General features: G+C 42.6%; 1 protein-coding gene and 1 long non-coding RNA gene across 8 annotated transcripts in view; both read right to left on the minus strand.

The window, feature by feature from the left end:
- The window catches only part of GLDN (gliomedin), a 63652-nt gene extending 61302 nt beyond the window's left edge, over positions 1 to 2350 (minus strand). Inside the window, exon 1 of the mRNA XM_077764406.1 lies at positions 1982 to 2350. Coding sequence (XP_077620532.1) covers positions 1982 to 2344 — 363 coding nt within the window. The 5' untranslated portion in view covers positions 2345 to 2350. The remainder of the gene's footprint in view (positions 1 to 1981) is intronic.
- Positions 2351 to 32354: 30004 nt separating this feature from the next.
- Positions 32355 to 52852, minus strand: LOC144231744 (uncharacterized). 7 transcript variants are annotated; one of them, XR_013335169.1, is made up of 6 exons: positions 52824 to 52852; positions 41084 to 41156; positions 40180 to 40279; positions 40034 to 40072; positions 38168 to 38367; positions 32355 to 32813 (listed from the first exon to the last, which is right to left on the minus strand). It is a non-coding gene; the product is annotated as an uncharacterized LOC144231744 (long non-coding RNA). The 7 variants fall into 7 exon arrangements; XR_013335170.1 differs by having other exon boundaries at positions 38168 to 38466; XR_013335173.1 differs by lacking the exon at positions 52824 to 52852 and adding an exon at positions 46674 to 46727 and having other exon boundaries at positions 40180 to 40226.
- Between the last annotated feature and the right edge of the window lie 8258 nt (positions 52853 to 61110).

Here is a 61110-nt window from a genome sequence, read left to right on the forward strand (position 1 = left end):
CTCTCCCCAAATAAATAAGTAAACACTAAGAAAAATAAGGAAGCAGTGATTTAAAGCAGCTTTCTCAAAGTGGCCCCTAGACCCCCTGTATCAAACTCACAAGGGGATGGGAAGGTGGGGGAATGGGGATCAGGGGACTTCTTAAGAAAGACAATTCTGGAGATGATCATTTTATAAGTATGAGGGTGGGACCCTGAAATCTGCATTTTAGTGTGCTTTCACATGACCCCTAGCCTACTGTTTGAGAACTACTCCCAACAGGAAAGCCAGCAATCTGACAGCTGCTTTCTCTTGACCTGCATGGACATTCCCTACAAGGAATGCAATGACTCTACAAGGTCAAAGCATACCCATTACAAGTGGGTGACGAGTTGATGATAATCTATGAATACTTCTCAGCCTGAGAAATGTGATGCTTGTACCCTCTGATCTATAACAGAGCAGGTGGTAGTAGTTAAGTCTGGCTTTCAGGCTGACACAGAAATGGGTCTCTCCAGCCTCTTGGGTTAGTGACTGAACAGGCTGCAATACCTCATCTTCTAGATTAAAAATATAAAATGTTGATGATCAGATGCATCCTCCTTGAAGGGTTTCAAAAAACCCTCAAAATACATGGTAGAGAACCAGGAAAAAGAGTAAATCCCCCAAAGGAGATTTCTTCATTTTACAGAGGTCTTTTAAAAAGTTTGCTTGGGCCTAGATACTTAAATGAAAACATAGGTTAAAAGAGAAGAAGAAGAAGAAGAAGAAGAAGAAGGAGGAGGAGGAGGAGGAGGAGGAGGAAGAGGAAGAAGAAGAAGAGGAAGAAGGAAGAAGAGGAGGCAACAGCAGCAGCCTCCGCCGCCAGGAAAGGAAAAATTTGATCTCTCTCAAAAGATGTATCTACAGTATGTAATACTTCCATGTTGTAGTTGTAAAAGCATTTCAGCTCGTAAAAGACATTTAAAAGTTTTATGATAATAGATGCTCTAAGTGAATTTATCTTCAAATACCTAGGATTCTGAAGGCCACTCGACTTGGGGTGACAGAGCTGAAATCTTTGTAATTATAAAACGAAACAAGACTCCTGCGGCTGTAATGGATAATGAAATGGAATGGGGAACTGCAATGTGATCTGAATGTAATTGTTAGATAATTATTGAGTTGAAAATCAGCAAAAGCAAAGAAACTTCAAACTGGTAAAAAAAAAAGATTTTTGAGGCTTTAAAGACTTTTTTTTAAAGGGCAGAGTTTCTTAAACCTTTTTTGGGGAGTGCAAATTGAATGAAACTCTAATGAAATTAATCTAATCTAATGGACTCTCCCCAGATGCACAGTCCCCTGAGGGCACACTGGTAATTTCTGGAGCTCCACAGACCCGCTGGAGCCCGCATTAGAACCTCACCTTTCACAGTGAATTTTAAGAAAATTTCTCTATATCGATCTTCCCATTTGGAACCGCTTTACCTAAGAGCAACTTTTTATGCATCAAGGTCCCAGGTGATTGATAAAATTAGAGTGGATTGTTTTCGCTTCAGTCAGTCTCGTGAGGGTGGTCCGAGGCCAGGTGAAAGGCCAGACCACTAGATGAAGCCAGGGAGAGAATCCTTTTATTGAAGAAGTCTGCGCTCTCAGAAAGGTCTGCCCCTTGCTCTTAGAAGGATGCAGCGAGTTGCACAGGTAGAACCTGGAGCCGCTGTGGCTCCTTTCGCACTAGACTGTGAAAACTGTTTGAAGTTAGGAAAGAAAGTAGGCCGTTAAAAACACTGCCTACGCCCCTCATTTATCTGCCTACTCAAAAAAGGATGAGGAACAGAGGAGAAACTGACCTCAGAGGGCTAAGGTGCTTGCCCAGGTGACATCCCCAGCCGGGCTCGCGCCCAGGGCCCTCTCTCTCAGCTCCTCGCCATCCAGGGAAGCACAGGGTATCTGGGCCTCTCTCCCCGCACTGCCCGCCGCCCACCCCAGCGGAGGCGCCACCGGGAGCCAAGCCCCAGCCTACCGGCACCATGGAGTAGGTCATCATCATCAGCATGTCGTGGCTCTCTGCGCGGATGTGCGGCGCGGGCTCCCCGCCATGACTGCGCTTATTGCGCGCGGCGCTTACAGGGTCCGGGGGTGGAGCGGGTGCCCTGCGCGGCGCGCAACTCAGCTCAGCCAGGAAGGAGCGCAGGGCGCTGTTCTCGCGCTGCTCGCGACCCTGCTGATCCTTCAGCGCCCGCACCGCCGCGCTCAGCCCGCGCCACTGGCACAGCGCGAACACCGTGCCAGCGGCATTGAGCGCCGAGAGCAGCGCCACCGCCGCCAGGGCTCCCCGCAGCCCCCAACCGGCGCCCCTGGGGCCTCGCTCCGCGCCACTGGCCATGCTCTGCGCGCCTCGGGCTGGGCAGGGCTCGCCGCCGCCCGCCGGGCGGCCTTTATATGCCACAGGCAAGTCGTAGGCTGGTGGCAGCGCCGCCGTGAGTCACGCTGCCCTTTGCCCCGACTGACGGGGCGGGTTGGGGACAGTAGTGGTGGCGCCTGAGCACCCCGGAGGGACAGGCGGGTGAGAGGGGGAGAGGAGCGACTGGAGACTGTAGGCTGGCGGGAAAATGGTGGGCAGGGCTCATGCTCCTGGTGCCTGGCCAAGAAAACCAGCAAACCCAGGTCTCCCTCCTTTTCTCACTGCCCTGCCCGTGGGCACTGCTGTGGCCCAGGCGGGCAGAGCGAGGGTCAGACTGAGGAGGAGGGCAGGAATTCTTAAGGCTCGAGAAGTCACTGGATTCCACCCCCTTCTCCCCCCCCCCCCCCACTGACCTCTCTGGAGAAAAGGATCAGCATGCCCAGAGGCCAAGGCATGTGCCCATTGTCCCTAGGTTTGCTACTGGGTAGCCATCCCAGGCTGCCCATCATGTGGCCGCTGAACACCCTATGATACCGTTCTGAGGAAGGGGATGGATGGAGACAGGGAGACAGTAGGCACTGGTAGGTTAAAAATCCACCCATCAGAACCAGAAAAGCCCTTCCCTGCCTGAGATGGAGGAGTCCTCTGTGAAGGGAGACTTCTAGGATGTGACAGGCCAAGAACCCCCATGAGACCCATACCTAGGAGGCAGCAGGGTGATGAGAAAAAAACTCAAGAACGGAAATCAGGAGACCTGGTTCTAACTCCATTCTGCTACTGCTCAGCTGAGGGGCTTTCAGCATGTCCCAAGACCACTCTGAATTGATTCTGAGGGGCTTTCTGGCTGAAGGGTTAGGCTCTGGCCAGCCATTTCTGGACCTTACTTAGCCTGCCTTGTTTGAGGGGGCAGTTGCCTCATGTCTCCTAGTTACCCCTTCATAATACCCTCCCTTCCTGTCAGCTCAGTTGCCCAGTGTACTTCAAGGTACAAGTGATAGAGGATGTGTCACTCTCCTCCAAATACGGAGTCACTTCTCAGTCTCCTCAGAAGATGTCTTCACTCCCTCAGCTTTCCCCATAATGGCTCTGCTTCCCTGGTCAAATTTGACTGTATCACCTCCAGACACCTCCTGGAGGCCCTGGTGGTGTTGGAAGAGCACAATCAGAAGCCAGGATTGCTGTTTCCACAGCCCATTATTTCAGAAGAGGAGGTGGCCTCCTGCCATTGAGCCAGCTAGAGCTCTCAAGGTCCTGTGTCAAGCTCTGGATTCCTGAATTTGGGACATTGACCAACTTGCATATTCTTAGAAGAACATCCAGGATGAGGAGAAATTAGGAAAGCATGAAGTTCCAAGTGGTTCATTAAAGACCTCAACTATGAGGACATGATGTCTAGGAGGGGATGGAGGTAATACAGACAAATTTGTCCAGTTTCTCCCAACTCTAGCATACTGTTATCCATTTGAAGAATGCCATGTATCCTTATCTCATCCAGCCTTAGGATACCAACTGTCAGGCTTAAGATCAATGGAGAGAAGCCACAGAGAGACAGAGCTTGGGAGTCAAGCCCAGTAAGATCTTCTTTTAAATAAATGGTCCATTTCCAGGCATCTCATTTCTTTTTTTCTTTTTTGTCTTGTCTTGTCTTCTTCTCTTTTCTTTTCGAGAGAGAGTGTGTGTGCAGGCAGGGAGAGGAGCAAAGGGAGAGAAAGAGAAAAAAAGATCTTAAGCAGTCTCTATACTTAGCGCAGACCCAGATATGGGGCTCGATCCCACAACCCTGGGGTCATGACCTGAGCTGAAATCAAGAGTCAGACACTCAACCAACTGAGCCACCAGGCACCTGAGTAAGATCTTCATTTAATTCACTAAAATTTCTTGAGCACTTACTGTGTATCAGGCATAGTGATGGGCATTGGAGATACAGAAATGAACAAGACAACCAGCTTGCAGTGAGAGCAGTTGGAGTCCCATGGAGCCTCCTGAGCTTCTCTTTATTCTAAAATTCATTATAGTTAGTTACTATTGCCCAACCATCTGTTGTCAATGCCTGTCATCAATAACAGTGTACAGCTCCTGTGGTTAGGGGCCTTGTTTGACTTTGTCGCATCCAACACCTAGCACAGTCCTTGGCTTGAAATCGCCATTCAAAATTACCTGTTGAATGAGTAAATGAGCAAGTGAATGAATAAAAGTCTGTAGAGTGAGCATATGTTTGTGTAAAATGATGTATGCCTAGTGGTGGTTAAGCTTAAGCATGAAACTCTGCTCGTTCCACTAAACTAGAACTACATTCCTGTCCAGTGGTAGGGAGAGTGGCTGTAGTCTGATACACATGCCTTCAATCCCTCTGGTTCAGAGCCCGTAGTCAATAGAAGGAGTATAGTTCCAGTTCCATTTGGGACCAGCCAGGCTTTATCTGGCAACCTAAGGTCAAGATGCTACCCTTCTTGGGATGCAGGACTCAGAAAGTTTGTGACATGGACTGTAGGCTGGATGGGTGGAGTACCTGAGATAATGCATTCAGAGAGTGCAAAGAGTAATGGAGAGCAAAGGAAAGGGGAGATTCCTCTTCCATTCAACTCTTCTTCCAGTTTCTTCTCCAAATCTTTCTGTGTAGGAATATAATAGTTTATAAGAAAGGATGGGGCGCCCGGGTGGCTTAGTCGGTTAAGCGTCCAACTTTCGCTCAGGCCATGATCTCACGGTTCGTGGGTTCGAGCCCTGCGTCGGGCTCTGTGCTGACAGCCAGCTCAGAGCCTGGAGCCTGTTTCAGAGTCTGTGTCTTCCTCTCTCTCTGACCCTCCCCTGCTCACGCTGTCTCTCTCTCTCTCCTAGAAATAAATAAAACATTTAAAAAAAAAAAAAAAAAGAAAGGAGAAGCATGGGCCAAGTTGTTACAGCATACAAGGCAGGTGTCTTCATTTAGCCCTCCTCCCAAGATGGCTGTATTCAAGCAGCTGGCCTTGCTCTGTTCTCCTTCCCCTTTCATCTCTGTCATCTCTCTACACCCTTGCCCCATGACAGCTCCATGCATTGACCTTCCTCCTTCTCTCTCCTATCTCAGTCAGCGTTACACTTGTATAAGGCCTAGCCCAGAACCATGTTCCTCATCAAGCCCTTCCTTCCATTCCAGCCTCAATTCTTCCTCTCCCTGAACTCTGCAAGCCCTAGGGACTCAGAAGCTATGAGTGTGGGTTTTGGAATCAGATAAAACTAAGTTTGAAACTCCTAAAAATTTTCTTTTAATGTTTATTTTTGACAGAGAAAGAAAGAGAGAGAGAGGGAGAGAGAAAAAGAGAGAGAGAGAGAGAGCGAGCAGAGGAGGGGCAGAGAGAGGGGTATACACAGAATTCAAAGGAGGCTCTAAGCTCTGAGCTATCAGCAGATGTGAGATCATGATCTGAGCCAAAGTCAGATGCATCTGACTGAGCCACCCAAGTGCCCCTTGAAACTGCTTTTTAAATTTACAGCCGTGCGTATGTTACTCAGATTTTCAAAGGAGAGTGTAATCATATCTATCTCATAGCTTGTGAAGATTTAATGAGAAAATACATGTAAAGCACTGGGTATATAGTAAATGCTCAGTGGACATTAGTACTATTGGCTGTGGGCTGTGGGCTGTCTGAACTTTGCTAACACCCATGCTGTGCCTTGTGCTGTTGAACAACATCTTAGTCCTTCCAGATCTTACTTCTTTTGTTGGATTATAATACCCTTAAGGAAGGGAGCTCTTTTCACTGTGACACAACAGGGGCTTATGCCAAGTAGAAATATTTGATTAATAAATTGATTAGCTAAAAATTGAAGGATTTTTTTAAAAATGCTTTTTGAGGAATAAAACTTTTCAATGAATGGTAAACTTGGTCTCTTTTCTGAACACAGTAGCCTTGAGATTAGTTATTTGGTGCCTTTCCATCTCTAGCTTCCTAAGCCCCCTGTGACTCCTTGATGGGCAGATACATCTGTGTAGACTGTCCTACCTAGTATTTCTCAGGATGGGCTGGTAGTTTTAGTAACAAGTAATTCTTAAAAAAAAAAAAAAAAGAAGTTAGCTATTACTCTGGCCTATTTTGTTGACATAGGAGTTCAAGTTATAGCAAGGACACAGGGAGATATCTGATTTTTCTTTTCTGGAGACCAAAGAAGCCAAGAACATTGTGAGCTATCTTTACAATGAGAAGTAGCTTTTCCATTAAAAGGCAGATGCTTCATTTTCAAAGGTTAAATAGAATGGTCCTTAAAAAATGATTCCAGCTAGTAAACTTTAGGGGCCTGGAGAAAAATATCCAACTCAAGAATATAATCCAACCTTAATTCCATATTTCCTCCTGACTGTGAAGTGAATAATTTTCACTTACTCTAAGACCTAGAAGTTGAGTATTTTGATCCTCTGTGATGAGGTCGGCAGGTATGCTGTGACTCCTGATGGCACTGTGCTGCCTCTCACCCCCATCCTGCCTCCTGGCCAGGGTTTAGGGAGAAAGTTTCCATAATAGTTGCTACCAAATACATCTTCCACCCAACTATGTCTGGTTTTTAACTCTCCATTTCTACATTTTAACTGCATGAAGCTTTAAGTTCCCCAACCAAAAAAACAAAAAACAAAAAACCCAGAAATTTCTTTGTTCATTTACTCATTCATTTATTCAACAAATTGGGTGCTTCCTATCTGCCAGAAACTGTGCTAGGAGCTAGGAATAGGATGGGCAAAACCAGACATGAGTCCTACCTTCCTGAAGCGTGTGGTCTAAGTGAGGAGATGGAATTAGCCAAATAATTGCATGAGGATATAATTCTAAATGAGATAATGAGATAAATGTCCTGACAAAAAGGAGTATGATTCTGTGAGATCTATCACTGAGGAACATATCCTAGATGTAGGGTGTGGGGTCACCTAGTTAACTAGGTGTAGGTGTGGGTGGGAGAGTCATAGCCAGAGGGGATAGCACATGTGAGATCCTATGGTAGGAGGCACTATGGTTTGTTTGAGGAACCATAAGAAGGCCAATGTGGCTGTAGCATAAAGAACATAAGGAGCAAGGAGGAAAAGGGAATGAAATAAGGCTGGACATGAGATAGGGGCCAGACTCTTGGTGGGACCATGTAGGACTGGGGGTTTTATTTTAAGGGCAATGGGGAATTATTTAGGGGTTTTAAGTGTGTGTGGGGGGTGGAGGGTTGGGTTGATGGATGACAGATTTTCATTTTCAAAGATTACTTTTTATTTCCAGGATTTCCAATGGCTTCTGTCACTACAGAAACTATCTCTGGCCTCCACCAGGCTAAATCTCAACCTTCAAATCCATCTTTCCAAATAAAATAAGAAGACAATGAGTTCTAGAAAATGCCATTTTCTCTTTCATTGCACATTTAAAGGTAGTTGAAACATAGAACCATGACTAACATTTAGATGATTTAGCTAATCTTGATACTAGCTGGGGTTTTTGTATGATACCCAGCAGGTGTTTGCGTTTTTTGAGAAGTCAGCCTTTGGTACTTCAAGGTGAGATCATCTAATCAGGTCATCTCTAGCACTGGGAATAAGAATACAAGATATTGCTTTCCTTATGAGATTTTGCTCTAAGTTGGGCAAGTAACAACTGATTTCCACCTATCATAGGTACAGTATCTGAGAGTCACCCAATCATTGTTTGACATAGAGCTGTCTGAGGTTGTACAGTAGAGCTATTTCAAAACTTCCCTCTACCCTTCTTGTAGAAGGCACTACTTTGTTTCACTTCCTTATTTTCTTTGTTTGCAGTAAACATGCCCTTCCCCAACCCACCCATTCTGCCTTACTAGCACATCATAGCCAATTAGTATAGGTTGGGTTCTCTGGAACAGATGCCGAGATGGAATTTTGGGTGCAAGATGTTTATTAGGGATCAGCGTCTGTGAAGGAAAGAGAGGAAGTAGGATTGGGTAGAGGCTGAAGTCCAACTCAATGCAGTCTTGCAAAGCCTCAGCCAAGGGGCAGGTCTGAATCCAATGTTGCCCAACACAGTGTCCTTTGTCAGGCCAGAATGGGCTTAGCTTTCACACCAATCTCACCAAGTCACAGGGCAGATTTGGGCTGCCCCAGGAAAGGTATGACTTTGGGCCAGGTGGCTCTCAAAGCTGAGGGATACCCTGACTTCACTCCCTGAAGCTGGACAGCAAGTCCTTCCTTGAAAGGAGAAATGGGGGCACATCTCCATGTCTACCACATCAGCCACCTGATTAGTGCCAAAGACAGGTCTGCACGTCCAATATTAGTGAAGTCTAAATTGTAATAATATCAGACAGTGGAGAGAAGCCTTCTTTTTCAGCAGCCTTCTTTTTCAGTCAGAGTTATGACTTTTCAGTAAATAAAAAAGCAATTGTTTTCAGAAACAGAATGAAAATATGAAGAAAAGCTCTACTAGTAGCTTTGAAATGGCTAAACCCATGGAAGTAACTTAATACTGCAAGGCCCCACTTAAGAAACTTGAACCACTGTTTTTGAAAGAACAAAACAAAGCTTTACAGGGTGTAAGGCACTTCAGTTTTCAAAGTACTTTCTCATGTCATTTGAGCCCTATAATAAGTTTGTGAAGTGAGCAGGGGAGGTCTTATAACCATTTCACAGATGAGAAAGCAAGGCTCACAAAGGTTAAGTGACTTGCTCAAGACCACACTGTTGAAACCTCACCAGCATTCATCCACACTCTTCATTGAAAGTGGGAACCTTCTTGATCTAAATATGGGACCAGTCAGGAATGCTCAAGATGATGGACAGGAAGTGGAAAAATAGGGCAGGGAAAGGATTCAAACTGATGAAATGGAAAGGGCTTAGAGCGGCACTTGGCTTAAAAACAAAGGCGGGGCAAGCACTGATTGCTAGACTATGTAAACTACACAAGAGAGAGAAAGCCAGTCCTTAGCCTAGCATTTTATGGAGGGCTCAGGGAGAGCAATAATGTCAGAACGATTCCTGGAGACCAGTTAGGGGAACTGTCATCCCTGCATCTCAAAGATGAATATGGAACCTGAACGAAAGGTGAATTTGGGGACTGAGAGACCAAGACTTTTCCTCCTTGGGGTCAGAAGCCAGAATGACAAGCAAGATTAGATGTGCTGCACCTCTCCAAAGTCTAAGTGAAAGGGACTAAAAGGGATTCCTACCAATACCAAGTCTGGAGAGATGTCACTCCATCTGCAGAACCAGAGCACAGGAGGACTGTCCCCAGCCAGAGGGAACACAGGTCAGACTACAGACCATAAACGGAGATGACTTTTTTAAAAGAGATGTGCAGAACTGTGAGGTATTAGGCTATATCTCTCCTACTCTTTCCTTCTTCCCTCCCTTCCTCTTCCCTCCCCTCCCTTCCCCTCCCCTTCCTTCCTTCCCTCCCTTCCCTTCCCTTCCTTCCTTCCTTCCTTCCTTCCTTCCTTCCTTCCTTCCTTCCCTTCTTTCTTCTTTTGTTTTAAAATCTCACCAAGTTATTAGGAATGAATTATTCTTGCATGTCATTTTACCTTGTTTCTTTTTTAAAAAATACTTATTTTATGGTGGTAAGAACACTTAGACAAGATCTACTCTCCACAAATTTTTAGTCATATGATACAGTACTGTTGCCTGTAGGTACAATGTTGTATGACCAATCTTTAAAAGTTACTCATCTTGCTTAAATAAAACATTATGTCCTTTGATTAGTGACTTCCCATTTCCTCCTTACCCTAATCCCTAACAACTACTAATTTCAGTCTTTGATTCTATGAACTAGACTATTTTAGATATCTCATATTAGTAAAATCATGTGGTATTTGTCTTTCTATGACCGGCTTATTTCACTTAGCATAATGTCTTCAAGGCTCATCCCTGTTGTCTCATATTGCAGAATTTCATTTTTAAGGCTAACTAATATTCCGAGTATGTATATACCACATTTTCTTTCTCCATCTGTCAATGGATATTTAAGTTGTTTCCACATTTTGGCCATTGTGAATAGTTCTGCAATGAACACTGGAATGCAGATATTTCTTCAAGATCCTGATTTTAATTCTTTTGCATAAATACCTAGAGTGGGATTGCTGGATCATGTGATAGTTTTATTTTTAACTTTTTTGAGGAACCTCCATTCTGTTTTCCAAAGCAGCTGTACCATCTTATAGTTCCCCAACAGTGTCCAATTTCTATATCTTCAACAACACTTGTTGTCTTTTTTTTTTTATTGGCATCCTGATAGCTGTGAGGGTAATATCTCATTGTTGTTTTGATTTGCATTTCCCTGATGATTAGTGATTTTGAGCATTTTTAAAAATAAACCTATTGGCCATTTGTGTGGCTTCTTTGGGCATATATCTACTCAAGTCCTTAGCCCATTTTTCGTTGGGTTATTAGGGTTTTTGTTTGTTTGTTTTTGCTACTGAGTTGTATGAGCTCTTTATATATTTTGGAGATTAACCCTTTATCAGACATATGGTTTGAAAATATTTTTTCCCATTTAATATGTTGCCTTTTCAGTCTGTTGATTGTTTCTTTTGCTGTGAGGAAGCTTTTTAGTTTGATGTAGTCCCACTTGTCTATTTTTGCTTTTGCTGCCTGTGCTTTTGTGTCAGATCCATGAAATTATTACTAAGACCACCATCATAAAGTTTTTCACTGTTTCTTCTAGGAGTTTTAGTTTCAGGTCTTACATTTAAGTCTTTAAGGCATTTTGAGTTGATCTTTGCATATGGTGTAAGATAAGAATGCAGTTTTCTCAACACTGTTGAAGAGATTATTCTTCTCCCATTGTGTATTCTTGGCACCCTTGTTAACTACATATGCATGGATTTATTTCTGAGTTCTCTATTTTGTTCCATTTGTCTATATGTCTTTCCTTATGCCAGTATGATGCTGTTTTGATTATTGCAGCTTTGTACATAGTATGTTGAAATCAGAAAGTGTGATGACTCCAGCTTTGTTCTTCTTTCTCAAGGTTGATTTGGCTATTCACAGTCTTTGTTGTTCTGTATGAATTTTAGAATTGTTTTTTCTATTTCTGTAAAAACCATTATTGGGATTTTAATAGAGATTGCTTTGAATCTGTAGAGAACTGTGGATAGTATGGACATTTTCAACAATATTAAGTCTCCAAATCCATGATCTTGAGATGTCTCTCTGTTTGTATTTTATTTCTTTCATCACTGTTTTGTTGTCTTCAGTATAGAACTCTTTTCCCTTCTTAGATTTATTCCCAAGTGTTTTATTCTTTTTGGCATTATTGTAAGTGGGATTGTTTTACTAATTTCTTTTTCAGAAAGTTTGTTGTTAGTGTATAGAAATGCAACTAATTTTTTGTATGTTGATTTTGTATCTTACAACTTTACTGAATTAGTTTATTAGTTCTAACAGTTTTTCATGGAGTCTTTAGTGTTTTCTACATATAAGATCACGTTGTTTGCAAATAGGGACTTCCTCTTTTCTGATTTCGATGACATATTTATTTTTCTTATCTATTTGCTCCAATCAGTACTTCCAGTAACATGTTGAATAGAAGTGGTGAAAGCGGGCATCCTTGCCTTGCTCCTCATCACAGAGGAAAAGATTTTAGTTCTTCACCATTGAGTCTGATATTAGCTGTGGGCTTTTCATATATGTCCTTTATTATATTCAGGTAATTTCTTTCTATTCTTAATTTGATGAGAGTTTCTTTCATGGAGTGATGTTGAATTTTGTAAAAAAAAAAATCTTTGTATCTGAAGACAGTCATGTGATTTTTATCCTTTATTCTGTTAATATGATGTATCTCATTAGTTGATTTTTGTATGTTGAAACATCTTTGTATCCCAGGAATAAATTCCACTTGGCTTTGATTTATGATCCTTTTAATGCACTGCTGGATTCAATTTATAAGTATTTCATTGAGGATTTTTGCATCTTTATTCATCAGGAATATTGGCCTGCAATTTGCTTTTTTCATATATGGTGTCTTTGCTTTTGGTATCAGGGTTATGCTGGCAATAAAATGAGTGTGAAAGTGTTCCTTTCTTGCCAATCTTTTATAAAAGTTTGAGGATTGTAATTAATTCTTTAAATGTTTCATAGAATACACCAGTGAAGCCTTCTGGTACTGGACTTTTGTTTATTAGGAGGTTTATCATTACTGATTCGACCTGAATGCTAATTATAAGTCTGTTTAGATTTTCTATATCTTTATGATTCAGTCTTGGTAGGTTGTATGTTTCTAGGAATTTATCCATTTCTTCTAGGTTATCCAATTTGTTGTTGCATGACTGTTCAAAGTAGCCTATTATGATCCTCTTTTTTTTCCTGTGGCATCAGTGGTAATGTCTCCTCTTTCATTACTGATTTTATTTATTTCAGTCTTCTTTTTCCCTTAGTCTATCTAAGGATTATTCAATTTTGTTTATCTTTGGTTCTTAAAAGAACCATCTCTTGGTTTCATTTTGTTGTTGTTGTTGTTGTTTTGAGTGGGGGGTGCAGAGGGATAAGGAGAGAGAGAATGCCAAGCAGGCTCCATGCCAAGCACAGAGCCCAACATGGGGCAGAACCCACAACTGTGAGATCATGATGTGAGCCCAAATCAAGAGTTGGATGCGTAACCAACTGAGGCAGCCAGGCACCCCTGTTTTTAATTTAATTTTTATACTTATTTAATTTGAGAGAGACTGAGCAGGAGAGAGGTATAGAGAGAGCAAGAGAGAGAGAAAATTCCAAGCAGGCTCTGCACTGTCAACACAAAGCCCAATCCAGGGCTCAAACCCATGAAACCATGAGCCAAAACCAAAAGTCAGATGTTTAACTGAATGAGCCACAGAGGAGCCCGTTTGTTCGTTTGTTTTAAATTAATTTCCTATTCTCTATTTCATTGATTTCCACTCAAATCTTTGTTATTTCATTGCTAATTTGGGGGCTTAGTTTGTTCTTTTTCTAGCTCCTTGAGGTGTAAAGTTAGGTTGTTTATTTTAGATCTTTATTCCTTCTTATCCCTTCTTTTTAATCTCAGTAAATTTCCCTTTTAGTACTGCTTTTGCTACATACCATAAGTTGTGGTATGTCATAAGTTTTTTTTGTTGTTGTTGGTTTGGCCTGACATATTTTCCAATTTCCTTTTGATTTCTTCTTTGAACTAAGTTTTGTTCAAGAATATGTTGTTTAGGGGTGCCTGGATGGCCCAATTGGTTAAGCGTCCAACTTCAGCTCAGGTCATGATCTCCTGGTTCACGGGTTTGGGCTTCACATCAGACTTTGCTGACAGCTCAGTTCCTGGAGGCTGCTTCAGATTCTGTGTCTCTCTCTTTCTTCTCCTCCCCTGTTTACTCTCTCTCTCTCTCTCTCAAAAATAATAAACATTAGACAAAAAAGAGTATGCTATTTAATTTCCACATATCTGTGAATTTCACAGTATTCCTTTTGGTATTGATTTCTTGATTCATTCCATAAAAGATAGTTGGTATGATTTCAATCTTCTTAAATTTGTTAACACTTGTTTTATGACCTAACATGTGATCTATCCTGGAGAAAATTCAATATGTACTTGAGAAGAATGTATGTTCTGCTCTTGGTTAGAATGTTTTGTATATGCCTCTTAGGTTCATTTGGTCTATAGTGTTGTTCAAATCCTGTGTTTCCTTATTGCTCTTCTGTCTGAATTTTCTATTCATTATTAAAAGTGAAGTATTGAAATCTCCTATTATTGTATTGCTACTTATTTCTCCCTTTGGTTCTGTCAATGTTTGCCTTATATATTGAGGTGCTGTAATATTGTGTACAATTATATATTTATAATTGCTGTATCTTCCTAGTAAATTGACTCTTTTATCTTCATATAATGTCCTTCTTTTTCTCTTCTGATAGTTTTTGACTCAAAGTTTACTTTGTGTGGTATATCTATAGCCACCTCTGTTCTCTCTTGGTTACCATATGTATGGACTCTCTTTTCTCATACTTTCATTTTCAGCCTATGTATATACTTAAACTTAAATGGAGTTTCCTATAGATAGCAAATTGTTCTGTCTTTTTTTCTTATCTATCCAGTTACTCTATGTCTTTTTATTGGGGAGTTTAATCCACTTACATTTAAATTACTTGTAGGCAAGGATTTAATATTGCCATTTTGTTGTTTTCTGTTAGTCTTGTAATTCTTTTGTGTGTCTTTCCCCCTCTTGCTGTCTTATTTTGTATTTTGTTGATCTTTTGGTATTAATATTTTTAAAATTCTTTTTTTGTTGTCTTTTGTGTAATTTCTATAGGTATTTTTGGTGTTGGTGGTTACTTTGGGGACGACATAAAATAGCTCATAATTATAACAGTATATTTTAAGCTCATAAAAACAGTCTATTTTAAGTTGTTCAGACACATATAAAAACTTTACACTATAACTTCTCTCTTCACATTCTTTGTGTTTCTCTTTTAACATATTGTTATAGTTATTTTAATACTTTCATCTTTTTTATACTAGAATTAAAAGTAATTTATCCACTACCATTACAGTAACACAGTATTCTGTATTTTTGTATACATTTACTTTTACTAACACCTTTTATACTTTCTTATGCTATTGTGTTGATATCTGGTGCCCTTTCATTTCAACTTGAAGAACTTCATTTAGTATTTCTTGTAAGGAGGTCTAATGGTGATGAACTCTCTTTACGTTTTGTCTGGAAAGTCTTTATCTGGCCTTCATTTTGCAGGACAGTCTTGTTGGGTATAGTATTCTTGGTTGGCTGGTTTTTTTCCTTTGACTGCTTGAAATTTATCATACCACTTCTTTCTAACTGGCAAGGCTTCTGCTAAGAAATCACTGATAGTCTTATGATGGTTCCCTTGTATATTACAATTTGCTTTTCTCTTACTGCTTTCAAAATTCTCTTTTTATCTTTGAATTTTGACAGTTTGATTATAATGCGTCTCAGTGTGATTTTTTTTTTTCTCTTTTTGCTTCCTCTTTTTTGGCATTTTTTTGGGCTTCTTGGACTTGGATATCCATTTCCTTACCCAGAGNATATTACAATTTGTTTTTCTCTTACTGCTTTCAAAATTCTCTTTTTATCTTTGAATTTTGACAGTTTGATTATAATGCGTCTCAGTGTGATTTTTTTTTTTCTTTTTGCTTCCTCTTTTTTGGTATTTTTTTGGGCTTCTTGGACTTGGATATCCATTTCCTTACCCAGAGCTGGGGAGAAATGTTCAGCTGTTATTTCTTTGAATAAGCTTTTTGGTCCTTTCTCTCTTTTCTCCTTTTGGAATTCTCACAATGTATATGTCAGCCTGTTTGGTGATGCCTAATAAGTCCCTTAAACTTTCTACACTCTTTCATTGTTTTTTCCCCTTTTTGTTCTTCTGATTGAATTATTTCCTATGACTTATCTTCAAATTCACTGATCCTTTCTTCTATATGATCTAGTCTGTTTTTGAACCACCTCTAGTGAATTTTTAAGTTTAGCTACTGTGTTCTTCAGTTCCATGATTTCTACTTGGTCTTTTTTTACATTTTCTATTTCTTTATTGAAATTATCACTTTGTTCATATTCTCTTGACCTCAGTGTGCATCTTTATGACAAGTTATTTTGAATTCTCTGTAAGGTATAGCATATAATTCTATTCCGTTAGGATTGTTTTGTGAAGATTTCTTGTGTTCCTTTGTGTCATCTTTGCCTGATACTTCATTTTCCTTGACTTTGTGTTGGTATCTGCATTAGACAAAACAGCCACCTCTCCCAATCTTCACGGACTGGCCGTATACAAGAGAAGACTCTCACCAATCAGCCTTGCCAGAGATTTTAGGGGTCTCTAAATCTTTTGTGCAATCCAACCCACTTTCTATGTTCTTTGCAGCTCCTAGATGTCTAGAGTTTGCTGGGTCCTTTCAGTGCACTGGGACAAGTGAGACCAAAGCCAGTTCCTTGGATGGTCCCCAGAAAAGTTGCAACTTTGGACCCTCTGTCCAACTTTTCCTTCCCCAGGGAAATCTATCTATCTATCTATCTATCTATCTATCTATCTATCTATCTATCTATCTATCTTCTATCTCTGCTTATTCTGTGCTGAACCAGGAAGGGGTACTATGGTGACTGCCAACCCAAATCTCTGTAGCTGTTCTCACTAGCCCCCAGACAGCTAGATTATGTCAGGTCATACCAGCACTCCAAGATAGGCAAGTTAGAACCAATCCTTTGGGAAGCTCCAAGAAAAGTTGTGGTGTTGGAAGCCTGAACCATCTCTTTCCGTTGCCAGAGAGAAGCAGGCAGCTTGTGTTTTTGCCTGCTTGCTTTGTGCTGAGCAGAGGGGGAGAAGCCATGGGATTTCCCAGTCCAAGTCATTGCTTCTGTTCGCCCCCACCCCCCGAGTGGCTAGACTGTGTTGGACCCATAAGGGTTCCAAGACTGGCAAGACAGAAGCCAGTTCTCTGGGGAACCCTTTTTGGAAAAGTTGGGCCATTGGATGAGTGAACTAACTCTTTCTCTCCGCTATTAAAACCTAGGGCCTAGGGAGTCTCTTCCTGATCATATGGTGCTGTGCTAGGGGTAGGAATTTTGGCAAAAAGTGTGCCCTGAATTTCCCTCCTAGCTTCAGTGAGCCTGGTTTCATGTTTGCCTGGAGTGCAAAACCTTTCAATTAGTTTCTAAATTTCTCACAAAAGGAACTTGTCTGTGAATTGTTGCTGAATCAATGTGTTTGTGGAGAAAGAAGGTCCTCCCACTGTGTCATCTTGTTCATGTCACTCTGGGATATCTTCTTGAATGGAATGTGTGTTTCTTTCTTAAAGCTGTGCATGTAATCACCTAGTCTCCAAACTGCCCCTTCTTCTATGATCAGAAGAAGGCCCTAGTATATGGGCACCAGTAGGTATCCTGGCAAAAAGACCAAGCTGGATGAGAGGGAGAGGAATTGTACAGGTGCCCTGTACTCTACCTCTAGTCCCAAGACTGAGCAATATAAGAAAATTGGGGAATGAGAGTCTTCCTCCTGGGGTCTTGATGAGGTAAACTACCCACCACTTATGGATCTGCCCCTCTTAAAGCACCCCAGTGATTGGCATTGATCCCAGAGAGCAGATAAAAGAAAACAATACTATCATACCCAAGGAGCCCAGCAATACTCTTAAAAAAGAGGCTTGCATAAAACCAAGCCACTAGAGAACAATAATAACTTTAAAAATAATAACATTAAGATGTAAAGATTTCAGTAGAGCACACACAAAAAAAATTTAAAAAATTTTTGACATTTTTTTGTTTTTGAGAGATAGAGAAAGTGTGAGTGGGGGAGGGGGAGAGAGAAAGAGGGAGACACAGAACCTGAAGCAAGCTCCAGGCTCTGAGCTGTCAGCACAGAGCCTGATGTGGAGCTCAAACTCAAGAACTGTGAGATCATGACCTGAGCTGAAGTCAGACGCTTAACTGACAGCCACCCAGGCACACCCTTCCCAACCAGAAAACTTTCTAAAGCCAAAAGACAAGATCTGCAAACAAATTAAGTAGATGGAAAAGAGAGAGTAATACTTAAGTAGTAGAAAATAAATTCCCCAAGCTAAAAAAAAAGGCCCAAGCTGCTGACTGGAAGGTTTTGGCAAGACCTGGGCAAAACAAATGAGTCATAGCTTGGTAAATTCCTGAAGTCTAAGGATAAAAAGAAAATCTTACAATTTTCCAGAAATAAAGTACAAGTTACTTACAGAGGAAGAAGGATCATGGGGGCATCAACTTTCTCTTCCAAAACACTTGAAGCAGAAGATGGAGGTTAATCATGTGAAGATTACTGAGGAAAAAAAAAAGCACATACCAAAAACCCTGTAACAAGACATTGTTCCCTTGTCAGAGTGAAATACATTTGAGGATATGCAAATATTCAAAGGATGTGTCACCCACATCATCCATCAGTAAAAAAGATATTAAAAGATCTAATCAAATAATAAATGAATCAGTTTAAAGGGTTCAAGATGGAGGGAGGACAAAAAGGAAAAAAATTGTGATGAGCAAGAATCCTTATAATACATAACTAGTTACATTCATATGGATAATAATAGACTGTTTAGGGATGTGTAATAACAGCGCTCAAAATAGAAGAGACATATTCAAAGGGAAATGTTAATAATAGCCTAGAACTAAAAGTACTAAAGGAGAAAGAGGGGAAGGAAAACTTTCCCACAGGTCTCATGTTGGTGTGAGAGTGGGAAGTGAAAGCATTCTAAAAGATTCATCCTTCAACAGAGGAAGAACAGCAGAATAGAGTTTGGGGGAAACAGTTGGGCTCTTATCTTCATCTAATGGAAGATATTCATTTTGCCACTCTATGAGTGACAAAAAGGAGAAGACAGTTGATATAATGGAAAAGTAGAGTAGAGATCCCAGATTAACAAGGAAATAAAAGAATTGAACAGGAACCCTAACTAATTAACACAAAGGGAGTGGGGTGTGTGTGAAATAAGTAATAAACAAAATAGAAGAAACATGTCACTGATGACTTGTTTGCTGAATACAGTGCATACTCTTCAATGTGAAGAGTCAATCTTACTTGACCTCTCTGCAACCTTTGGTTGCCCTCCTTCTTGCCATTTCTTCCCATGCTGGCATCCTTGACGTTATTTTCTTCCATGTTTCCTACTACTTTTTTAACCATTCCTTCTTAGGCTCCTTCAACCGTTCCTTAATCTCTATTCACCTTGATTACTAGTGTTCTCCAGGGTTTTGCCCTACGTCCTCTCTATATAGACTCTCCCTTGGTGATTTAACTTACTTCCAAAGCTTCTGACCACCGCCTACCATGGATGACTTCCAAACTTCCTCTGCAGCCCAGGCCTCTCTTCTGAGCACTGGACCCACAGAGCCAACTACCAGTGGTGTGGCTCCATTTGGAGACCCACAGAGACCTCAGATTCAACACATTCAAACATTCCCCAAGTCACCTGTTCTTGTATTCCCTAAAAACAAAACAAAAACCTTTATGAAGTCAGTGGAAGAAAGTACCGTATCACTTAATTTTTTAAAATGTTTATTTATTTTGAGAGAGAGAAATAGAGCCAGAGAGAGAGGGAGAGAAAGAATCCCAAGCAGACTCTGTGCTGTCAGCACAGAACCCAACACATGGCTTGAAACCATGAACCATGAGATCATGACTTGAGCTGAAGTCAGATGCTTAACCATCTGAGTCACCCAGGCGCCCCATATCATTTTATTTTTTACTGCCTGGCCCCTGTTCAGTAAAACAGGATTGTTTCATGTTTTACTGATCAGTTGTGTATGTGTATGTGCAAATCCTTTCTCTACTTGATATTCTTTATACCCGTTCCTTCCTCTCTGACTTGTGCCTTAATTTGGGTCCCCATGACACCTCAACCAGATTACTACAACACTTTCCTGAGTGTTCCTCCTGCTGCTGGTCTGCTAGTTTATACAACCAGACTCAGTTCTTCAGCCCGAGTGATATGTTTATTAGACAAATCTGACTGTGCCATTCTCCTGCTTAAAATATGTCAATGGCTCCCTATTGCCTTTGGAATGAAAACCAGGCAGACTAGCACGGCCCACACAGGGCCTCCATGATCCAACATCTGCCTGCTCTCTTTGTCTAGTTCTTGCCACTCCACACCTCTAGCTTATATCCTTTCTTCTAGCTTCTGGGAGGCACCTCTCCTTCGCTTCATGCTTTTGCGGTACTCATCTCTGCCTTTTGTGCCCTTTCTCCCTTCTCCATCTGGCTAACTTCCATTCTTCAAAACCTACTTCTGGTGTTCCCTCTGGTGAGCCTTCCTCACTCCTGACCCCAGCTCTCTGGGAGGGCTAGCTACCCCAACTATGTGCTCACACTGCAATTGTGTTTACTCATCCTAGTGGTACAGTCCATTGTTTTATAATTGCCTTTTCACCTGTCTACTTGCTAGTCTGTGAGCTCCTTGAGTACAGGTCTACATCTTCCTCATTATAGTGTCAGAACTTAATGCAAACCTGGCATGCAGTAAATATTCAATATATTTTTGAATGAATAAAGTTGTGATAAAATGAAACATGCTTCTTATACTTTCTTTCTGAGGCTCCTTTCGTGATCATAGAATTCATTCATTTATTTGGAAGGGGGAGTAATCAAAATGCCCCCAGCCCCTCTGCTCAATGAGAGGATGCCTCCTTAAGAAACTTCCTCCACCCTAGGTGGTGTTTGAAGAGGGTTCTCTATATCTGCTTACTTTGTAAAATTTCCATCTTTGGCCCTGGCCTTGTTGACCTTCCCGTTACACTTCTTTGGGAGCACTAATACCACGTCTTCCCCCCAAAAGCCCTCCTTCCCTGTTTCACAAGAGGGCCCAAGCCTGAATGTCCAAGCAGGTGCTGAACAGGGGCCAGGCTCAGGGCTGGTCAGTCAACTCTAAAGGGTGCCTTGTTGGAGTCTCTTCCCCATTCTGTTTGCCACTGCTTGATTCATGCTGCGTTTAAGGTGGGGTCACCTGAGACCTCCTGATAAAGTGCTTCCCTGGAATGGGGGACCAGAGGGCAGAAGGCAGTACAGGGTAAGGACATTGCTCAGACTTGAATTGGAATGTATTAGTCAGGACTCTTCAGAGAAACAGAAGTATCCCATCCTATCGGCTGTATATAGATATATATATAGGATGTATATATAGACAAGTTTTATATACACTTGTGTATATAAAATATACAATATATATTATAAATTATATATAAGGAATTATATGTACTATATGTTTACTGTTTATATTATATACAATATATGTGTATATATGTAGTTTATAATTATAAGGAATTGGCTTAAGGTGATTATAAAGGCTGACAAAATGTGCAGGATGAGTTGGCAAGGTGGAGACCAAGGAGATCTGATAATGTGGGTCCAATGAAGTACCAAGTAGCCTTGAGACTCAGTAAGAGCCAATGTTTCAGTCTGAGTCCTAAGGCAGGAAAAAGCTGATGTCCCAGTCTAAGGGAATCAGGCAGGAGGAATTCTCTCTTACTCTAGGGAGAGTCAGCCTTTTCATTCTACTTAGGCCTTCAACTAATTGGACAATTGCCCACATTGGAGGAGGCAATCTGCCTTAGTCTATGAATTTAAATGCTAATCCCATCCCTAAACACACTCACAGAAATACTCAGAATAATTTTTGACCAAATATCTGGACACCCCATGGCACAGAAGTTGGCACATAAAATTAACCATTTCAGAAAGCAATAGGGTGAGCAGGGGATCCCTACCTCCAGCTGTTAGAAGACACACATAACCTACACACACACACACACACACACACACACACACACACACACACACACACACACACCTGTCCTCTAAATAGGCTTCCCAGGAAGGGTAGTTTCACTCCCTAATAGGTATTTTTGGGAATTTATGGAAGCATTTGTTACTATTACAATTTATCACAATGATGGGAGTGAGGGTGCCACCAGATGGGGGTGTCAGATGTTCTGCCATGGTCAGGATAGTCTATACTGCAAGGTACTGTCACCATGACTTTCAAATGTCCCACTAGATGTTTATGACCATGAAAACCCTGTTCATAATTATTTGGGTCTAGCATGTAGCTCCATTTTACATATTAACATGATGGATTTTTTTCAGTTTTAACTGAACTTCTCTAGGAATGCAAAATTGAATGAAGGTGGTACATTTTTTTAGGACTTTACTAAGGGTTGTTCCTAGCAATGCCAATAACAGTATTTGAGTCTGCACCTTTGTGCAGACATCTAACTATTCAGTATGTCTTCCACTGTAGCTGTGTACACATTTTTTCAGGTACTGAAATACTTAATATTTTACTATAAAATTGATTTTTTTGCCCTTTGATTATAACAGTGCTTGTTCATAATTTCTTTTTGAAATTATGGATTTTGGACGGGAAATTCTATATGTAGGCAGATTACATTATTTATGGTTTTCATTTGAGCATAACAATGGGAGAGTTACAAATTTGTAATAAAAAGAGGCATTGAGTCTAATATGGCTGATAGCCACTATTCTAAGCAAACCATTGCCTCTGAAGAAATGTTCATCTATCTGTCAGGCCCAAACCTTGCTTCAAGGGGCCTGCATGCAGTGAGGAGGCTAGGTCCCCAATAATCTTATCTTCCACTTTGGGGAAACTTCAGAAAATCACAAGTCCCAGGTGTCTGGCTGTCTCAGTCAGTGGAGCATGTGACTCTTGATGTCAGGGTTGTGAGATCAAGCCCGACGTGGAGTATACAGATTACTTTAAAAAATTTCTTGGGGTACCTGGGTGGCTCAGTCAGTTAATGCTGACTTCGGCTCAGGTCATGGTCTTGCAGTTTGTGAGTTTGAGCCCCGCGTCGGGTTCTGTGCTGACAGCTTGGGGCCTGGAGCCTGCTTAGGATTCTGTATCTCCCTCTCTCTGCTCCTCCCCCACTCATGCTCTGTCTCTCTCACACTCAAAAATAATAAACATTAAAATTTTTTTTTAAAAATCTTAAAAAAAAATTAACAAGTCTGTAAGCAATTGGCTAATATGCCTACTCATCAGTGTCACTGAGATATTTCTTTATTTAATCAAGAGCTGGCAAGATCAAGAGGTCTTTGTGCCTATTTCCTTCTAGAGGCTTATAACCTCTGCCTCCTCCATAAAGGCTGCCTGGATCAAATCCACCTTGAGAAAGCTCTCTTTCTCCTCCTCTGCTCTGCTTACACTTGCTCCACCTTAAATTCTTTTAATGAGATCATTTCTTATCTCCTCAAATGGATTACAATTTCCTTGAGGGGAGAGATCAATGTCCCACATCCCACGGCACTCATTAAGAATCTTGAATGAATAGATAAATAAATGCATTATTTGGGGGAGTATAAGAGATGGCTCTACCAATTTAATATCCATATTTTTAGAAATCAAATAGGGGGAGCTATTTTGTGCTTTATACTCAGCCAGCTTACTAGCTGAACTCCTAGTGATGCCTTGGGCTTTAATCAGTAATTTAATTAGCCCTGGCACCTGATTCTGGAAGAAAGGGAGAACAACGATGAGCACAAGCAGGAGAGAATCAGGCTGTTACCAGACTGACATATGGTGCAATATATCACCCACTGGCTTTCATTTAGGTCTGGACTAAGTCCTAGGTACATTTACTTCTAAATGTTAGAAGTGTTTCTTCTCTTTGTAGATGCCAGATGATTAAGACCTTTTATTGGCTGCCCAAAACCAAAAGCATGAAGTCCTTTGGATGGTTAGGGGGATATACAAAATAGTTGCAGATATAGCAGGTATAGATGTTCAAAACACTGGGCTTAATTCCTGATGTTTTCCACCAACTAGCTATACGGCAATGGACAAGCCAGTTGATATTTTCAGGTTGAAAAATCTGTGAATCGATGCAATGCAATAAACACCTATTTAAATGAATTACATTGTGATTCATTGACATAGATGTACCGTGAAGCTAAAGAACCTCAAACTTTAAGGCCCCTCATTGCACTGGCCTCTTTCCAAGGCCCTGTGCCTCCTATTATCAGATGGTACTATTACCCTAAACCTGGGTCTCCTATTAAGGTTTCCTCCAGGTTCAAAATTGTTTCTGGCGAATGGCCTTGAGGAGAAGAATTTTCTACTATACAACTTATCCAGTTTTATAACTTGCTGTTTTTGAGTTTTCAAGGCTGATGCTGTGTCATAGGTACATTGTTCCTAGATACTTAATACGATTTTGGACAGCGCTGATCAAGAAAAAGAAAATCTGAGTGAAAGTCTAGATCTGTGAGATTTACTAGTAAAATATTTGAACCCAAACCATGTTCTATGTTTTCTTGTAGCTGAGAATTCTACCAGCAAAATTCTCTTACTGTAAGGTCCACATCATATTCCATTAGTTTTGCTCATGTTTCATTTCTTGTTGTCCTGGAGTCCCAACATTTGACTTAAATATTGCAGAGGCACTTCCTTCATCTTCCTAGAGCAGCTTTGACTCTGGCCTCTTGGAAGCCATGGCTGGGAGATACTGGGGAAAACTATGAATTGAACTGACAGTGTTCAGTAAAATAGGTCTTTACTGTGCAGCAACCTGATTCAGGCACCCACAGTAATTGAACTCGGAAATTTGAAAGGTTCTCAGGAAAGATCTTCATTATTTGCCTGATGAGTATGGGGCACAAGCCCCCAAGGTTTAGTGTCATACTGCTAGCCCAAGGGGATACAGCAGAGAAGGCAGATGGTGGAGGAGAACCACCATCTGAAGATATTCAGGCTGAAAGTCTTACAGTGAAACCTTTCTTCTCTGTCTTCTGAGTCCTTACAACCTCTTGCCCTGCCAACAACAAACACCACAGGGTACCTGTCCTCAGTTGCTTTCCGGAAGGGCCTTGTTCTGGAGCAACCGGGTCTGGGTACGCACCTCATCTCAATCAAACTGCAAGTTTATCTGGGCTCAGGAATTCTCTCAATTACTTTGTTTTTCTTGTTACTGGCGTTTTATTACTTTTTTGTGGAAAAGAGAGCAAGAACTCTTTTCTCCCTGTTTATTCTTCCTGGTGATTTTCACCAAAAATGAGGCTATAGCCCCACTTCTGACTTTGTGTCAAACACAAACCACAGCATTCTGTTATTGTTTTGTCTCTAACCTTGTTTTCCCAATACGTAATCACTTTCTCCTCAGAATCATGACCCACTAGGGTTCCTACTGTTGACAGTAACAACTCCAGATCAGTGGACAGCTTAAATGGATTTCCTGTTAACATTTACTGTCTGAAATTTGCATTTCAATTTATGCATTTTTCTCATTTAATTTCCATCTATTTGTTTGTTAGTGGATTTGGATTGGTGTTTGGTTTTGAATCAGTTTTGAATTTATCTTTTCTTTTTGGCTCATAATTATCTTTTAGTTTATATTATTTTCCTGTTTATGTTCTCAACCATCCATGAACTGGATTAGAACTGTGTTCTAGGGGCGCCTGAATGACTCAGTCCCCTGAGTGACCAACTCTTGATTTCGGCTTGGGTCATTATCTCTCAGTTGTGGGATCAAGCCCCACGTCGGGCTCTGGGGTGAGTGTGGAGTCAGCTTAAGAGACAGCCACTCACATGGGCTCTCTCTCTCTCTCTCTAAAATAAAAAATAAAAAGAGCTGTGTTCTAACTCAGCTCTGATCAGTGTGTGACCTTGTCTCTCAGCATGCATTACTTGTTTTCATCATCCTAGGTCTTAATAAACATGGTTTTTACTCTTCTTTCTATGTTTGCATTTTTGGACCAATTCCCAAACTTATTTGGAAATATTTTATCATATGAGCCTAATGGTAATTAGGAATAGCCAGAATAATTCCCAACAAGTTATGACTTTATAAATACTAATCTTTGAAATGATGAGAAACATCTACATTTAAATAAACGAGAATATCCACTCTGTTAGGGGTTGGTGGGCTGTCCTCTGAACTGAGAGGAATATGTGAGGAGAGCCCCATTCCATGTGCTGCCTGATTTTAAAATAGTACCAAGCCTATCATTGTGCTGCCCAGTCTTCAGGGGGTCTGAGATGCTGTGAATAGTGTCAGGAGGGACACACTGTTGTGTAGGTAAAAAAAAAAAAAAAAAAAAAAAAAAAAAAAAAAAAAAATTGGGCCCCTTGTGAAAAAGAAAAAAAGAAAAAAAGCATGGTCCTCATGTTTCCTGATTTTGTCCACAACTGAGACTTTCCTTTTTCCCATCCTGCATGCCAGTCTTCTGTTGTCCTGTTGCAGAGCGTGTCAAATCTCTGTGGTTTCAGAGATTCAGAGTGTTTTCTTTTGGGGTGGGGGGAAACCTGCACAAAAAAAACATTTGAAAACCCTGTGATGATTAGGAGGTGGGGAAGAGATGCAGCATGAGGAAGACTGGAAGGGAACATGCCAGCATCTTTCTCTCCCTCCCTCTTCTCCCAGGGTTTCTGAGTAGTGGAGCTAAGCAGGAGATAACTTAGAGGGGTGTTTCAGACACACCCTGGGATGGAGGGTGGGCGCATGGGCATGGAGGTCTATGCTGTGCTGTACAGCTTGCAAGCACTTTTAGGTTATCTCATCAGGATAGGTCAGTGGCTCCAGAGCCATTTTATAGTCACAGAAATTGAATATCAGGGTAGTTAAACTTACCAAGAGCACACATTTGTAAAAAAAAAAAAAAAANTCTCATGCCATAAAACAACTTCCTTTCTTGGTTCATCTTTGATGCCTCAAGTTCTACTCCTTAAAATTAACTTCTTTGGGATCTTGATGGATTTTTTTTCTCCTATAGGACATCTGCATTTTAATTCCTTAGGAAGCATTCTGTCTCAGTGTGAATTAGTCAGTTGGCTCCTTCTCACCACAAAGCAGCTTCCCAAAGAAGGAGCTTCTTAGCAAGCAGGGAAGGAGAGGGCTGGAGAGGTCCAGGCATGGTGTGCACTTATAGGCCACCCAAGATCCCAGACTTTTGTGGTGCTGATGGCACAGTGGTAGGGGTGTGGAGAGAGCTCCAGAGATGGCGGCTCAGGAGACCACTGGAAGAGAAAGCAGAAAGAGGGCAGAAGGTCAATTTCCCTCTTTATATGGGGCCAGCTAAGGCAGGCCTGTCCCGGACCCTTGTGGTTCCAGAAGTCATTTGGCATAAAATACTGAATTCCTTGGAGCCATTATTAAGGCTTAAAAGTTTGGAACCTCTGTGTTAGCAGCAGTCTGGGAACAGTTTAGCACAGTCTGGGAAGTGGGATAGGTTCCCTTCAGACCTATAATTCTACAAACTGCATTGTTTCCTGATGGGATCACTAGCTCTGGATTTATGGTGCTAAAGGAGCCCCTTTTAGCAGAGGAGAAACTTAAGAGGTCTTAGAATCAACAGCTGACACCCACAGGGGTAGGGATTTGCCCAAGGCCACACAGTGAGTTCACTTCACCCAAAGCTGTTGCAATCAAGTGCACTTGAAAAACTCTAATGGGAGAGGTTGGGAAGGGGAGGTAGAAAACATTCTGTCAAGCCTTAGATTATGACAAATTCTTCTCAGAAGGTTCTCTATACTTCCAGAAGTTTAAAAATGTGATGACTGAAGGGGGCCTAGTGTATATTTTAAAGCATTTTGGTGGTATTACTGACATTTGAGGATTTTCACTGTTTGGATGGTTAACAGCAGCAGCAGCAGCAGCAGCAGCAGCAACAACAAACTCTTATATAAAACTTATTTCTAAATGCCAAAGCAGTTTCTTTCTCTATAGTATACAAAGAGATGCATTTGCATAAAGTAGCTATCAATTTCCCTTTGTGCTTCCAGATCAGGTAAGGGGCTGCATGGTTCAGAGAAAGCCTCCACTTGTTCCTTGCTCACTCAGCAGCATATCAGGGAAGAACACTGGACCTGGCAATCAGGTCTCCTTCCTCTGAAGAGGTTACAGCCCTCAAAACTCACTCGTGAGTCCCCCAAAGTGAGGCGGGAAGGTGCTCACAGGGCTCCACTCAGCCTACTTCACGTGTAGGAAGCAGCCCCTTCACTTGCGCAGCCCAGCTCTGGCCCATGGTGGCCAGAACAGAGCTACCCACTGGACCACCTGCCCACTTCTCACACAAAGGGAGAAGTTTGCTCCCTGACAGTTGCTGCTCTCAGGAATTTCATCAGGTTTTTTTCAACAGGATTTTTTCTAAACAGCACTCCTCTCCATTTAATTCATAGTGTGTTGATGGGGTTCTTTTCTGTTGGCTCCTCCATGATGGCCTAGGCCTCCTCCTTTCCAGGACAGAGTCCAGCCTGTCTTCATACTCTTTCATGGGCCACTGTGCCCCTGTTGTTGTCCATGTGCTCTGCCTACATCTGCTTGGTTCAGTAGATGTTGAGGATTGACCCTGGAGTGGGTCTGGAGCACAGAGCAATGGAAACCTCTGTCTCTGACCTTGTGGAGCCTATAGGCCAGGGCAGGAGATAGCTTTGGGGACAGGAAGGGATAGAGCTGAGAGGGACCTCAAGAGTAGGGTTGAGGAGGGGCGCCTGGGTGGCTTAGTCGGTTAAGCGTCCNAGGAAAGAGGGTGGATGATGCAGATTCCAAATCTCCCCAAACTGAGGTATTTCTAGGGTTTGTTAGGGCCACAGAGAGCTTCAAGAATTTCTAGTTTTCCCAAGTAGGGTACCCGGGAATCTCCCTCTTTCCTTCTTACTTGCCTGGCACCTGAACACATACTGTTTTATGTTCAACTGTTGCTTACTGTGTCTCGGAGTTCTTGCCTTGGCCAGATGACACACCACCTCAGGGCAGTGCCAATTGAATCCCATATGCTTTTCCCAGGGCTGAGGTGGAAGCTGGTGCTCCACAGGTACTTGGCTAACATACTTGTGTTGGGGAAAGTCAAGCAGCTGGGGCTAGGAGTAAGGTTCATGGACAGTAGAGGCCTCAGGGGCTTTGCCTTCCCTTGGTCCCCCGCCCTATTGTGTGGCTCTTGAGGACTAATTTGCTGCCAGGCTTAAGGACAACAGCTAAATGTGCTCTTCGCAAAACACAGCCATGAGCAGGGATAGTGCCATGGAGTTGCCTTCTTCCATGGAAGAGGAAAGAGCATCAGACAGGAAGACCCAGGTGTGGACCTCAGGTCCACCATGCTTATTCACTTGAGTCTCCACATCTGTAAAATGGGAAAATGATACTTCCTAGTGTTGTGAAGATTAAAAGTCAATGTATGTGATAAAATGGCTAATGTTTGAGTGTTGCTTCATGACCTGTAAGGGATTTCCCATTCATGATCTCATTTGAACCTCATGGTAGGGCAAGCATTATTATCATTTCCATTTTACAAATGAAAAACCTGAGGTTCAGAGCGTCTAAATGACCTAGTAGAGATCACACAACTATTAAGAGGTAGAGCTAGGCCTGGAGCCCAGCTGGACTTTGGCCACCATCCATTACTATGTAAAAGGACAGCTGGCATGTGTACCATGTTATACAGGGTTTCAAGGACCTCTCATGTCCACTGACTGCTTATGCTTCCTGGGGGCCATATAAAGTGTTACCATATATGAAACTTCTAGGGCATAACTTTAATGAAAACGTCGCAGCCAAGGAAGCAGTGAGCTTTTGGTAATTATGTGTATCCAACCACTTAACTGGCCATCACTTTTCTGTGACAGTAACAGATCATAAGGATTGTATAAGAACCACCAATAAGAATGTCTACAAAGTGTAATGACAAGCTCTAGTGAGACAGTTTGCCCACACTACAATGCATGAGCATGTTTGTAAGAACTGTGCCTCTGAATCTGACAAAATCTGCTTATATCTTCAGAAAACTTTGTTATGAACAAATTGAAATTACTCTTCCATGTCTGATTTTAAATACTTCAAGTGGTGATCTGAGAATAGGAATATTGATTATAGTATTTACAAGGAAATGGAAGAATATTTTACTAATAACTATTAAAATCTGCTAGACTTAGACTAAGCCTAATAAATCTAGTTAAAATAAGGGAAACACATTCAGTCTTTGGCCTGATTAGGAAGAGGGTGTAAGGTGAGAGTCTTGGGCTGAGCTTGGCAAGGAAGAGTGTTTTGCCAACAGGAAGAGAGGTTATACAAGAATGGGGTGGACCAGTGATGACCCAGGGCAAAACCTGGCAAAGTACTTGGCCTCCTGTAGTTGGGCAGAGAATACAGAGGGGACAAGGGTCCATCTGTCGCCTTCAGCTCTGAAGGCCACATATTAGGGTGTTTCCTACAAAAGTTCCAGAAGAAAATCAGTGTGGTTAGCTTAGGGGAATTATGTGGTTTGTGTTGGAACACTGGACATACCACATTACTGGAAAGACACACACTGGATGACCAGCAAAATAAAATTCAGCTTCCCAAATGTTGGCAATGATAGGAGATTCAGTTCTAATGACCAGTTGTCTATTGAATGGATGCCAGTGCAAATAATAACAAATGCATTCTAACCATGACAGCCACAGGAAGGACACAAAGAATGCAGTGTCCCTTATTCCATGAAACAGCTCACTGGAATCTGTGAATTCTAGAACCCAGAATGGGAGGACTCTGGCATCCTTGCTGCATGACCAACCAAGACAGAGAATTCTGGGAAGCCTGAGACCACAAATATCTGGGCATCTGTGGGTCTACCTCCCCAGGAAGTCCCTCACCCATGTGAGGGTCACATGTAGGGCATGTGACTTTTGATTGCACGTGGGATGCGCACAGCTGGAATCTGGCACTGGCCAACCTATCAAACTAGGTAAGTCTTTGCTGTTTTGAGTAATAATAGGAACCTATTCTGTGCTTTGGCAGGGATTGAGAAGAAATTAGAATGTGGGGCTAAGAACACAGCTTTGGAGTTGAACAAATGTGGCTTTGTACTTCAACGGTGCCATCAACTGAGTGACTCTGGGTAGTAGTCATTTATTCAAGCTTTAGTTTCTTCATCTTTGTTGTAAAATACGAGTGGTATTATAACTTTTGTGGTAGACTGCTGAAGGCAGCAATTTAGGTAATATACAGAGTGCCGAGCACTGTACCTGACACATGGGTACTTACCACATAGCACAGCAGCACCTTGGCCACTGTAGCCTCCTCATGGGGTTGGCCAAACAAGGATCCAAGGAAGAGTCCTCTGACTTCACGGTAAGTCTGAATCCTGGGGCACCTGGGTGGCTCAGTCAGTTAAGCATCCATTTCTTGATATGAATTCAGGTCATGATCTCATGGTTTGTGAGTCTGAGTCCCATATCGAGCTCTCCACTGACAGTGCAGAGCCTGCTTGGGATTCTCTCCCTCTCTTTCTGCCTCTTTCTCAAAATAAATAAATAAACTTAAAAAAAAGGTAGGTCTAAGTCCTAAACTTATAGCAACCCCCTGAAGTTTGCTCCTAATGGTGTGGGGGTGTGAGGAGGGGCACAGTCTAGTTCCCTAGCTGTGTCAAAGTGTAAAACCTCCATTCCTACCCTTTTTGTCCCAGATTTCCTCAAAGGCACATAGAACAATGGTATGGCACTGGGCCAAGTGTTAGTAGAATTGCAATTGGCTCTGTAGCTCTCTGGCTGGGTGACCTTGAACAAGTCCTGTAATCTGCCAAGTTTTGGATTTCTTCATCTGCAAATGGAAACAAGTTTATCTGCTCTGTTTGCCCATCAGAGGGTCAAGCACAATGTTCTTAGCCTGGCATTCAAGATTCTTCCATCATATTCCCTGGTCTCATCTCATATAAATCCTCTTCATGTTGACACAGCCCTGACAATTCAAACCTTTCTTAGGATCTCCTTCATACCAGACAGAGCTTTCCTGCCCAACTGTTTGTGTATGTAAATCCTATCTACCTCTACCTCCCCTGCAGCATCTAGAACAGGGTTTTGCATAAGATAGGTGATTCTTTTATCAGTTAAGGGTTAGGTTTGCATGTAACGGGAAAACTAAAACAACAGTAGCTTAAAGAAGATAGAAATTATTTCTCTTATGGCAAAGAAGTCCTGCAGAATAGCTGAGGGCTGGGATGGTGGTTCCAGGGACCCAACTCCTTCTGTCTTGCTGTTCTACCATTTTTAGTATATCACCTCATGGTCCACTATGGCTGTCAAGTTCCAGGTATCTTATTCTCATTCAGCCAACAGAAAGGAGAGGAAAAAGAAGGCAAAGGGTATATTCTTCCCCTTTGTAGAAGCTTTACATAGATGTTATACATGACATTTCTGCTCATATCTTATCAGCTAGTACTTAGTCAGTGATCCTCTTAGCTGAAAGGGAGGGTGGGGACTATAGTTTTAACCTGGGTATATCACCATTTTTTTTAAGTTTATTTACTTATTTTGAGAAAGAGAGCACACAAGCAGGGGAGGGCAAAGAGAGGGTGAGAGAATCCCAAGCAGTCTCTGTGCTGTCAGCACAGAGCCCAAAGCAGGGCTCAAATTCATGAATCGTGAGATCACGACCTGAGCCAAAATCAAGAGTCAAATGCTTAACAACTGAGCCACTCATGTGCCCTGGCATATTGCCATTTCTAATAAAATAGATAGGGAAGAGGAGTCAGGGAGTGGATATTGATATACCCATATAGTTGCCTCTGCCACAGTTATTAAAAAAATTAAAAATACAAAAACTCATGTAGTTTAAAGCCCCCTATAATGTATAAGATTATGATTAGAAAAACACCTCAATGATACTGGTATCCTGATATTTAGATTGGAAATAGCCAAATTCTTCTTCACCTCTGATGGGAATTTGGTGAAACGTTTATTAATAGAATTATAACTCAGAGCTCTAAATGAAGATAAATGATCAGTTCTTCTCCTTACTGTATTTTACCAATGAGGAAATCAAACTCCAAGGCTAAGTGATTTGCCTGTGGTCATGGAGCTGATGAATGAAGGAGCCAGGACTAGAACTTGAGTTTCTGGACTCCATCAAGGCTTTTCACAGCTCCTCCTTGATGAGTGGCCCATTCAGCTTCTGAAGGCCTTGAATTCTGTGGATCTCCCTGCTCATCCAGCAGTTCTGGGAGCAGATCTAGGTCACCATGTTGCCAGCTGCATTCCTGTAGCATGCAGTTCAAAAAGCCTTCAGTCTGGAAAAAGGGAAATACCAATATTTAGAGCATTCTATTTAAACAAGGAGGGCTTTTTGCTAAAAGCAAATGATTACCTCCTTCCCTTTGCACCTGGGATAAACAGGGCCCTGAATCAGGCACTGAAGGGAGATATAAATAAGCATATAATATGGTTATTGCCCTTGAAGATTCAGATGTATAGATTCATTCTTATTTCCATTCATTTATTAAAAAATGATTTGAGCATCTCTGAGGGGTAGACACTGGGCCCAGTGCTGGCTATGCAACAATAAACTGTGCAGATATGGTTTTTGTTCTGAAATTGCTTATAGTCTACTGGAAGACAGACCAGTAAACAGGAAACTATAAAATGGAATTAAAAATATGGATGGGGCAACAGTCTTGCTCAGTCAGTGGAGCATGCAACTCGATCTTGGGGTTGTAAGTTTGAGCCCCACATTGGGTGTAGAGATTACTTAATAAAATCTTTAAAATAAAAGGTATGGTGATGGGAAGTACTCAGAAGGTACTCTGAGTAGGTCACCTAGATGTAGGTATGTGTTTGAGGGGATGGGAGTCAAGGGTTACTGGGTGAGATAATACTGAACACCTGAAGACTGAATATGTATAGGTAAAGCAAGAGCTGTGTGAGAGGCATGATGAGTGAGCAGGAAGAAGATTCCAGATAGAATGTCCAGGAGAATGTGAGTGTGAGGCACTGAGAAGGATTTATCATGACCAGAACACAGCAGGCCTCAGGATAATGGTGGAAGGCATTGGTGGGGTTAGCGGAATGTTAAGAAATGTGACTGCAAAGGTGGGCAGGGACCAGTTAATGAAGGCCTTTGAAAGGTCTGTTGGAAAGTTTATATTTTACCTTGAGGCCAGTGGGATAAAGGGTTTAAGGCAGATTTGTATTTTTTTGTATTTGCAACAGTCCTCTGGCCTCAGCGTTGAGAATGAATTGGAAGGGTTGGTCCAGATGCAGGAGACTTAGGAGGCTGTTGCAGTAATGGTGACCGGAACCAGAAAATGACTCTGAAGGATGAAGAGAAGTTGATGGATTTAAGATATTTTGGGGAGGTACAAGCAACAGGTTTTGGTGACTAGCAGGAAAAAAAGAAATGAGAAAGATGGGGGAAACAAACATTCATGAAGGAAAAATTAAAGTGACAAAGACAGATGCTAACAAACAAAGCCATAGAATAAGAGCTATCCAAAAAGAAAATGGAGACATGACTGTGTGTTTTGAGGAAGGAATAATTGCTGTGGGCTACAGTTTGGAGGGCTTCCTGGAAGAGTTGAGATTGGCATTGGGTCTTGTATATGGGTAGGATTTTGGTGAGTGGACAGGATATCAGGCTGAACAATGATGCAAGTTAGATTGTTGAGATAGTGTGTGATTTTTAGCAGATGGTTTGGTCATAGTTTTTTGGGGGGGGCGGGAGTTACAGAGACCTGATTCTCTAGGGGGGTGCAACTAATACTTGCTGAATGGAAGGACTGAAGAGATGAATCCCAGTGCTCTCCCAGAGTGGTTTAGAGTTCTTTATGTACCCCCAAGTCCACTCAAGAGGTCTGTGAACCACTATACAGCCCAGCAAGACCAAATCCCCAAGGATCTCAGTTTCTACCAGAAGAAAAACAGTCTAGGGGCACCTGGGTGACTCAGTCAGTTGAGCATTGGACTTTGTCTCAGGTCATGATCTCACGGTTCGTGGGCTAGAGCCCCATGTCGGGCTTTGTGCTGACAGCTCAGAGCCTGAAGCCTGCTTCGTATTCTGTGTCTCCCTCTGTCTCTCTGCCCTTCCCCGGCTGGCACTCTGTCTCTCAAAAACAAATAAAAGTTAAAAAAAAATATTAAAGTCTCCCATCCCCAAAAGGAATGTTTTTATGTTTGTGAGTCTTCACAGTCCCCACAGTGACCTAAGTCCTCATGTTGAGAGCTACCACTCTAGGGTGGTTTTTTGTTTTTTTTTTAATCTCTAGGCCTCTCCAGAGCCCAGCCTGGCAGCTTGCATTGTAAGGCCCGTGAAATCATCAGGGAGATTGCTTGAACCCAAGGCTGTGGAAAATACAGCTGCGTAACTAGGTGTGTGGAGTAGTCCCTCTGGTCCTGGGGTGTGAACTCTTGCCAGGTACCATGTCCTGCCTGAGCACCCTGCACCACACCTCTGGGTACTGACCCTAGCCTGTATGCTAACGGCATCTTGGTCCCACCTTCTCTGGCTCAAAACTCACTGGTGTGATCTGCTTTGGCTCAGCCTCCAGACTCTGACATTGGCTCTGATCTAAGGACTGCTACAAATATTCCCAGAGAATCCTTTCTAGGGGCACTGGCTTCAGGCAAGTTGAATACTGGCAACTTCTAATTGACCAGTAGCACCACTTATGGACCCACAGTGTCCTAGTGCTGCACTGGCTTCTACTACATCATCTTTAGCACTTACGGCCCTCTTGCAAAGCACATAGTATCCCAATTTTACCAAAGAAGAAACTGAAGGATATTAAAAGACTGTCTAAGCCCACCCAGCCTACGTGTCCTCTGTCCTAAATATCCTGTATGTAAGTTGGGGAACTCCACCAGATAACTGTGGCAGATATTACATTTTATGCTCACAATAACCTTATCAAGAGAAGTACTATTACCCTTTCATAAATGAGACGCAGAGAGGTTAAGTACTTATCCCAAGGTCACATAGCTAGGAATGGGCAGAGGCAGGATCCAAGCCTAAGTCTGCCAGCAAAACCTCCTCTCTCTATCTCTCCTGGTACCTAAGCCAGTTGAGGGTTTAACCTCCTTTCCTTAATCAGGGTTCCAATGTCCAAGTAGGAAAGTGCAGTGATTCAGAAAAGCAGTTTCAGTAAGGTCATGTACCTTAGTCCCAACCCACTCTTCTGTGATCCTTTTATAGATGGAAAAGCAGAAATCCAGAGATGAGCAAGGGCTTCATACCATGCTACGATTTAATTTTCTTAGTCCCTTCTGCCCATTCCATGGCACATGGAAATGGCTCCTGCGGTTTGAGCCCAAGGCCCCAACTTGGGTGGTACCTACCTCCTCCCATCAGCTCCTCTCCTGGTCAAAGGCACAGACTACTCAGTTTTGATTCAGGTTGAATGAGTCATCAAGAGTAACAAAGAAGAGAAGGCCTACTTCCTTGCTAGATGAAATAAACCCACCCACCTTTTGACATCTTTTTGTTCTGAAATGATGATCATATGCAATGACTCAGAATTATCATACTCAAAGAGACTTTTCTTGAAAATGAAGGGACAATGTGTGAATAAATGAGCTGAAATTGGCTCATTAAGGGAGGAAAGGATGACCTCCAGGCACATCAATGCAGAGTGGAGGCTGAATGAATGTGCAAGAATGGGAGGGAACAGCAATTCCTCAGGAGGGAGGAGAACAGAGAGGAAGCCCATGTGGGGGCCAAGCACCAAAACCCTTCAAGGTCCCTCACTGATAAAACCTTAGGAAGCAACCACCAGTTCCCAAGCCTACTTGACTCAAAGCCAAGCACATTCACAAGCAGCTAGAAGTAGGGGAGGAAAGACATTTTCAAAAGAGCTGTGTCTAATACTAGAGAGCCTTTCCATGCCAAGCAGCCTGGCTAGTGGTGATGAAGGACTGGGAGAGGGACAACATGTATTGAAGCCAACTCTTAACATCATGTTCCTCTCTAGAGGAATGAGCTGAGAGGATCTAATGTACTACAGCCTGCCCTTAAAATGTGGAGTAACTGGCCTCTTGCCCAGTAGCTGCAGGTCACAGCTTGGCAATGCCTAGAGCCTCTGGTTCCTGGTGGTAGGAAAAGAACTGAAAGCCAGAAGAGTTGGCACTTTCTCAAGCTTAGTAGTAGATGGACTGGGGTAAAACTCTCAGCCTCTCTCAGACTATTTCCTCTGAGGAAACAGGAGGTAGCTGCTACAACTTACTTTAGGGGTTGGTGGTTGGGAGGAAGAAATGAGATAATGGAGGAAAGAGAACTGTTCTATTAACTGTAAGATGCTATACAAGTGTTTATTATTGTGTTTACAGACATAGATTTAACATATTCTGACAGACTTGATATCAAACTAGGAACCTGAGGCCATGTGGGCATTCTATTCCATTCCTTAGCCTCTGAAAAAACATGAGATTGGAAATGCATTTATTGGGAGTGAAAAGTTTTCGGCAGAGCTTCCTTTTTCTTTGCACTGAATTCCAGACCTCCCATGGTGCTCAGAGAACTCAGCAGGAAGCTGCTGGGGAAGGCCAAACTCCATTCTGGTTGCTATAAAACTTCATTTTGGGTTCTGTTCTGGCAGCTTCTCCATTTCAGTTACCTGCACTATTCATTACAAAGGGTGGAAAGACCCTTGGTAGGAAGGTGGTTTCTTGTTTCATAGCATTAGCTTTTCATAAATAATGTTATCATTTTGAAAAGAAAAAAGTCCACAGAAGAGCTGATAATGGATAGTTATTTTAGAACAGGAAGGAAATTAGAAAATCATGTAGTACAACCCTGAGATTTTCTGGATGAGGAACTGCAGCCCATTCAGGGTAACTGGTTTTCCCTGGGTCTCATACTTGAGTCAGTGAGCTGGGATTAATCCCTAGGAGTCCGACTCCTATTCATGTGCTCCTTCCCTGACATGAAGGTGGAAAACTCAGATGTCTTCAGGGTCTAAGAAGGAGGGTATTGGTGGGTAAGATCCTGATACCATATGAATCTGTAAACATATTTTTCACCAAATTTGAGAAATCTTTAGCTATTATTTTTTTCAACTATTTTCTTCTACACCAATCTTTCTCCATTCCCTAAGAACTACAATGACATGAATGTTAGACTGTCTGATATTGTTCCACAGATCCCAGAGGCTCTATTCATTATTTTTCAAACATTTTTCTCTGTGTTCTTCAGATTGGATAATTCCTATGGATCTCTCTTTCAGTCTACTGGCTCTTCCCTCTCTCACTTGCACCCTGCTATTGATCCCATCCAGGGAATTTTTTATTTCAGATATTGTATATCTCAGTTATAAAATTTCCATTTTAAAAAAAGTTTCTATTTTGTTATTGATAACTAATTTTTATTCAAGAGTTAAGGTAAACACCTTAACATCACGAAGAATGATTATAACAATTGCTTCAAAATCTTTTTTTTCTTGTAATTTCAACATCACCTTTCATCGTTTCCCTTGAGAATTGGTCATCTTTTCCTGGTCCTTATCACATTAGGTAATTCGGGATTGTATCTTAAGATGTTTTGTATGAGATGTTATGTAACTCTGGGTCCTAAAATCAGAGCATGTTAATTTTTTTTTGTTTTGGTTCACCATTCAAGCAAACCAGTTAAGTGCAGACTGCAAAAGTTCTGTCTCACCTTCTGTACGCAGAAGTTCACTGTCAGCTCAGGTTCCAAAGCCTCTGCTGTGTGTCTGGGTGTGTTCCACACATGCGTAGCTTACAGGGAAAGTCCAGGACTTATATCAGTTCGTACATGGAATCTCCTTCTCCAACTCTTTCCTCTTGCGGATTTCCCTCTCATTCTTTAGCTCCCAGGATCACGTATCACTTTTCTGGCTAGAAAGATAGGGGTCTTTCTCAGAGTTATAGCCACTAATGACATCACAAAGTTTTCTTCTACTTTTCTTCACAAAGACCTTCTACGAGGCCTTCCCTCTGGATAAAGTGGCAAGAGAAAAGAGGAAAAAAAATTAGAACTTCCTCATACTCTTCATGTAACAGGGGCCCCATTTCTACATTCTTCTGTCCTGAGATAATGGATTTTTCTCTCAGGGATTTTAGGTGCCTGAGTTGCTGTCATGGTGGTGGCAGTTACTTTGGAAGCTGCATCTGGCCTTGAAAATGAACTGAGAGATAAAATATATGAGAACAAGAACAAGAATCTTCCCCACACACTGTGGCTTGCAAGGGTCCCTTTTCCAGGTCATTTGTCCAGAAAGATTGGCTGTTTCATATAGTTGTTGTGGTCTATGACCACTGTGCAGTTTCATGAGTCAGCTCACCCTTCAGATCAAAGCCAGGAGAAAAATTCTAAGAAACTCTGGCCTTGAAAATGAACTGAGAGAGAAAATATTTGAGGACAAGAACAAGAATCTTCCCTACACACTGTGGCTTGCAAGGGCCTCTTTTCCAGGTCATTTGTCCAGAAAGATTGGCTGTTCCATATAGTTGTTGTGGTCTATGACCACTGTGCAGTTTCATGAGTCAGCTCACCCTTCAGATCAAAGCCAGGAGAAAAAAATCTAAGAAACTCACTGACTCACTGCCACCGTATTGGTCATGTACTGAGTTATTTCTTTCCCCAATCCACCTACTTTTACTTATTTTTCAGAGTCCTCAATTAATTGCTCTGTGTGTGTGTGTATGTGTGTGTCTGTGTGTGTGTGTGTGTGTGTTTTGTTCAGAGTGTTTAGTTGTAATCAGTTTTTCTCCTCTGTTTGGTCAGAACTAAAAGTCTAGCAATACACTTGGAATCTAGCTCTTTTGGTTGGAACTCTCCTAGGGCTTACTGGCAGAGTCCCACTGATAGAAACTGTTGCATTTGAGAATCCTATATTCCCTGGTCTGGTGGTGTCAGGTCCCAGAAGTCAATGGCTCCAAGTTTTCCACCTTGTTTGGGTTGATACTTGATACAAATGTTCACTCAACAAAGGTGTATTGAATGTCCCTATGTGCTATATTTGGGGGCTACAAAAAATGGCCCCCACCCTTAATGAGCTCACAATTCAGTGAAATAACAGGAATTCGGATGAGAAACTTACGATCCAAGCTTGAAATCTTTCTCAAGATCCCTCGTGTGCCCCCAGAACAACAACACATTGTTAGAGAGCATTTTCCAGCCTGATTCTGGGGTGTTCCCTTTCTAGAAAACATCTTCTGAGGGGAAACAGCAAATCACTTTTACAAAACAGTATATAAAGTGATGCTTTGAGTTTTGTGAAGCAAAAATGCAAAGAGTATTCTGTGTAATAGCCTTCTTGTCTACTAAACATAGTCTTAAGAGAATATAGTCTGGTTTGGGGCTCCAGAACTCAAAAGGGAAATCAAGACATTGGAGAGTGTCCAGAATAGCACTTGAGGTAGAAAAAGGATGAAATCTGATATATATATAAAAAAATAAGAGTAGGAGAAGCTGAGGCCATTTGCCAAGGAGATAATTCTTCATAAGGAAGATTACTTCTCCAGCCCATCTCTGCTGTCTCTTCTCTTTGAAAGCACTTACCTTTTCTTTCTACATCAAAGTAATGCCAGTGTGTTGAATCTGAGAAAGGAGATAAAAATCAGGAGAAACAAAAGGAGTCAGCCATTTAGCTAGCAAAAGTAGGTGTCACGCATCAGCAAGAGTGTTCTGTGCATCAGTTATCTTACCATCCTCATGACAGTCCAGCAGGCCCTTGTGATAAGCTTTGTGATTCCTGTATGGTAGGCAGGGAGACAGATGCAAGGGTGATGTGATTTTCTCAGGGTCCTAAAAAGGGAAATGTATGCCAGAACCTAGGTATCCTAAGTTCAGGTTCTGTTTTCTCCACTGCACCAGCCTCTAAGACTATGGGGGTGTGAATGGTCCCTTCTCACACCACTAGAGCCACAGTGGTTTTCTGTGGGTCATTCTGAGGAGTTTGGGGAAGAGATACTACTACCAAGAGTGGGATCTGGAGGCTCCCAAGACAGAAAGAAGTCTATTGGGAAGCCAGGCCCCAGATTCTCCAGACCTGTATCTCCTTGGAGAATAATTCAAACAAGTGTTTATCCCCCTCTCTAAAAATAAAAATTCAGAAACTGACCACAATTCAAAGGAAAGAAACGAGAGATAAGAGTGGGATCATTTTCCAGGACCTCTTCTGACCAGGAAGGTGACTTGGGGGTGGAGTAGGGACTGCTTGGTGGGGATTAGTAGCAGCAGAGTGGTATAGTCATTCCTAATTTCCACTGGGCCTCGGTGCTGGCCTTGGCTGAGGAGAGCTGGGAGTGTTGAGCTGGCAGGTCTCTCTCTTTCCTGAATGGTCAGTGAAAAGCGGCTTCTCTTCCATTTCTGGGAGGGTTGGTGAAACCTGCTTGTTGCATTCCAGAGCACAGAGGGCTTCTCTATGTCAGTCTCCTTATGGCTCCTGTCTATCACTATCTCATGCCTGCTTTCTAATTTAATGCAAGGAGAAAGGAAATGAACATTGATAGAGCCTTAAGTGTTTAGCATTATGCTAAACTTTACATTCATTAGTTTCCAGTAGAGGACTTGGTATACTGTAGGTGCTCAACAGATGTTGGCTCTTACCCTTGGTGTCTCAATCTCCTCCATCTTACTAGTCTCCAAATATGAGGTAGTCAGTGCCTGCTCAGTTTCACGACTGTTGAAGAGTGGAGGCAAAAAGAATGTCAGAATGGCAGGGGTGAAAATGAGAATAGCATTTGGGCTAATCATGCTGGCTTCTCAGAGTTCTCCTCTTTTAAGGAGAACTATTTCTGTGAGGTAAGTGAGGCAACCCAGAAACCAGCAGCCCAGCAGAGAGCTAAATAAAAAGATATGTGGGGGCACCTGGGTGGCTTAGTTGGTTAAGCGTCCGACTTTCACTTAGGTCATGATCTCACGGTTCGTGGGTTCGAGCCCCATGTCAGGCTCTGTGCTGACTGCCAGCTCAGAGCCTGGAGCCTGTTTCAGTCTGTGACTCCCTCTCTCTCTGACTCTCCCCTGCTCACGCTCTCTCTCTCTCTCTCTCTCTCTCTCCCCTAGAAATAAATTAAAAACATTAAAAAAAAAAAAGATATGTGGAAGTCTAGGAACCTTAGGGCTTGAGCAGCACCTCTTGTCACCAATTTGCACCTGAAGATCATCTTTAAAAGTTGGCTCCCACTTGTCCCAAAGCAAGCAACTTTTACACCATTATAATACTCTGTTCTAAGTGTGACTAATTTTTAATTTCTGAAGTTCTCAATCTTAAGCGAATTCTGTAAAAATGTCACCATAAGCCCATATACAATGACATTTCTCTGCAACGAGAAAGCAAGGTTGCCTGAGACCACTGGCCCCACTGGCCAAAATCTTTGAAAGTTTGTGACATCAATAAACTACCTACTAAAGGAGAATCCATATATTTTAGACTTTTCTGTATATTATATTTTGAATGCCATCTTCCCCTGTCCTTTCCCCTTGCCCAGCTAGGTCTTTATCACTTTTGCCCTAAACTCCCATTAGGCTCCCTGCCTCCAATCCAAACACAACTGACCATGGATCTTCATGAAACATTTGCTTTTGTTGGATCCAAAAGGACTTCAGTGGCTTTCCATTGCATATAGGAAAAGCCTAGATTCAGCACTATTTTCCAAACATCTCCCCTACTTTCTTTAACATCAATCCCACCTTTAGCCCAACTGATTTACTTATTGCTATACAAATGTGCCTAGACTCTTCCAACTTTCCCAATTTTTTCCTGCTCTATGCCAGCACACTCCTCTACCACCCTCCCCCACATTCTTCTCCATCCTCACCACTGATGGAAGATCACCCCTCCTTTAAAGATGGGCTGGTCACCTGGACTCAATGCAGTTCCTCTGCAATTATACCTCTGATTATCTGGACTTCTTGTGCCACATATAATCATCCTGTATTGTTAATTGCATTTATATGTCCGTAATTTGCTTCCAACTGTGGATATGACAGCACTGTGCCATATTCTTCTCACAGAAGAGGAATTTGATATTCTATTGCACACTTCACTAGAGCTTTAATTATAATTTCACATAAAGATTGGTCATTAAAATGTTTTTATTATTTTCAGTGAAGATTTAGGGACACTGAGACAGTAGAAGAAAAAGAGATGGAAGGATTTCTTTTCTAAAGCCATTTGCCCTTCCTATGTATATTATATAACCTCTGATTATTTCCAGTGTTAAAGAAATACTCCCTCTGGACGTTTTGCAATGATTCAAACACTGAAATGATTCACCAGTTCAAAAGGAGCTGGTGTGACCCATTAAAAAAAAAGAATAAAAAAAAAGAGAAACCAAATATTGGCTCATTTGAGGGGGAAAATAAATTGGCTGCACTTCTTAAAAATTTTTTTTAATGTTTTATTTATTTCTGAGAGAGAGAGAGGGAGACACAGAATCTGAAACAGGCTCCAGGCTCTGAGCTAGCTGTCAGCACGGAGCCCGACGCAGGGCTCTAACCCACAAACTGTGAGATCGTGACTTGAGCCGAAGTCGGACGCTTAACCGACTGAGCCACCCGGGCACCCCTCAATACTTTTAAAGAATTGAAAATGCACCACAAAATGCAAGAGTTTACTTTTGCACTTTTGGTATCAAATAACAACATGAAAGAAAACAATTAAATTTCAGGGAAGAAATTTGCCAAGTCTCATGGGACAAAAATTAAGTATTTACCTTTGAGTGAACACATTTTTGATGTGTCATCGGGGTATAAACATCATCTCTGGATTCTGTACTTTCCACCAGTCTCTTGTTGGGCAGGGGAAGTCACAGAGCTGTAGCCAGCATCGCTCACCTGAGCATTCCTCTTGAGACTCATAAGTTTAGTTCCTACCATGGGGACCCTTAGGAACCAGGTAGGGCTTTTTTTTTTTTTTTGCCTGACTTTATACTTCAGCACCTCTCACTGATTGGCGAGCTGACCAGAATGTTTGCTTCCCAGCTTCTCATAGAGCTCTAGAGCTTACCTCCTCCATCTCCAACATTTACCCACCGAACTAGTTTTCTCTTACTACATAACAAACTACCACAAACATAGTGGCTTAAAACAACATAAATTTATTATCCCCATGTGGGTCTGGGCATAGGTACGGGATAGCTGCTCAAGGTCTCACCAGGATGGAATCAAGGTGTTGGCCAGAGCAGCAATCTTGAGGCTTAGGGTTCTCTTCCAAGCTCACTGCTTGTTCAATTCACTTTCAGCTCCTAGAGGCCACATGTTGTTCACTGCCATGTGGTTCTCTCTACAACATGGCAGATCGCTTCCTTAAGGCCAAGAGGAAAGCCTACCTTCTTCTCGGAATCACTCTGACTTCAGGGAAGGCCTGCACCCTTTTAAAGACTTCACCTGCTTAGTTCAGGCCCAGGATTATCTCCCATTTTAATTAACTCAAAGTCAACTGATTAGGGACCTTGATTATACCTACAAAACCCCTTTAACCATACAAAGTAACAATTACAGGTGTGAAATTCCCTCTTCACAAATCCTGCTCACTCTTGTGGAGAGAGAATTCTACAGTGGGTGGAGACCATCTTAGAATTCCACCCACTACATCTATGAGGTTCAGTCTTCCACTTAATAGTTTGGCTGAATAAATCCCAGATAAATTGCTTTATCTTTCCTGAGTGCTTTTCTTAATGTGGACTTCTGACTTTCCTCTCTGGGTCCCCATCCCCAGATCCCCAGTGTACCTGATGAATTAATGCAAGTGTCCCCTCCTTTGTGACCCCTTACCTTATTCCCCAGCCTCTTCTGCCAAGCAAAATTAGGAGCTCTCTGTGCTCCCTAATACCCTGTATGAGCATTTGTGCCAGCAATCAGATCTGTTTAACTGTCACCTTAGCACAGGCTCATTAAGTCTCTTTAGGGATCTGTCATGTCCATTTCTGTCATCTCAGAGCAAAGGTGCAATAAAAGGCACATGCTATGGGTTCAATAAAGGTTGGATGAATGAATGGAAAGCCCAACAGCAGTCCAGCAGAAAGTATGTGGGGACACAGGGAAACTTGTCAGGTGGCTTAGAGCATGGAGGTGTGATGATGGCAGTGGAGGGCAGTGAGTAGTACCTGGTGCTTCATGCCTCAAGTTCATAGTGTCTAGCTTTGTTTTTGAGACAATCCTAACCATATAACTATGTTTTCCATTTATCCCTGCTATCTAAGTTTTTACTAGATACATGACACAGGCTATCCCCTCATAGTTCTTTTCTCAGAAATCTTCCAAAATCACATTTTTCTGTAATGCTCTAAAGAGTTGATACTCATGGGTGATGTCCTATATTGAAAGGAAGAGAAGCAGTCAGTTGGGAGTAGTAGACTGTTTTGAGTTACAATCCTAAAGCTCACCTTACAGAATTTCTACTCATGTATCTTTTTTAAAAACAAAATTTAAAAACCTGATTATACTGAGAATTTTCTCTTAAAAAAGACTCAGAGGCATTGCCATGTCACTGAGAATGTCATGGTTTATGAGGATTCTCTTACAAGACTTTCTATGAGTGAGAACTCCAATCAGCTCCAATATACTTTTCTTTCTTCAAAAAAGATGAATTTAACTATGGAAGTAGTATTTGGAAAATGTAAATAAAATAGGGATTCCCCATAAACTCACCACCCCCTGAAAGCCATTGTTAACATGATCTGGCTTGAAAAAATGTAGGGAGAAGAGTTTTACTCCTGGGAAGGACTATTGTCTCTCTTCTACACTTCGCAGCAAACATTAGCCTAAGTGATGCTGGGTGGAAGAGAAGCACAAGTCATGTAAGTGACTTTATTTGGCAAAATTTACTTCCTGGCTAGCACCTAAAGGGAGATGAACAGAGAGAAAGCAATGATTTCCACAACACCCCCAAGACAAGGAATGCACTATGCAAATCCAGCACCAGGGAGAGCGCCAAGTGGGAACTTCAACTCAACATTTATAGAGCCATCCATATGTCTCCCAAGCCAGAAAAACAGCAAAAATGTTAATTTTTAAATCACTAAGTAAATACAATGTCAATATTTAAACAAAGTTGCCCTTAAAAGCACACTTAAGGTTTCTAAAGATTTCTTCCTCCCCCATCTTATATTTTTTCCTCCCTAGCCTTATATTTCTGGACATTTCTGCTGCAATTGATGAGCTCAGAAGCACTGAAAGCACTACTACCACTATCATCATCACCTCTCTCACCCTACCTTTTTCATTTGAACAATCCCTGCATCCTGCATCCTGCCCTTTCATTCGTACTTGCTGCTTTGCAAGATCCATGCACTCCCTGTGACCCTGGGGCTTACCAATTCATAGCCTGGGATCTTCAGGCTCCTAGGGGCCATTTCCTCTTACTGACCTATCAACAAGTCAAAGTTGAATTCATCATTATGTCTCTCTTCAAATTGGCCCCTTTTTCTCCCTCTCACTGCTTCCTGCCATCTAACCAAATCCACCTGTCTCTTTTTAAAATTTTTTAATGTTTATTTTTGAGAGAGAGAGAGAGGGAGAGAGAGAGAGAGAGAGAGGAAGAGAGTGATAGCGAATGTGAGCAGGAGAGGGGTAGAGAAAGGGGGGCGGACAGAGGATTTAAAGTGGGTTCTGTGCTGACAGCAGTGGGCCTGATGTGGGGCTTGAACCCACAAACTGTGAGATCATGACCTGAGTTGAAGTCAGATGCTTAACCAACTAAGCTACCAGGTGCCCCCACTTGTCAGTCTCTTAAGAGGGCCCTCTCTTCAGTCATTGCCCATTCCCTATGCACACAAGACTGCTGATTTTCACCTCATCTTTGCTCAAACTGTTTCCATCACCAGGAGGCAGAGGTTTCAAAATCTGCATTGACACTTCAGAAATGCTACCAAAATTCAACTATATCTACTTGGTACCTCCAAGCACTCCATGTGTTTAGGGTGGGCTATGTGTCTATGTAATTTATGTTCTTATTAGTAATGACATTAATGATTACTACTTATGTAAGGGCTATTCTATGCTAGGACACACATCTTTTTTTTTTTTTTAAAGGCATAAGTAGAAAGATAACAAAAGTAGCTCAGAATACTAAGGAGCTGATTGGAGGGATGTCAAGAAATAGCCCTCCCAATCCCCCAAATTCCTTCCTTGCCCAGTCTGTCATGCCTAAATTCCCTAATAGGAGTACATGCCATTGAGGAGTTAAAATCCTCACCTTTACCTCCTTCAGCACTCTCCCAACCACACCCCATCCTACCCCTCTCTTCAGTGCAAAGACTTATGGGAGCAGCAAAATTCTAAGCTGTTAACAGCTGAAGCCTTCACAGAGGATTCTGTCCCACAGTGACAGTTGGCTAAAGACAGTGAAAAAGAGAGATCCTTCAGGAATGGGTTGGGAGTGAGAATGGAAGGGGAAAGGAAAGAACCAGCTTTCTAAGAGGTAGACCCCAGACCCAGGCTCCACCCAGCCTACTGAAAGTGTGTTTTACTATGTTTAGAGTCTCACTCCTTCCTGAGCCACTCCTGCTTCAAGAGAGTCCACTGGACTCAGCCCTGCAGGGGACCCAGAGATGAATCAGACATGGATCCTGCCCTCGAGGAGCTTACTGTCTAGCGGTAGAAAGTGCCAAGTACCATAGCAAAGACAAAGAGCCATGGGGCTTCTAAAGAGAGAAAGAAGCAGGCTTTACATCAGGAAGGCCTGCCAAAGGAGGTCGCATTTGAGTTGGACTTAGGAAGGTGACAGGGAATTTTCCACAGGCAGAGATTGGAGGTGGTGCTAGTTATGGTGATGGGACACCTTCAGTCCAAGACTGTGATCTGCAGGGGCAGGGGTAGATGGAAAAAGGTGAGAAAAAGCCCAAGGAGACTCTGGGTGTGTTTTATAGTAAGAGGACACGAAGGATGACACTCGGCCTGCTTTAACATTTTGCCCAATGTTGCCCAGGTGTAAATAGGTCATAATTTATAGAGCATGATAGCTAAAAGTTGAGAACACAAGGCTGGAATGACAAGTGCTCTCTGAGGGTGGTGGTGAAGTGGACGCTCAACTCCATTCTTCTATGAGTCTGTGTTTGGAGAGGGAGCCAACAATACACCTCTGGGCCTAGGCAAGGTCTCTTTGTGAATGTCCTCAAGCAAGCAGTGAGGTTTAATAGTAGAATGGGAGATGGGGTACCAAAGAGTGACTATGCTCAGGCTTGTTCACTTGAATTTGCAAGAGTATCAGGTTGATGTTTAGTTCATGTCTGCCAGCAGAAACAGTATGGGCACATGTTTTGAAGACTCTGTAGGCAGAAATGAGAAAGAGGAGGACTACAGCTGACACGGGTGGGGAAAAGTTGGTAATAAATTGCTTGATGAGAACAACAACAAAATAGCCAAGAAGGGGCAGCTGAATGCTAATATAAAGACAAAGGGGAAACTCATCTAAGAAGTCCACACTTTACATATTTAATCCAGTTCTTTTTCCCTTTGTTGCCATTTTAGAATTGTAGCTCTACCATTTTGTGGAGGTTACAGAAGTAATCTTGTGGAAGTTTTTCTTTGGCAGAGAAATCATTACCCAAATATTACTCCTTTAAAAATGTTTATACAACTTCCGAGAACAATTTTTAATCTTTGGTGGCATCACAGCCTTGGGACATTTGTTTTTAAGCCTGAACATAGCCAGTATTTCTCCAGGATTCTACTCATTCTCAGCTGAATTTAGTCAGCAGTAACCCCAGCCTTGGAAAGAGAAAACAACCCAGTGATACTGTATGGAAGAGAAGCTGGCAGATAAATCAGCTCTAGTCAGCCAAAGGATTAAGAGCATAAGACTCAGGCCTGAGAGTGTAGTAGCATGCTCTGGATGGTAGCATTAAAATAAAAAAAAAAAAAAAAAAGGAAGGTAGGCATGGTGGGTCATCCAGAATAGGGGTACAATGTGGACCTGTGGTCCCTGATCCTAAGAATCTTCTGGAGGAAGGAGGAGACATTCATTCTCTGCTTGACCTTTTATACACCTAGCTGGGAATGAGGAGCCTTGGCCTTAGAGGTGTAGCCTCTGCATCCAGAATGAGGTAAATTCTGTCTCTGGTCAACCAGGATCATAAAGGCTAAACTGACCTAATTTGGAAAGGAAGGTTTGTGCCCTCTAAGTTCTATGCTCAGTGTCTGCCATTGTTGGGCAAGAACTACCATAAAATAGTGTAAATAATATCAGTGTCATCAGAGAGGGGAAGGCAAATGACAAGGGGCAACATGGCCAAGTCAACAATTTGGGCTTAGAACTGGCAATATGGCCAGTATGAGAAGTGGTTTTTGGGAATTTTCCCACATCATTTCTTTCAGTCTCCAAACTCAGTCTTTCTAGCCTCTGCCTCCTATGAGTTCCTTAAAAGTCCAGCTTTTCTATGCCTATTCCCAGCTCAAGCTTACTGTGGTAGGTCCTTTTGCATCTGATTTCTCTCTAACAGCTTCTCCACTCCCTGGTCTGATGGCATTATGTCACCTGGGAAGGTAATTTCCTTTTTCAGCTTTCTGTTCACTTCTCTTCCCCTTTTTCTCCTTCCTGCTGTTTCTCTGATAACACTTTGCTGGCCTTGTATCATATTGGTGTCCAATCTTTCACCTACTATTGTTTTTTGTTTCTGGGGGTGATGATTTTCTAAGGGGAATGTTCTTGTTATACTTTTAAATAAAAAACAATAGTTGCACCAAGAGGGATCCTCAATCATTTGATACATTAAAAAGGCACCAAAGATGGATGCAATTCAGGGAAAATGCTTTTCCTTATAGGAGGAAAAAGCAGTAGGAGCTGGTTCCCAGTGTAGGGCTAGAGAAGGAGCTGATGGTGGTACTGCTCAGACTCTGCAGGAGGTCAGGGGGGTCTAGAGCTCCAAGCCTGGCAGCTATGGTGGGAGCAAGTGCTTTCGGGTTTTATTCTTGAAAGTCTGCCCTATTGACAGAGTTAAACTGACCCTAAATGTTGTCACATGTGACTCAAACACCTTTCTAGCGTACTTGATCATTTGTTCCAGAGATGATTTCCCACAAAAAGAGCTGAAAAGCACCAAAGTGATTTCTAGAGAGTCTTAGCTCTCAAAGACAAGCTAATAGGCTGTAGCCCTTCTTATTAGTTGTGGTTTGGGGTACAAGCATAGAACACTCAGCAACTTAGGTAAAAAAATGCTGGAAGACTCCAAAGAAACCAGGCAAGGAGGGTTTCAGTTGAGTTGAGATCATGGAGTTGCCTTTTAAGGATTCCTTAGGGGTTACTTTCCTCTCAAAATGCTCTATGAATTTCTATGAAGAAATGGGTCTGAAAAGTTTTACTCAAACTGGGCTCAGGATTCCTGGTGGCTTAGGACTCTCAGTCTGACAAACTGGAAGAGTGTCTTTGTGGTGATGTGGCCTGTCTTGTGTCATCGCCTGCTCTTCACCCTCCCTGCTGCTCAGTTTGGCTCTGCTTTCTACTGCCTTCACACAGAAGCAGCTGCATAAACAAAGTCCCTCCCATCTCCATTTCTGTCTGGTGAAATTCTACCTTTCCTCCAGCTCAGCTCAAATGTCACCTCCTCTGTAGAATTCATGAGTGTCCTGTTGGAAGTCAACATTTCCTTCTCTGGGCTCAACAACCATTTGGTTGGGCACTCCCCTAGACTTTTAAAAACCTGGACAGCATATTAGTGGAGCTCTTTTCTCCCCCCACACTTCCAAACCCCTGGCTAGGCTGTAAACTACAAATGAAAGGAAGATAATTGAGTCCCAGTGTAATGATAAAGCCAAAAACTTGGCTTTATTTTTTTCAGCCATTAAATTTCTTAATAGGGGCTTCTCATTGCTCTCTGTGGGGAAGTGGCAAAAAGGCCTCCTCATGGCCTTGTCTTTGCAAAGGCATAGTCAGGTCTACAGAAGAAATATTTGAGCAGCTGTGGCAACGCAACCCTGATCACATGGCCCATCTTTTCATTCTCCAGCTGACCTGATCAAAGGCCACTTTGGGAACAGCTCTTTCCTAAGAGCCACTAAGGGCTGTGGGGGCAGGAGTAGGGGAGGAAAGACAAATGTCAGAATTCTTGGATGATCCTTTGTAGCAACTGGCCAACTGGGGGATGAGAATGGGTGACAGAGCCTTTCACCTTTGGGGTCAACAGCATGCCAGGCTACAGGGCTAGGAGGCCAGAACATCTGTCAGCTGGGCAGCAGCTCCTATGAATGAATCGCCTTTGTCTCGTTGGCAGTAGGGATGAGTGTATGTTTATTTGCTCAACAGAAAGCCATGTAAACCAGGGATCAAAAGGAAACCCTGGTGATGGCAAGAAGCCCAGTTGCCATCAGACAGACACCACCAACAACAGAAGAGTACTTGGGGGGCTTAGGAGGAAGGGTCCTCTGTTTTGGCAGAAGTCCCCTTGCCTCTTTATGAAGCTTTCTAAGGCAGAGGATTGAAGGAGTCAGAAAGTGCCCTTGCTGGCTCCAAGAAATCTATACAGATGGAGCTGGCCAATGGGGGCCTGGCCCAGCCACCTTCTTTCCCAGCTTCCCTCAAGCCACGTAAGCAAGATTATATTTGCAGTCAGCTCAAGACTTGTTTTCTAATTTGAAGAAAAATAGTAATCCATTATCCTAAGGGTGATTCTTTGCCCCCAACCCAGTTCCTTTTTCTCTCTTTCCCTAGTTCTGTTGGCTCTTCCTCAGCAACAGCTAACGTGGGACAATGATCATTAGCAGTTGAGCAGTTTTGAGCCAACAAACTAGCAATGCTAAGAATTACTGAGAAAGCAAGGGTTCAGGGTTTCAGAAGCAAATGATGCACAAGATAGGAGGGGAAGGAAATGTTCTGGACCACTGTTCAGTAAAGGAATCCCCTAAATTCCATCATCATAATACAAAGCTGGAAGAGTCCTTAGAAACCATCTATTCCATTTTTCCCCCTACCTAGGCAACTGTTTTCTTTCTATGATAAGAAAGTAGAGTGAATGGTAGTAGGGATAAGATACTTAGTGCTAGGAGCTGAGCCAGTGTGAGAAGCCAAGTCTTCCTGATTCCCATGTGATCTTTTCACAAAGAATGTTTCTGGATTCTTTTATGTTAATTTCAATGATACACATCAACTTTTAAAAACACAGGCTCATGACATATCTCTAAATACCTTATCAAAGCATACACATGTCAAAGCATGAAGTAGTTATATCATGACTATTAATCATCACCCAAGGGCATAAATAGTAGTGAGATGTCAATATGACAATTGAAACATTAATTTCTTAATTTTTCATGGCATGGCTCCATAGAAGTTTGAATTATTCTATAGGCTCTAAAAATGATAAATAAGCCAAAAATATAGAATAACTTAAATGGCCTTTGGGCATTAAATCTCAGCTTAGTCAGTGAACAGATAACCTTACACCATGAGCGGGGGCTTCACCCAAATCAGGAAAGAAGGGCCATTTGATTTTATGCTACTCCAAACAGGAGCTACATCCCAGCTGGTGGGTGCTCTCTGGCTCTTACTGTAATTCTCCTCTCCACCTCCTGCTTTGCTCTCTGATGTCAGTTCTGTGTCTAGGGGCAGGGAGTTGGGTTTAGAAGATCCTCTCTCTGCCTCTAACTCATTCTTCAGGCCCCAGATCAAATGTCTTCTCTGTGAAGCTTTCCTGGGTCCACCCTCCATTCCTCAGAATGGCCCAAATCCTCCCCTGTTGTCATTCCCCTACAGCACCCTGTCCATAATGTCCCATACAGCCCCAGCATAAGGTGACTCTGCTAGGTGTCCACCAGCCCTGGAGGTGTTCTTGTTTGTAATTCCTGATCTCAAAGTAAGCTGTGAAAATGCTAGTGCTAGAGAGAGGGAGCTGGCAGAGAAGGCATCTGTAAGAAAGCCTTGTTGAAATCATGGAGGTTAAGGTGGACTGTGAGAGCCTGGGCCTTGGAGCTGACCCCTGGGTCACAGTGGAAAAGAAGCCCCTCTAGGATGGGACTGAGGGGCTGGAGCAGCAGTTCTGAGTGATACAATCAATAAGGCATTAAACATTGAGACAACAGCCATTATTATAGAGGAGAAAATGGCTATCTATTTCCATGTACCACCCTATAGGCCTAGCTGCTATTGTTTGGCTTGAGGCTTGCCTGCTGGGAAAGAGGGGGTTACCATGATCCTAATCCAGGGGCAAGTAGAGATGGGTCACCTGTGAGTTTGGACACTGGGCCTCTTGTCTCTGCTGCTAGTTAGTTTTGTGGCTTTGGGCAAATCTGCTCCCTTTGATAGAGCCTCAGATAGAATAATCCAGATTATGTGACAAAAATAATTCTAAAACTCTTCCCAGGCCTAGAGGTCTGGGATCTCAAGTGCTACATGAGCTTGATTTCTACCACAAACCTGTTCATTGGTGTCTCTGGAGGGAGGTGTACCCAAAAGTCATCACGTGGTCCTTTTGGAAGTAGTTGAGTCAAAGAGACTTGGCTTCCCATTCATCTTTAAGGTGGGCTTCCAAGGAAATAATTCACAATTCAACTAGTATACTAGTTGAGGGTGTGAGTCCTAACCAGGGAGACCAAACCAGAAATGTCTTTTCTTGTGTGCTCAAAATACTTTATTTAAAATAATTGTTTTCTAAAACTGTATTTTAGAGGCATATAAACATTAGTTTCAGAACAATTCTCAATAATTTATTTCACAAACAGGAACATGCAAAATAAATGGAAGTGGTGGCAGAGGGAGGACTCACGAGGAACAGCATTATTTTCTTTTGCTAGGTAAAGACATGGAGGGAAAAACCAAACTTTTATCTATTGTCATTGTTTCATGTTCAGCAAAGAACATTTTAATACCAAAAATGTGAAAAAGATATAATCTCAACATAAAGGACAGTTCTTGGGGCACCTGGGTGGCTCGGTCGGTTACGCGTCTGACTTCGGCTCAGGTCATGATCTCACAGTTCATGGGTTCGAGCCCCACATCAAGCTCTGTGCTGACAGCTAGCTCAGAGCCTGGAGCCTGCTTCAGATTCTGTGTCTCCCTCTCTATCTGACCCTCCCCTGCTCACGCTGTCTCTCTTTCTCTCTCAGAAATAAATAAAACATTAAAAAAAAAAAAAGACAGTTCTTTACATTGAATGCAGTTCTGAAAAAAAAAGGGAACCTCATTTCAGTGAGAAGTTTCCTATGGAAGAACACTGGCCCATGGACTGGACCAGTTTAGAGGTGAGAGTGACATCTGATGAAGGTCAATGGATTCACATTACTGCTTGTTCTTTTAAGTGACTAGCCCATACTACAAAGAATTGATTATGAAGGTGTCCATCCCTGCCACCCTGTGTGCCATCTAGATGTGGAAGAGGGATACTCATGAAAGCATGTCAAATCTACAGCCATTCTTTTCTATTTCAAATCCTCCAATCTCAGAGGAAGAATGTACTTTACTTCTCCTCAGACTCTCTCTCTCAAGGCCCTTTCTACCATGACCCCTAACCAACGTTTGCTGCTAAAGTGAACTCTAGCATCTGCCCCCTCCCTCAGCTACAGTCTGACACACACACACCCACCTCTAATCCCCTATTGCTCTGGAAATGTGTAGTCTTTGCCCTGCCGCCTCCTACCACACCAAGCCCTTCTTACCTCTCTGCCACCTGGCTTCTATTCTCACCTCTCAGGAAACTGGAAAAATCAAGAAGCAACTTCCTAAAATCCAGAGGCCTTTCCTTGGCTGTCCTCAAACTCAACCTGTCTGCAATCTTTAAAAATCCTCCCACACACCTTGAAACATCCTTCTGCTTTCCTTGGTCAGCCTGGCCATATTTTACTGAGTCACTTCTCTCTTTTCTCACTCTTCTCTGTACTCCCTAAACTCCCCTAATACCAGAGCTTTGTGACCTGTGGGATAGGGATAGCTTCCTTTCCCCCAACAGACCTGACCTGCTGGCCTTTCAATCTTCCCAGGTTGTGAAGAAGTTGACTGCCTCAGTCAAGTCTAGTGGGATGGAGGAAGGAAGCATCTATGAATTTGGACTTTTTTCCATTTTTATTCCAGTCTCTCACTTAACTCTATCCCTCTATACCCAACATCAATGCCTTCCTGAGAGCCTCCTAGGTGTGAAGTACTCTGTGGCATGCTTTTGAGGACGAGGATGTTAATACCACAAGGTCTCTGCCTTTATAGGGCTCCCCAGCTCACGGGATGGTGGATTGGGATTGGTGTTTTGGTTATCTGGAGGCAAGGCAATTTGGTGAGAGCTCTGTGAGAGAGGGGCAATAGGTGAGGGGAGTGTAAATGCAAAGGAAGATCCTGGTAGGAACTGAGAGGAAAAGTGGCCAGAGTAAAGCTGGTCTGGACTCCTGCTTAATGCTTTGGCCAATGTTTCATTTGTCCTTCTGAATCACTGTGGCATTATCAACAAAGAATAATACATGATCCTTCTGGGAGTAAAAAGCATTTAGTAATGCTTCACAAAAAAATCTTTTGTAAATATTGTGTCCTACCTCAAAATTATTATTTTTTTTTAAGAAAAGAACATTGTTAATTCACTGATAGCCCACTCAGCCACTGAAGAATTTAGAGTATTTGGCTAGGGAGCTTTGTAGTGAACAAGTGGTTCAATTATTCTAGTTTCATTATACAACGTATCAGACATTCTTTGGCATCAGGGAATTAAAGTGCATTTTCTCTGGCAAATGGCAATAATATTTGAAGACGTATCCTACACAAGTGGTTCTTGACTAAATGTGGCTCCATTTTAAAAATAAGGGTATTCACATGATTTAACCTCTTATAGTCCAGTCTTATTGGGCTCATTCAAGCGTGGGGGAGGGTGGGTAGCTCAGACTTGCTAATTTTCTGTTTAAAATAATTTGGGTAAATTCTGTAGTTGACACTATTTGGAACCAGGCATTGAACCCCTAAGGCTCATTCCCACAACTCAGCAGGTCCATCTGGGCCCCTTTTCCTGTTTTACCAGTGTTCCTTCCACAGGCAGACCTTTCTACTTAAGACCACCATGGCCTGTGGAGCACTGAACCCCAGCTCTCCTGGAAAGCCCCTCAATGCTGGGCAGAGAAGCAGAGCACCTGGTCCCTGGAGACTGGGCCTGTGGCCACTAAAGGGGCTCTGTCAGAGAAAAGGGATTCTCCTGAGAAGAGAGCTAATCTCCACCCATGTAGAAGGACCCCAGTCCTCCTCCAAGTGTAAATGTATAGGCCCAAGCTCCTTTGTGCAATTTAGAAAAAGGTGTCCCATCTGGATGGATACAACAGTCCAGGGGCTGGATTTCACTCCACTTGACTCCTGTGCATGTGGAAGTAAAGACAGGCTTCCCCTTGGCTTTTAACATCATTCTCCCTGGACAGCCCCTTCTCCAAAGGCAGAATAAGCAGGCAGAAGCCAAGGAAAAGGCTACATCTGTGAACATTAGATATGATTTGCCAGTCTATGAAAATGCTCAAAGCTTTCTATGGGATTTTTGGATATACAAGGCTCCTTGCCAGCCTGAGCTATTCAGACTGCTGCTTGGAGGGCTAGGCGAGATGATCTCCCAGATTCTACCATCGTACTAGACAGTATCTACCTTTATAGGCCAGTGATGGTAGCAGAATTACTACCAGTGAGGGGCTAGGTTGAAAGGTGGGGTTACAAAACTGCTGAATGAAAGTGTAGTCTGTCCAGGGGCAATACATAATCTGGTTGGGGATGATTTGTCTCTTTGAGCACTGCACGGATTAAGAATGGAGTGATTAAGTCTGTGCAGTTCAAATGACTGTCCAAAGAGGCCCTCCAGCCCTCCCTACCTTTACCAGTCCTCTCCTCTCTTACATCCAAGTCTCTTGAAGGAAGAGTACACACTTGCTGTCTCAGTGGCTCCCCTGCCCACCATTTGACTGGATCTGATTGATGGAGAGCATCACTGTGTTCCTTGCTGAAGCTGCTGGCCTTTTCTTGGTTCTTTTTTGTTGTTGTTGTTTGTTTTTTGTTTTACTTATTTGTCAGTGTCAAGTGTTCTAAGCTGATGATTTCTCTTTCCTGTTTTTATACTGTCCTCCTTGGACTCCAGTTAAACGGCTCTCTCCTGGTTTTCATTCTACTCTGGTGGCATTTATTCTGCTTCTTCATTAGTTCCTCAGCCAACGGTATCTCTCAGGGCTCCAGCCTGAGCTTTTGTCCCTGATCTCTACCTTCTATGTGGGAGATTTGTTGAGTCCTGGAATTTCCATTGTAAAGGCCACTCAACTAACTAACCATATTCGTGTCTTCTGTTCCTGATATATTCCCAGACCTCCATGCCCACATTTCAAACTGCAGGGTGTACTGCTGCCCATCGGGCCAGTCCAGTGACATGCTCAAAGCCATTTTCTACCCTCTATTTTGCTTCTTCTTTTGGGTTCTCTAGAGAAACACTCTGCAGTGCAAAGGGCAAGGACCTTGGGATCACACCCCTAGATGAGAATCCTGGTCCTACACTTTTCTGTAGAGTCTTTGAAGCAAGATCCTTTTTTCTCCTGTTCTGTGAATTCTACCAACGCTTGTTCTGTAATAAGCACTTATTAAATGTTGGTCCTTTTGCCCATTTCTTGTTAGCATGAACTTGTCCCTCTAAAGTGGGCTTGCCTCATTCCCAGGTGATTCCTGGGAATGTGTGTGGGAACCTCAAGTTAGGTAGAAACTGAGGAGTTAGAGGAGTGTGGCCTAACCAGGGGACCAGCCAGGGAAGACTGCATTCAGAAGCTGGTTTTACAATTGTCCAGTTAAGGTAATTACTTTCCTTTCCCCTATACCTTCCCAAATCCATGTCAATTCTTCTGAACCATCTCTCACATTGGTCCCCTCCTTTCCACCTTGAGGAGAAATTATCTGGGCCCATGGCCAGTCTCTCTGCTTTTAGGTTCTGCCCATTCCAATCCACCTTTCCCATTGCCACTGCCTGAAGCACAACTCTGATCATATGAATTCCCTGCTTAAAAAGTTTCAGTGTCCTCACCCCTGATTCCATATATTCACTTTCAAGGTTTTTATAATATGCTTCCAACCTAGTTTTCTGCCAAATTTAGGCTGGTTCAATCACAAGGCATGTTGGGAACAAACTTATACACAGTCTAGGGGTCAGGGGAGGGAAGAGAAGGGTAAATAGTGTCCCACCCAATGGCATTCAATCTAAAGCTTGGGCACAATGTGGTGGGACCCTGGTGATGTTCAAAGTGAAGTGGGTGTTTCACCTGCACTTAGGTGCTATGCTCTAGCTCTCAGGGCAAGAAGCATGGCAAGTAGCCAAGCATGGTAGAGGATCCAAGCCTCTGCCCAGTTAAGCAGTTGAGAAGTCAAGGCACTGCTAGAGGACAAGTTGGAAATCCAGACAGTCTCAGGAAATGGAGGCAAAATTCCAATCCCTAGGTGCAGAGCAACATAACAGGGCAGTGGGGAGGGGAAAAAAAGCAATGCTGTGATCCTGGGCTCAAGCCACCAATATTAACTCCATACTTGAAGACAGAGAACCTCAGCTGTTTATCTTTCTGCTTCCTGGCTTTAGGTGAGAATCTTGCAAATATTGCTTGCTTAATTGGTTTAACATACTTCATTAGACTCACTCCTGTAGAAGGTGCCAGGTCCTTTGAAAGTTCTCTACATCATCTGGCCATTGGAATTCTCACAGCCAAGACAGAAGACAGATGAGTCATGTTTTGGTCCTAAATCTCCATCTTAGGCATTGAGCAAGATATTTAGCTACTGGATGAAAAACCTTTTTTCAAACTCTCCTGAAGATTTAGGAAAAAGGAATTCCTATCATTTTCCTTTGGCTGGCAGGCATTCTTTTCTACTTCAAAGAACTTCAACTCCCTCCAGTTCAGAAACATGAAATGAATAATCTACCATGTGCTGGGAATGTAATGGCCTACAACCATCTCAGTCCCTTGACCATGCCTAGTAGCTTCTATGCAAGTGTCCCAAGGATCCCATTCTGGACTTTTTATTATTAATAGCTAACATTTACTGAGTGCTTACTATGTGCCAGGCACTGTGCAAAGGGAAACACATTGCCTCCTTACCAGGTGGCTCCTGGAAATTGAGTAAAAATGTGAAGAAAAGAGAAACTCTGAAGAGTTAGGGGAGAACAGGCCCAGGCAGGCTGGGACCAGCCAAGGAAGATGGCCTTCAAAAGATGGCTTTGTGACTCAACTTCAGTTTCACACCTGTTATCTGCCCGCCACTCACCCAGTAGTGGGTCTGAACTTCACTGGTGGGGAAGAGGTATGGTGGAGGGATGTGGTGGCTGTTGATGCTTGACACTCACCAGCTTCAGCTGGGCCTGGCAGCGTAAGTGTGTGTAGGATATTGGAGCACTGGAAGAGAGCCTCCCCCAGCTCCTCCAGTCCCCTGAGGTTCAATGCAAAAATTCCTACAACAGGACAAGCTTTCATTCTTTGATTCACTGGAAAAAGGCTTAAAATACAAATAGCTCTAGAGAAGGTAACAGGGTTGCCTCCCATTTACAAGAAGAGATGAATGAATCAGGAAAGTTTTCTGGCAATGGCTGGGGAGAGGATGACCAAAAATCCTATCCTGGCTTTTCTGAGGAGAGTGGGGAGAAAAGGGGGCAGTTGAGAGCACATTTGCCCTCAAAGCATTGAAGAAGGTCCCAAAGTATCCACCCAGCTAGAGACAGGATGGTGGTTTACATCTTCTTGGAAGAAGCCAAGAAAGATGACAAGCAGAGCCAAGTTCACATCCTTGTTGATGAGAGCATGATTCTTATAAAGTGAAGCTTGGGGCAGGAGTCAGATACAGGGGGCACCCTGGGAGAGCTCCATGCACAGAATCATCCCAAGAACTGCACAAGCAGTGGCCTGGTTTCCTACTCATCCAAGGGTCCTCTTTTCCCAAACTCATAATTTGAGAAGGAATTCTTTTAAAATGTGTTTGGAAATGTTTATGAAGTCTAAGAAGGCAATTGAAATACAGACATATGTATATTTAGTAAAGCACAAAACAAATTCCTTTCTTTAAAAAGTATAAATCACAAGGAAAATGGGACTGTCTAGATAATTTCAGCACATCTGGCCATCAGAAATCTATACCCAATACCCTCTCCTTCCATGAAAAATGTAACCAAAAACTCTAGTTCTATATTCTATAGCAGTAACTCATTTCAGAACAACCCCTCTGGCTCAGCTCATCTTCCATTTCTCTTGGCAGTACAAGAAGGAAGGTGGAATACAAATGTGGGGGGGGGGTGGCTATCATCACCATATTGCAGATCCCTTTGTTGTATTAAAGGTTGGCAAGACAGTCTGAACGATACCCTGTCATCAATAGTGGGCAGACTGTGCACTACCTGGAGGAACAGCTGGGAGGGCAAAGGGCACAGCAACCTCCTATCTTGATTTAAACAAATGGTCAATACCAGGGGTTCACAAAATGGAGGTGGGGAATGTCCCATCAGAGGAGCAAAGCAGAGACCAGGCCTAGAGCAGAGAGGCAGCTATCACCACTGAGAATAGTCCTGAGTTTAACAGGGAGCAAGCTGTTGGGCCAGGGGTTAATATCAGGGCCCCAGGGAGTAGAATAGAAGGTGAGGGCAGGGGGTGGAGAATAAAAGCAGAGGAGCAGGCTAAAGGGGATAAGTGAACCTCAGCTGTCTCTGTAGTGGGCAGAAGGAACCTGTGGCAGGGTGACGAGGTACAGCTGGAGTGCTCGTTAGACAGGCTGGCTCAGAGCAAGGAAACAAAGTCCAATGCTCCTGGGTACCCAGTGGTGAAGTCTTAGGTACAAGAGTCCCAAGTTTCAGTGGGGGCATCACAAGGGGTATGAGATGGTGGAGAATTTGTGACCTGAATAGCTGTGGAGCACTAGGAGTCAGCTCCGGGGTACCAAGGCCCAAATTAGACTCCTGGGGGTGGGCAGCGAGTTAGAACCACACTGGAGAGTGGGCAGAGCTGTGGCTGCTTGAATGAGAATTCTTGTCTCAAGACATGATTTGTCTGGGAATGGGTCATGATTGATAGCTCAGATAGCTCAGTTGAAAAGATCTGAGAAAGACTAGGGATGGTAAGAGCTGGTGACATGAGGCAAAGGGTAAACAGTTTCATTCTTTCAAAAATCAGTGCCCAACTACTAAGTGCTATAGGCACCATCAGCCCAGGGATAGGAGGATGAGTAAGACACGGTCCTTATTCTTGAGAGGTTCGTGAATTTTTAGGGGAAATAGGCTGGGGAGAAATAGACTCCAGGGCCTTAAGATGATATCTCCAATTCATGGTGCTTTTAAATTATTGCACAAAAGCATATATTACTAACATTTTATTCCAGTAATACTCATTAGCTTATGTATATCAAATCTAGTCATCCATGGACTATTTCACTGAGGCACTGAACTTTTCCACATTTCACCTTCAGTTCACACCCTACCTCCCAAGATGGACATAAGTTGGAACGTCCTGTTAGTTGCCAGTAAACTCATCTGGTGACATGGACCTGCTTTGGGTTGGACATCAAGAAGGTGGTGCTTCCATTTCCTTTAGCCCTGAATCATTAAAGAGGATCAGGAGTCTTTTTGGGAGTTTTAACTGAATGCCTGGGGGGAAGGGGGCCATTTGAGAGTAGAGAGGAAATCTGGCCAGGGTAGACTCAGAGCAATGGTGCTTGGGCCCAGGAGAGGAGGAGAGGCCTGCGGGAGTGGGGGTGG

Source organism: Crocuta crocuta, unplaced genomic scaffold (assembly GCF_008692635.1).
Source record: "Crocuta crocuta isolate KB4526 unplaced genomic scaffold, BGI_CrCroc_1.0 scaffold102, whole genome shotgun sequence".
NCBI classification, from domain to species: Eukaryota; Metazoa; Chordata; class Mammalia; order Carnivora; family Hyaenidae; genus Crocuta; species Crocuta crocuta.